At 39.7% G+C, this 71,916-nt stretch overlaps 5 protein-coding genes across 6 annotated transcripts in view; 2 read left to right on the top strand and 3 right to left on the bottom strand.

Annotated features, from left to right (window-relative positions):
• Nucleotides 1–27,970: 27,970 nt before the first annotated feature.
• LOC124998816 (gap junction alpha-1 protein) lies at nt 27,971–34,052 on the bottom strand. The gene is made up of 2 exons (XM_047573384.1): nt 33,880–34,052; nt 27,971–31,349 (listed from the first exon to the last, which is right to left on the bottom strand). Exon 2 carries the CDS (start codon nt 31,331–31,333, stop codon nt 30,167–30,169), a length of 1,167 nt encoding a protein of 388 aa, XP_047429340.1. The 5' UTR covers nt 31,334–31,349; nt 33,880–34,052; the 3' UTR covers nt 27,971–30,166.
• A 4,084-nt stretch (nt 34,053–38,136) lies between these two features.
• Nucleotides 38,137–40,083, bottom strand: LOC124998653 (gap junction Cx32.2 protein-like). Its single transcript, XM_047573095.1, has 2 exons — nt 39,947–40,083; nt 38,137–39,169 (listed from the first exon to the last, which is right to left on the bottom strand). The coding sequence occupies exon 2, from the start codon at nt 39,165–39,167 to the stop codon at nt 38,319–38,321; it is 849 nt and encodes a 282-aa protein (XP_047429051.1). The 5' UTR covers nt 39,168–39,169; nt 39,947–40,083; the 3' UTR covers nt 38,137–38,318.
• A 2,244-nt stretch (nt 40,084–42,327) lies between these two features.
• Nucleotides 42,328–44,150, top strand: LOC124998643 (gap junction Cx32.2 protein-like). The gene is made up of 3 exons (XM_047573078.1): nt 42,328–42,490; nt 42,670–42,711; nt 42,947–44,150. The coding sequence occupies exon 3, from the start codon at nt 42,958–42,960 to the stop codon at nt 43,696–43,698; it is 741 nt and encodes a 246-aa protein (XP_047429034.1). The 5' UTR covers nt 42,328–42,490; nt 42,670–42,711; nt 42,947–42,957; the 3' UTR covers nt 43,699–44,150.
• A 1,195-nt stretch (nt 44,151–45,345) lies between these two features.
• On the bottom strand, nt 45,346–59,470 carry mcm9 (minichromosome maintenance 9 homologous recombination repair factor). 2 transcript variants are annotated; one of them, XM_047573001.1, is made up of 15 exons: nt 59,328–59,470; nt 56,983–57,161; nt 56,160–56,325; nt 55,435–55,541; nt 54,127–54,333; nt 53,913–53,994; nt 53,255–53,455; nt 53,023–53,148; nt 52,397–52,516; nt 52,027–52,201; nt 50,754–50,956; nt 49,597–49,800; nt 47,617–47,699; nt 47,207–47,352; nt 45,346–47,110 (listed from the first exon to the last, which is right to left on the bottom strand). In XM_047573001.1, the coding sequence occupies exons 2-15, from the start codon at nt 57,148–57,150 to the stop codon at nt 45,448–45,450; spliced, it is 3,651 nt and encodes a 1,216-aa protein (XP_047428957.1). In that variant the 5' UTR covers nt 57,151–57,161; nt 59,328–59,470; the 3' UTR covers nt 45,346–45,447. The 2 variants fall into 2 exon arrangements, with proteins under 2 accessions (XP_047428957.1, XP_047428958.1); XM_047573002.1 differs by having other exon boundaries at nt 45,346–47,065.
• Nucleotides 59,471–66,751: 7,281 nt separating this feature from the next.
• kcnk10a (potassium channel, subfamily K, member 10a) overlaps nt 66,752–71,916 on the top strand; it is a 22,328-nt gene continuing 17,163 nt past the window's right edge. Inside the window, exons 1-2 of the mRNA XM_047573031.1 lie at nt 66,752–67,551; nt 69,835–70,220. Of these exons, the coding sequence (XP_047428987.1) occupies nt 67,497–67,551; nt 69,835–70,220 (441 nt within the window). The 5' untranslated portion in view covers nt 66,752–67,496. The remainder of the gene's footprint in view (nt 67,552–69,834; nt 70,221–71,916) is intronic.

The following is a 71,916-nucleotide window of genomic DNA, read 5'->3' as shown; positions in this document are numbered from 1 at the left end:
GCTGATTACACTGTCTCACTGCTGACTGCTGAAAATAACAGACAGAAAGATGACCGTCTAGTCTGGACACACGACAACGTAGCCAAAAAATGGATGGAAGAGTGCACGAGCAAGTAAGCATGCCTACGTGTGTGTTGACATTTTGGGTTGCCTGGTCCCATTCAGTACTTTTCTATGCCTTGCATATGAGAACAGTAAATGCCGTCACGGGTTGCTTCTTCGTGTAATTGCTTTCCCAACTCCCCTTTGCACACGCACACATGCACACACACCCCCACACACACACGTTCAGATGATCAAATCATGCCCTCCTTGCTCTGTCAGAGTACCATGGAGCCAATGAGAACAAATAACAGTGCAGACAGGCTTCACTAACAGGGAACAGAGAGGAGAGGAAACCACACTGATGGCAGATGTTTCCAGTCATTGCTGGTTGTAATTTGGTGCCTAAACTCTATTTAGCCTATTGTCCGTGAGGCCAATCTGCTCAGGAAACCCCTGCAATCCCATGACCAGCTATATCCATTTTACAATGTTTTTTTGTTTGTTTTGTTTTGTTTGTTTTTTTTCTTTTTTAGCTTATATAGACCAAACTGTGAAATATTTGTCATAGTTTCATACAGGATGCATTCATCACATTTTCTTAAATTCAAGTGAACTTGTGTTGATATTCTACCACTTGTAACATCAAACATTTTATTTTGAGCATTTTTCAAATGCTAATACTACAAAAAAAGTTAAAAAGACATTCAACTCTCAACCAAAACATATGTTATGCTTTTCTGTTGCAACCATCTTTCAATATGTGATTCAACTGAAAGCTTTCACAGGTTTTCAGTTTTGTCCCATTAGCAGCAATGAATTTTTCTGGTAAAAAGGATCCCAAAATAGAGGTCTCTAATGAGAAAGGGCCATTTTTGTAAGCAGGCCAGTACTCTCACAGTAGGACCACGTCTTACTTTTACCCTCTGCCATACTGGGATTTTTCTCACGGTACCCACACCTTTGTCTAAACTATATAATAGACAGTTTATGCTTCTGCATCAATTTGTCACTGTAGCTACAAGATCAGCTCAGACCCTGCACAGACCCTAACACCGCATTACACTAAAAATATCAGTATCTACACTACTTTCCTAAACTATAGAAATGAACTTTCCTGCATTACCCAAGCCGTGTTTGCCTGTGTGTAGAGTTCTCATCTGTTTAAGTGGTGCAGGTATGTGTGTGTGCTGCCTGTTTGAGTGCTACTTGCCTGAGCACGTTGCCACAGAAATCGATTTGAGTCAAGTGACGGAGTCAAGACGGAGACTGGGGGTTTCAGCCAGTGGTGATATTACTTTCAGTTTATAGCTCGAAAGAACAAAAATATTTGAGTGAAATGCACTCTATGCCCAGGCGACAGGTTTCTTTCAACTGCTGCGAAGTCATTGAGCAACCTGTCCAACCATTTGTCAGCCCCGCATGGCAATACAAAACTTGTGGCGAAAGATCCTGCTCGCCGGTCATCTGAAGGAGTCAATGAGCAGCCAACCCCGCCTAAACAGGCAAAGCTTTTTTCGAGTGTTGGAGCGCAGAAGCAGGTTACACAGAAAGACATTAACAGGCTATGATTTTTGTCCATGTATCTACTTGGTAAATTAAGAAATGAGAAAGTAAAGTGATAAGTAGTGAAGTTACTTTTCAAATGCAGTAACTAGTAGTCATCTATTTACAATTTACAGAGGTATCTAGTAATAAGTAAGTAAATACTTTTTTTGAGTAACTTCTCCAACACTGCTTTTGTACTAGTCATCTTCAGCGAAATTTCTGCAAAAGTTTTAGTTGAATGTTATGCAGGAAGTAGAAATAAAAAACGAACCCAACTGGAAAAAAGTGACAATGGCGACTAGCGTTTGGGTGGCGTTTTTATAGAGCAAGACAGACTGTCCAGCACATAAGCATAAATAACTAGCACCAGCATTGCACAGGTTACGTGCGAACGTTACGCTGTCTGTGAGCCTTCACCCAGGGGACACCAAATTCGGTCAGTGGTATTTACACAATGCTCACTTTTGTTCTTGGCTGTATCTCATGAACCAAAACGATTTAAATCAGAAGAATGCATGGTGTTTATTAGTCATGTACTCCTTATGTATGCAACAATATGAAGTTAGACCTTTACAGACCTTTACTTAACTTTATTTCCTGAGATTTTTCTTTAACTGCTATAAATAGCGCAACACTGACTTACCATTTGTATGGAAATGCCTAGGGTCAGTAACAATCAAACCTCTGTGCCAGTTTCTAAAATAACTATCATCAAATTGGAAATTTAAAAATAAAGAATTATTTAACAATATATTTTCTATATGCAGGAAAGTCTTCATAGCTTACACCTTTCATAGTTCTGAAACAGTGGTAAGTAGACTAGACTAATGCTAAACCTAACCTTTGGATTTCACACAAGTCAATTATGTATTGTTTTAGTTCTTACGGGAATACAGTCTCTAGCACCTCACATGTGGAGTATGCGCACAAACACATCAATGAGTACAAGTCGTACCTCTGTTGAATAAGTGAAGCTTGTTTTGATGTTAGTCTTCCAGACACAGCAGTGTTGTTGGGCCCAAATGGCTTCTTTCCAGAAAGTAGCACAGAGCTGCTCCTCTGACCTCCTGTGTAACATTCCTGAAGGACATCCTGATGATGAACAATGGCAGAGAACAAAGTTAGACACCGGTTCCCATGCTTTCCTCCATCCCCTCGCTCAACACTAGCAATAATAGAAGGATGGACATGACACTATACTAAAACTTTACTGTTTGAGCATTACACCCTCCTACAAGTACCTGTTCCTGTGAAACTAAAAGGAAATCTCAAGATGGTGTTCTGAGTCCATATTTTCTTGGATTTTTCATCTGCATATTTACCGTTAAATATTACAATTGGAAAGACATTCTATTAATGTTCTAGAAACCTCCTTGAGAATGAAATGATGTATCTCAAGAAGTTAGTCACAAAATTGGGAAGAAGAAGAAAAGAGTGACGTGAGATTGTGGAAGCGTATGTAATATGACATAATTCATTATACAGTACATCTCTTGACATTGGACATAGTGCCTTTGACTTGCTGGATATTTTCTTTAAAACAAATATGGAAATATAGAAGGTTTCTTATAATCTTAATCTTTTGTCTAAATTTCCTGCAATAATGAAAAAAGAAGTAGTTCCACTAGATGCATAACCAACTCTGTTCTGCAGTCACTGTTCTTTTTGTGCAGCCGGTCATTAAACCAGCCACACGCACCACATATCTGCATGCAAACACTTTCTGGAATCTTGTTGTGTTGTGTGATCAAGTATCACGAATGCAAACTAAAAGGAAAATATATGTGGTCTTTGTTTGCATGCAAATGCATGCAAGTGTGACCACATGGGTCCTACTGTACTATCTAGACTTGGCTAGCAGTGTTTGAAGACCGCAGTCTGCTGCAAGCTCTCAGCACAGCCATCTGCTTCCATTTGTCATACTCAACTCTGATTTTATCTCCACTTGAAACAGCCCAACTCTCAGTTTTGTCATCATGGCAAAGGAAGATTAGCCTTTGATTTATACAAATTCAGAGGTATGTAATTACACCTAAAAGGATTGTTCTTTTGGCTATGCTGTTGCCATGGCTTTATGGATGGTAATGAATTTGGTTCAGACTGACCATACATCAACAGCTGTTGGATTGATTACTTGACCTTCGCTGCTGCTAATATTTAGTTTAGGGCACTACATATATCTATGAGATAGTATAGCTTCTCCAGCATTTTGGAAACTAAAAAAAATAATTTTACATGGTTTATTTGTGTGTGTATTTTTTATTTGTTTGTTTTTTCTGATTAAAAAAAAGGAAAAAGAAACAGACAACTATTTGAAGTGGTGGGATATTTGATAGGAGCCACTGTGTGAGCTAAAGGAAAAGATTTGTTCACATAGCACCCTAGAGCAGATGGGTTCATTCATCTGCACAATATTGTAAATATTAATAGCGCTGTCTCAAAATTGTGCAGAAAAAAATAAATGAGGTCCAAAAAATCCTTTTGTTTGACAGATTCCATATATTTTTGTAGAGTGAATATTATTTCAACACAGATAGGATACACTATAGCAGTCAGGATAAGTTTTTTTAGTTGCAAGTTATACTGTATGTATAAACATAATTGTAGCACACCTTCCTGTCATAGGTGGAACCTTATCATTACTACTAGCAACCACATAAGTAAACTTTATAGTTTACATTTGAACTGCCTTTGCAGTCTACCAATCGATCTTGGTATACATATTATGAGCTCCTGCTCTTAACTGATATTCCAGTAATTAGAAACCACAGACCTATCAATAGAAACAAAGATAACATGCAAAGAATTGTCTGTAATTATTTACAGGTCAAAACGACCAGCAAAAATGGTCTTAAAATGGCACTTTTTTTAATGTCAGACATCTGTCCAGTAAGACTTTGATGTTGAATGAAACATGAAAGCTCAATCTGGCTGTCTGTTATGAACTGTACTGCCCTGTGGAAGGTTAGGCCCAGGTGGTCAATCAAAAGGAGACCTCGGATGAGCAATTAAATCATCAGTTACAAACGGGAATGCAGGGATGCAGAGCACAGATGGAAGTCTGTGCTCGGGTCTGGTTGCTCATTTTATCACAATACAACAGGGTTAAGGAAGCAAGATCCCAGGATTAATTCATTATCATCTCAGTCTAAAAGAATTCATTTTCCTAGTTCCCTTCCAAGCATTATTCAAAACTTTCACATAAGAAGACTTTAACATGGTGTCAAATGTAAATGGTCCATGTTTATTAACAACAAACAAACAAAAAACGCATTACAAAAAGAGGTGGAAGTTGACAAAAGAACTGCATTTTAGAGAGCATCAGTTCAAAGATTATTTTGGAAAATAATAAATTGAACAAGGCTCGTGGTTAGCATTGATGCCTCCCAGCTAGAAGGTCCAGGTTTGAGTTCAGCTTGGACCTTTCTGGGTAGAGTTTGTGTCTGCGTGGGTTTTCTGTGGGTACTTCAGTTTCCTCCCATCTCCAAAGACATGCCCATTAGGCTAATTGGTGACTCTAAATTGACCCTAAGTGTGAGTGTGCGTGCAAGTGGTTGTCTGTCTGCAATAGACTGGCAACCTGTCCAGGGTGTACCCTGCCTCTCGCCCGATGCCAGCTGGGATAGGCTCCAGCAACCCCCCACGATCCTAGTGAGGCTTAAGCAGTTGAAGAAGATGAGATGAGATGAACAAGTGAACCTGTGGTCAGTGTCACAACAGCAGACAACTTAAGGAATCCTGAAACAGGATTTCTCTTATTTCATCTCAGCCCATCAACAAAACTTATGCGTCCCGTTTAAAACATGGCATCGGATAAATCCTGCTCCTCCAAGCGTCCCAGCTGTAAGTAAGACAGACTGTGAAACCCCCACATGTGCCTGTGTGTACTTAGAGATCATTGGGCAGAGGTGCATTGTCTGTTTTCAAGGCCGACTGAAAACAGAAGGGGACCGACCCCCACGACTGTGAAATTAACTGCCAGAGGAAACGAGGTCAGCTGAGTCAGTGAGGTTTTCATTTGTTTTTTTGTTTGGCTTCTTTCTTCCTGAAAATGAATATTTGGAGCATTTCCTGACTTACTAAGTTTTGTGTATTGTATAGTTTTCTGAGTTTGTTTATGACTTTGTGAAGCTCTTTGTAATATTAATCTGGAAAGTGCTGTAAAAGATTAATTCAGGGTAAATGAAAAGTAAAGAGCAGTAAAATAATAATGATAATAATGATTATATTAATAAAATGAATAAAGTACTGCTTGCGAGGCAGATGGTTTCTGGTTTTCCAGTATCATATTTGCTTCAAGCAGAGGAACCCCACATGATCAATCTCCAGCTAGCCCCAGAGCTGTAATCGAAGTTCAGTTCTATTAATAATGTAATGCCTCATCAGTGTATCCTTTATTTTACAGAAAGTACAAGTTCCCGCTGATATAGTAACTCCCACCTGTGATGTTATTTTGTATTTCTGTTTGCATCACTCAAAGAGAAGATCTGGATTTGATGAACTCTCCCTTCTATTTGTTTGACCTGACACATCTGCTCAAACAACCAGCAGAAAAAGATCTGAGATTGTTTATTGACAGACTGAACCATCTGTGTTACCAGAGAGCTTTGTTATCTCCTTCTTGCCAGCTTTCAGAGGGGCCTATGACAATAATAATGGTGAAGTGAATCCCTTCACTTTGAACAAAGTTTATTCACCACTGAGCTCCATGCTCCATGCTGCTGCATCCCGCTGAACCAGCTGGTGGTCGGATGTAGAGGAAAATAACAGTGGACTGTTTCTGACTGAAAGTGAAGTAGCGTGGTGTGCTTTCTAAAAATAAATAAAACTGAAATAGCAGTCAAGAATGTTACACAGAAAGAGGGACGCACAATGTGGACAAATGACAGGAAACTTTAAGGTTTACACAAATATCAGTATTTTTCTCATCTGTCATGCGTCCAACAATATTGTAAATTAACTTGTGGCACAATTTTATCTGCACCTAAATTTGAATAGTTATTAGAGGTATGTGATGAACTGGAAATATTTGTCATGCGGATGATATTCAGTGCTGTTTCAAGGCATCATCATGAGAAATATCTCCCTTCCAAAGCCAAATACAGTATATAATTAGAGCATTCTCTCCTACGTGTTTACTGCATTTTATGTAACATATGTAACTTTATATTAAGCAGCCTGGGATGTGACATCAGAACAGTCCAGCTTGACTCACTCACATTTCCTTCCAATATCTAACCAAAACCTTCGAATTAACTACGCCCTGCAGGTCTCACAACTTGCACACGTGTCCTGTGTATGTGTGTGTGTGTGTGTGTGTGTGTGTGTGTGTGTGTGTGTGTGTGTGTGTGTTTATGCATGAGTTACTCATCTACAGTGTGGCACTAAACAATACCGGGAAGCAGAGGCAGGAAGGAAAAGAGAGTTTATGTTCTTCCTCTCTCATCTTTGGCTCACAATGTTGGGAAGACACAGAGAAAAAGAGATGGAGAGAAATAAGCACCATCACAGCTAGCTTCCCTTTAGTGTTTTCACAGTGGGCACTCCCACTTCTGTAATGATATCACACAGATACACTGAGAGGCCCTCTCAGAGTCAAACAAACCCTCTGATGAGAGATCAGTTCTCTATCCCCACTGTGTGGGCCACAGTGTCATAATTTAATATGCTGTATCCTCTGGTGTTACCAGTTTGCAGAGATCTGGTTTTAAGTGCACTGGGAAAACAATGAAAGTGGGTGGGAAAAAAAGAGTGAAAAACAACAAAAACTAACCAGATTGTTTTGTTTTTCCACAAAACCATTCTTCTTCTCTCTTTTGGTGTGTGATTTACTGGGTGCTCTGAGTATTCTTTTTTTTGTATCATTCATGACAGCATGTTCTTTTGCATTTGGGCAACAACACATGTGATTTCTGTGGAGAAAGACGGTTGTATTGTTGTACCTGAAGCTACCAACATCTTGGTTAGAGGTTTAAGACAGATAAATAAGTGCTTTGATTGCCTCTAAACAAATAGAGGGTCAGTCGCACATGTTAGTTCAATCTATTCTAAGCGCCAAGCTAGAAACTACTTGTGATATTGCAACATTTTTGTCTTCTTTCTTCCCAGAGTATGCCATCCAGCCTAAGGGCAGCCAAACTTACACTGATGCATCGCCATACATAAGCTTTGCAGGAAATCGTTCACTTCAAAGTAGCCCCCAGTGTCTGCTTCTCTAGACGCAAAAGGTTCCCCTTCGTCTGCACTCCATAAGCTGCATACCATGATTAAATCCACCATGCTCTGGGGACATGAACAGTCCAGGAACAGTAGCGGGGATCATAAACACTTTCCCTCTCATGGATTTCTTGGGGAGGGAACTGTGGGAACTTTGGGAACTCTACAACTTCATCGCCTACTTTCTTTCTAATAGTCTGTACTGTGCTACTACACTACAGATTTACTTACTGGAAATTAATATATTCTTCAAACTATCCCCTGTTTTAAATTAGTAGCCATACTTTTATGGCATTTAACAGTAATTGCCATCAAATTCTTTGCATCTCTGGCCTGCCTCTACAGCAGTGTGTTGTCTAATCTGTTTACATCCTAGCAGCTTCAGTTTAAGAGTTCGGTGACACCTATATTTCATTCCAGTTAAGGGAGGAATATAATGAGGTGTTTGGTTTATGTTTTTATGTTTTATGTCCATAGGGCAATAGAGACAAATCAATCAACACAAAGTTCTGGCAAATCCTCAGCAATATGTGCTTCTAAAGACTTGTGTGATTGTTCATAATTTAGTGGAAAATTTGGATTTCAGATTAGAAAATAAGCAAACTGAAAACACATCAGCAGCAGCAGAAAGTATGCATTTACAGTATGCTGAAAAGGCACATGGATGCTGACAGAGACTAGCTGTGGAGGCATACAACCAGTTCACCCAACAGTTTCTCTTCCGAAGATGCATCAGGGAAACTCCTTGTAAATAGTAGGTACCTCCTATATGTCATGGGTAACTTGTGTTCACACAGCGAATGAACAAACCAGTCTGACTGTTGTTACCAGCCCAAACCAACTGATTTAGACAGACTTTAATGATCCACAAGGGAAATTACTTGGTCACAGTACCTGAGTTTCACATAAGAAAACACTCTTGAAAACTATAAGTAAAAAGAAAGATGAAATAAAATAATATTAGATTAAAATAAAAAAAGTAGTAAAAAAGTATTATCCAGTAAAATTAAATAGAAAACCATGTATCAAAATATGTAGAGAATTAGCATTATGAACAAATTTACAAAAGTGGGTGTCAAAACAGTTTCCAAGGTGATCCAGTTGTTGGTCAGTTGCATAGCAACAGTGGCATGGATCGTGTCGCCTAGTGTTTCCTTGTCCGCTGAGAGAAGGCTGTAAATGTAAACTCTGTCCGCCCTCCCTTAGAGTCAGACCAGTGTGTGGTCCAAGGTGGCCTATAGGAAACTGTGACACTTCATTTGCCATGCAAGAGAAAATAAATGCATTCTAGTAAAACAGTCCTGCAGTATTGATTCAACTGCACTTTAATTTTGAAAGCTGTGGTTTGTAGTACCAACAAGAACTATTTTGGCAACTGCGCTGTAGTCAGTGGGCTAAACTAAAATAATAGAAACCTATTGCTACTATAATTATTGTAGCTGTGGCACTTTTTGTTTAAGATCTATTTGTACACCGATTAAAAATCCTTGCCCTGGGACATTTTTCTCAGCAGCTTATTTCACACCTTTGTGTTACCAGAGGTGTGTTTTGACTAAGTTCAGAAGAATGTGCTGATGGCCCATGTCTCCAAAGCGCCGCCATAATAACAGCCACATTCCTTCAGGCTACTGACCAGCAAGGATGGAATGCAATTAGCACCTATTAGAGAGAGCCTGGAGGAGGCCTGTCAGGCCCACTGACCAGCTCAGATCTGACTGGAACGCAAACACAGCCTGACAATTACAGTACTGTATAACCAAAACTGCTAATGTAGAGCACTTAAAGCGCTGTGAGCATTAAGTAGTAAAACAATGTACATATCTTCATAATGGGAACAATGTACTTTGACTGTCAGGTCACTGGTGAAACATAAATTATATTTCGATAAGAAAAAAGCAATGTGTTTTTTGTTGGATTGTGTAGTGTTTCCCACGATCCACTGCAGCAGGGAGAGTTTTTGTCACCAACGTGGAAGATGAATCTGCCAAAGATTGGATCTAGTCAATTTGGAAGCCAGGTCAACACCTTGTGCTGTTTTTCATGTTTTCCTAAAGAGTTTTTGTGTGTGTGCCTGTATCAGCCTCCATCCTGCTAGGATGGCTGCTGCCATCAAGGAGTGTCATTGCTATGGGGTGGGGGTGCTTGGTCTAGTCTAGGTGGGTGGTACACAAGTGACATCCACATGAATAGCAGTTCCAAACAGTTCCCAGCAAAACCTTGTTTTGGCAGAGGATGGTCAAGATGGTTCAACCCCTTAAATCTGAGAGGATCATTAAGCCCATGTTCATAATATATAATATGGATTATTTCCTAAACATGCTTCCCATTAAAACAGTCAGACTGGCATCAATTACACTACCCAGTTCCCTGCCACTGGTTTATAATTATGTGAACAGATTTCTAGTTTGTAATTGGTGTATGTCATTTGATGATTTAATTTGTCCCAGATTTATTTTCAAACCACATTAAGGAAGTCATTTGGGTGTAATTTGGATCATGCTGAGCCAGTCAGCAGTTTCTCCTCCTGAAAAAGAGCATATGATGCAGTAAACTGAAATTGAATGTGAATCAAAAGACTATTGCAGCCTTAGAAAATATGGATAATGTCATATGAATTCCTTTCTCATTAAATACACTTATATAGATACATCATTTCTTTCAAATCACCTAGTTTCTGAGTGCTATGCAAATATTCCATTCAGACTAAAATGCTGTCAAAATGTCTCATCTCAGACTATTTAGGGGGCCTGTGCTCATGCCTTTCCTCTGTCGAAACAATGGACATGTGAGCATCAGACTTGGACCAATTAGGCCAAGTTTAATGACTAAGGAATAAAGGACACAATAGAATATTCCGAAGTCATGGGCAGGATGTAGAACTGTTTCATTTCATGGTGTGGTGTTGGGCACCATTTTTGTCTTTTCACATGTTTCATCTGTTTGATTATTTATTTTATCTCTTCATTTTATTAATTTCGTTTTGTGTAATAGCATAACTGCCTAAGTCGTATTTGAATGTTTTCGGATAACAAGACAAAACACATTTGTAGGGGTGTATTGCTTAAGTGAATGTCTTTGGTTCCTGTATATGACCACTGTTTTTTAGACACTGTTTTTCTCAACTACATGTAATTGATCTATAAGTACCTATATTGACATTCCACTTTACCACTAACATAAGTTTTTGAAGGTATATTTGACAGTGATCTGGATAAAACCATCTATTATTATTACATTATGGCCACTGAACCAGAAGCAATTCCTGTGGCTTATTAAAGGTCAGTCTGACATTTAAAAAAAATCCATAGCTGATAGTGGCCCATCAAAGCCCCCTTCAAGTATGACAAGATAGGTTTCCATGACACACAAACTTAAATAAATCCACATAAAGAGAATATGTAAGTGTTCTACTCTTCAGAGTCATGTCTGAAGGCAGATACAATAGTTAATGTGACATGCTGCTCAGCATTGTTAAAGAAATTAGTTAATCTTGCAGCAGGGGTCACTCAGTCAGCTGTAACAAGTAGATGATGCAGAAAAAAACAACAGGGATTAGTGTGTGGGAGAGTCGGATGGTATGGAAGGCAGATGACAAATGTATGGTTGTGGACACAAAGAGGATGGTGTTTGTAGATGGTATTGCAGGGGTTGTCACACTAGTTTTTGTGCAGTGTTGTCCCCTTCCATGTTTTAGTTTTGTTTCAGGCTCAAACACCTAAATGTGATGTGTGGCTTTGTCTCAGGTGGTACAGAGGATTATATCGTGATAGTGGTGGTTAAACGGTCAATCCCTATCACTGCCAAATAAGGGGAGAAAAGCATTGTGTAAGTGTATGACATTTACCTGATGAGACATATCTTTTAAAACTTTGTTTCAGACATCGGTGGAAAATGAGAACGCAATAAAATGTAAATGATACATTGTACTATCTCGATGAGAGAAGACGTGTCAGGGAATCCTGGTTCCAATGAAAGTGTGTACAGGTCTGCAACAATGTTTATCTACATGGTACATGTCATAGTAACGCCCACATGAATAGAAGGACCAAACGTTTCCCAGAAAACAAGTTACCTTCTTCCTATAGTGCATCCTAGTACAGTGTGTTCCACAACTGAATTGTGTGTTTTAATTCAATTTTCAATTCTATTGGTGTATGATTGCAAGTGAGTGTGTATGATTGCACTCACTTGTAATCATACACCAGTGGGGTACACACTGGGAGCAAAGTGGGTTAAGTGACTTCCCCAAGGACACAACAACAGACTAGGGATAAGGCGAAATCAACCTGGCAACCTTTCGGTTATTGGACAACCGCTCTACCTTCTGAGCTATTGCCAGTGGACATGTTGAGCATGGGCACCCTGATCAGTCTGCCACTATGCAGTCTCATTTGCTCATAACAAACCGTGATACAATTTGTGTTCTGACACATTCAAAACATTTTAAGCAATTTCTGCTATAAACTATATGACTTATATGATCCTCTCGCTATTTTCTTTCTGTTGTGTTGTTGTAGGGTTGCCTGATTCTATTATTTGAATATGACCTTGCAGAATGCATGGCACATGTATATCAATTAAGAAGAAAGAGGATTGCAACAAAAGAGAAAGATACTGTATGTATAACTTAGCCTTTCACTAACCTTTTACAACTGCAGCTCAGACAAACAGTTTAGTTTGACTGAGTACAGGGTCAGAACTGTGCCTGACTCCTGATCAGCTAGTTGATCAGCACAAAGTCAGTTGCAAAAGTATTTCGTCATGCTTTCATGCATGCCTGTAATGTGCAGTTTTTGTCAAGTTGTGCCTTAAGAAATGTAGAACCCAGTTGGCATTTGCTAACTTAAAGACAGGATATCATACGTTATACCCTCAGTGGGAACATGCTCTGGAGAGCAGAGTATCTTGGCTTCTCTTCAGAGGACCAGCAACAAATAGCACAAATGGTCTATTCTGTCTTTCAAAGGCACAATATTTTGAGAGCCTGCAAAGAGAGAAAGCATCTTCGTAAAAGCCCACACTCTCTCAGAAGAGGAATCACAATGTGGGAAGACTTCAGATCTTTCATAGCACAGAATGTTTCAACTTCCTTTTGCACCAACCGAACAGAGGTCTTAGTGTTCCCTGCTAAGGACAGGAACAAGGCAAAGCAAGTGCAGGCTTTACTCTACGCATTTATCCAAACAGGCCTGTCACCAGCTTTAATGTAAGTTGCATCCGTCAGGTCCAGCCAATCAGTTCTCTATATAGCAACCTACTGACTCAGTCTTCTTGGAGAGACTTATGCCAGGCTACGAAAAGACTTGAGTTGCAAGTTTCTCATGTAAAACCACTGGATACTGTACAGCAGGATCTATGTGTGTGTGCGTGTGTGTGCATGTGTGTATGTGGGCATGTGTGGGCATGTGTGTGTGTGTGTGTGTGTGTGTGCGTGTCTGTGTGTCTCTGTGTGTGTGTGGTGTTCACATGGCATGGCGTTTTCTGCCGAGTCAGTGCTGTTCTTGAGCATGCAATTGATTGTGCTGTGGGTTTACCAGCCAAAAGCAGTTAAAAATACCCAGCCCAACCAAATGAGGTGCAATTTGTTTGTTTCTCTTCAAGCCTCTAAAGTGGAACCATGTGAAGCAAAGACTTATATCTCCTGAAGGCTTTTCTTTCTTGTCTTCTTTGAAAATAATTGGAAATCTCGATATTCCAGTTACCACATTTCAAACATAATTACAAGCTGTGGGCATTGTTTTCTTGACTGATGTGGTCCCATGTCTTTTTTTCCTCTGGTATAAAAAGACTAAAGAAGCATGAGTTTCTTTTTTTCTTTCTTTGTCCTAATTAGCTTCAAATCTGCCCTTTTATTAAAGTACTGTTGGCCAGGAAATGTTGAAGCAAGTTCCAAATTGAACCGAGTTTTAGAAATAGGGGTAAAATGACTAATACCAAAAGACACAACAAATTTTCCATCTTCCTTAAGTGTTTAGCCTTGAGTCTGCTGGAAGGTATATTAAATGCAGTCTCAACAAAAAGTCAGTATAGCCTTTTATTGCATGTTTTTTTCCTGAGGAGCCAAAGGTGATGAAAAATAATCTGAAGATGTCCTACTTGATTTTTAGACAAATACCCCTATAGTCATAGTGTGGTAGAGTGGTTGGGATGAAGCCTGGCAGTAGCCCAGGCAGAAAACTATAATCATCAAAAACTGTAATCACAGGCTGAGGTTTGGAGTGAGGTGTTTTCTCTGCTCCTCTGTTGCCTTGGAACAATTCACAGTGAAGAGAAACAGGAAAGAGAGAACACGGTTGCCACACAAAACTTGGGTTATGGTATTTGATAAAGTTCAAGTGAGGTCTTTGAAATTTTGTGATGTCAGATGTTCTCAAAACATTATAGTAGATCCAATCCAAATCCAAATTCAATCACAAGATGAAACCATTGATAGTAGTTGATTTATTGAGGTAAATGTTTAATTGCTACATATGTGTGAGTGGTCGATAAAGGAACCTGTGTTATCAGTGTCTCATATGACCATCTTGTGCAACAATAACTGAAGCTTAACATAAGTATCGGTGTGAAGGAATATCAAAACATTCACAACCCTTGGAAGTTTGTATGTTTCCATATATTACAAGAGACTTTTTTAATCCCTCCACAACATTTCTATTGTATTGGATTGTCCATTACAATACATTAATTTCATTATTTTATCATGTTTTGGTAGAACAACCTGTGTGCTTAAGGTCTTTTTCTTAAGATTCAGTTCTCTGATAGAGTTCGTTGTTCCGATATTGGTGCCAATATGCACGAATCGGACTGGTACCTCCAAAAGGTTGGGACTGCAGTGGACACAGCAACAGTGCCCTCCATGGCAAGATTGAGGAGTGAGGGAATAAGAAGAAACTAAGTAATACTCAAAGATAAAAACTATACAAGTGGTACACTTATATGCTGTTATCGTAGAAAGGCACAAAGAGTGAAGTGATGGAATATCTAGCTCTAGATTCTTGAATTCACCCATGTGCATAGTATTGGAACGATTATCTGGAATTTATGGTACCAAAGATGGGTCATTCTGTTGAAAAGAAATGGAACAGAACACAGTGTTTCATTCACCCCAAACACTTGAAGGACAATATTCCAGTTTGATTTCAGATATTGTTGGCTTTCAGTCCAAGAAAAATAATTTACTGCTGTGTCCATGTGGTCTTGCTTGTGTGGGACAAGTCCTAAAACAATGGATAACAGAGCATAAACATGCCCTCCATGCAGGTAACATGGATTAGGCAGCAGAATATTATGCTGAATCAAACCAGTGTATACCTCCTTCACTAAAATTCTGTGGAATAGATGTGGAGATCATATCAAGATACAGTCACATGGTCAAGTGGTGTGGTGGTTTGCACTGATTGTCATGGTTCTGTGTCTGTCTTTTATTTTGTGATCATGTTTTGGGTTTCCTGTTTTATTTTGTCAAATTTCTTAGTTTCCTGCCTGTCGTGCCTGCTTGTGTTTCTGTCATGATGTCTGTCTGCGTCATGTGTTGTGTCGCCTTCCTGTGTTTTCCATTCCTCCATGTTCCTGAGATTTTTTGTTTTTTGTTCTTGATTTTGTTTTTGATTCTTTTGTTTTCTGGATTTACCTGCCCCCTGCAGTGCCTTGTGTTTCCCATTTGTTTTCTATTAAATACCCTTTTATCCAGATTCCCTGTCCCTTCATCTTTTGTCCTGTATTTCGGTCCTCTCTACAAATGGGTTTTTGCCAGGTACTCTGGCAGCCCTGCCATGGACTGGCGACATGTCCAGGGTGTACCCCGCCTCTCACCCGATGACAGCTGGGATAGACTCCAATAGTGTGGATAAGCAGTAGCAGAAGATGAGATGAATGAATGAATGAATGGATGAATGTACTTTATTTTGGTCAGCATCAAAAATCTTCACACTATAGCAAATATATACAAAAAAGAAAGAATAGCTGACTGACTAATTGAACTTTATACCTCTACTTCTCTGAAGAAGAGCAAACATCTGTTTTAATGAGTGAGTCAGTCAAATAAACAAGGGAAATATTTTGTTCTCCATTCAGAAAGTTGAAGATGTGCAACCACTTAATTTTGTCTAATTTTCTTATTTTTGGTTTAGCACGTCATAGAATTTTTTGTTATTGAATCACAAGCTCTTTCCAAACATAATGCTTCTCACTTAAATCCAAAAGTTTAATTTTGCTCCCATCCATTCATATATGAATTTCAAATGGATTACAGTAATTTTCCCAATATGCTTCTGGATGGTTTAGATGGTCTTGGTCATTACTGAAGCCCAACAGTAATGTTCTTTTTGGAAGGCAGAGCCTTTCTGCTGGTGACCCTGATATGATGTTTGCCATTCTCCTGATGGTGGACTCACAAACATTGGCTAATACGAGAGAAATCTTCCTCTTCTTTTGTGACCTTACAGAGTGTTATACACCTTGCCTTTGGACAGATTTTTGTTGGTCGACCGTTCTTGGGTTGGGTAACAGTAGTCTTTATTGAATGTCTTAAAAATGGGTTTGATTCCTTTTTTAAAATACATTATAAAACCTTGTGTCCACTCACATTTAATATTTACTAATTATAGGTGCTGTCTCCATCTTTCAGAGAAAATCTGCAGAAATATCTTTCTAACTTTGCTGTATGTGAATAAATAAATGTGAATGTCCCCTAATTTGCCCCAGACAGACTGTCTGAAATTGTTCAATGTTTACACAATTTCACATAGCAGAATTTTCACATTGTCGTTTGGGTCTACACAGTCATTGACATATTTGATTTTTATAGGATGTCTGATGTGGTCAGACAGCACAAACTAGAGAGACCATAACTCAACCCTTAATATGTAATGGCACACAACTCTGTGTGTGTGTGTGCATGCATGTGTGTGTGTGTGTGTTGTGGCGAAAGACACAGTCAACAGCCAAAAACACTTAGCTATAAAAGGGATAATTTCTTTGTTTCTGCTTCATGCTGACTGCACTGCCTGGAAACCCCAATGAATTTCACAAGGCATTTAAGACCCAGGAACATGATAACTACAAAACCAAATAAATACCCACAGCTCCAAGCAAAGACTCTCAGACACTTTCTTATGACTTCACTTCTCAAACGTTTCAAAGAACCCATATTCTCTTCAGCCCCTGCTCCATGCTTTAGTTTTCAGTGCATGTATTTGCCTATCACTGCTCCTGGTGATACCACTACTACTATTTAGGGAGAATTTTTTCCTTTCTAACTTCAACCACCATGGAAACAACAACAGAGCTATTTAATCTTTCTGACTTCAAATTAAGAACGAAGAATTTACAAGTGGAAACCTCACAACAGACAACTCAATGGAGATTTGTAGCGGGGTGGAGCACTGCATGAAAAACCTCATCCTCAGTTATATCAATGAGCTCTACAAAAAAGTTCAACATGGTTCAATTTGCCACACAATGCAATGCATTTCCTCAAAGTATTGTGGAAGCCAAACAAATATGACTAAGCACCCAAATTGCACCAAATAAAATCTTGTGGAGTTGTATGGGGGAGTTTCAGTTATATGTTTTTATGGCAGGACCACCACCCAGTTGCCACACAGTAGCCAAGACTGCACTTATTTGCAGTCAGGGATCCGGGAAAGGACCACTCAGCCACACAAACTGGGCCAGATAAAGACAACATCAAGGCTTAACTGCTGATACTGAATAGTTGGGGGGATGGTAACTAAGACGAAAGTATGTAGGAGGTTTTCAGGCCATCTATTGTCCACCATTCTGTGTGTGATAAATGTTTCAGCCTCTCGCTGAGCACACAACGAATAAAGCAATATAAATATTTCACCTGAGAGGTCTCCGTGACATTTACATCTCTCTCCCTCTCTCTCTGTAACAGTAATTTCATTATCACTATCACTGTGTGTGTAACTTTTCAAGGAATGGTATATATTAGAATGTATAGAAGGCAAACAAAGGAGTCACTTCACTCTGTACTTTCTAATGAGTAGAGCGCTGCCCTCTCACCTCAAGATTTTAGAAAGAACAACTTGAATTCTATTAAAAGTAAGAAAGTGAAACAATATACTATATTGGCCTGTGTACAAAGTAAGATACCATTTATGTATGTTTAACAATGAAACTGTTTTTATTTCAGACGTTTATCAAATCACATTTAAGTAACAGGTATATATTTAATATGGATTTAAATCAGACTCTCTGCTTTAGTTTGACAATGTTCACATCCAAACTGATAGTAATGTATATAAGTCATTCTTCTATGCAGTCTCTTATTTTCAGTGATCCATAAATTATTGAATGCTTGATTCAAAAGCCGTTTTACGGACAGAAATAGGATATTACTACATTGTTGCTTTGTCATTTAAGCACATACAACATGTGAAGTTGTTTCTAAGTGTGGGATTTACATTTGGAAACTGTTGCTGTGAACCCACAAGCATTCAGCAGAGTTCAAAATACAGAAACAAAAGCAAGAAAGCAGTAATTTTAGGAGTGACCAAATGGTTCAAAACATTTTGAGAGAGAAAAAAAGAAGGCACTAGCAAACATAAGACCTGGCTGGTCACAGACGACAACAAGAGTGGATGATCACATGATCCTTTCCATGTTTTTATTGTTTATTTTTAATAGACTGACGATCTTAAGATTACCATTTGATAAATTGGTAGAAAGAGGGGCAGGGGTCTCCATAAGACCCCCACTTGATACAACTGTGCATACTTAGTTGTTTGCATGGCTCTTTAAAGTAGTTACAAGTTACAATACCCAATTAAAAATGAAAAGAACTGACTGGGATTGAAAAACAGACACAAAAATAAAGACAAGATGAAGAAGATAATGACGACTAATGTGAAGTTTAATAGTTTACAGGATGCAGCTAGTCTAGCCTTAACTATGGGACAGAGATATTTGAATAAATTGACTTCCACTAGCATCGCATTATATCATTTGCTCTTTCTTTGATGGTTAAATTAGCTATCTGAGCAGTGTGTCCAACTCTGCTGTGACCAAGTCTAGTGTGTGTGCTGCCAGCAGGAGCTGTATTGTTCCATCCCATCACCACAGAGTAAGCTGCAGCACAAATTTAATTCTGGAACTATGTTCAGTTTTCCTGTCGCTAGCAAATGAAACGTAAAAAAGGTGAAGTTTATGATTAAAAGAGAACATTAATTATTTCTATTTTTTAGAATTTGTGGGTGAGCAGCAGAATTTTGTAATTGATCCAGAATGGAACAGTGAGCCAGTACTAGGAATCCCATCGGAGTCCATTGCAATAGTCCAGTCTCGAGGAGATAAAGCCATCAACAAGCTTCTCAGCATCTGGTAGGGTTAAAGTGGAAATGTTACAAAGATGGTGGAATGAGCCGAACTCCCAGGTTTGTGACTGAGTAGGAGAAAAGGATGATCTGGCCATCAAAGATAAAGTGGGGATATGGGTGAAGACTGAACCAGGTGTGGGGTGCCAATGAGAAGAGCCTCTGTTTCATTGCTGTTGAGCTGGACGAAGTTGTTGTTTATCCAAGTCTTTGTCTCAACACAGGGCAGTAGAGGGATATGGGTCAGTCTCGAAGTAGAGTTGTGTGTCATCAGTATAACAATGAAAAGAGATCCCATGTCTGCTGAGGACCAAAACACATGACCATGATTTATCCACGGTTGGCTTACCTGGGGTCGAAAAGTTCAATAAATAGCGGGCACAACGGCAGTTGTGACGTATATTTTGAGCGACAAAAAATTAAATACATTTTATTTTAATGTTACAAGATCATCATTAATTCAAATTTAGAATTATAATAAAAAAAAAAACACACACACTAAATTAGCAACTAGTAAATGTGCTGCAATGCATTGTGGGAGTTCAGTGTTTTTTGGTTGATGTTACAACCATGAGTATGGTGTGGCATTCTGTGGCATTCAGTTGTTGTGTAACTCTCGCTCGTTCACTTATGAGTGACTAGTTGCCGCTATTCTGAGGCAGTTAGTTAACGCGAAAAAGTGAACGGCTTTGATCAGCGTCCTTGCTCCGCACTGCTTGCCACAGAAAAATCTAAATCGTTTCGCTCCGTTCCTCTTCTTCTTCTGAGATCGGCTTTCTTGGACATTTTTGTTCCGGGGTCACACGCCAGCGCAGCGATGGTGGAGCATGTGCACACGCATTTCAATCGGAGTAACATGTTTACATGCACTTAAGTTCTCCTATTATAGTCCGATTAACGAGGATGCATGCTGTGCAGTTTTTAAAAGCATATGTCACAGTGCCCCTTCAAAACTGTCTAAACTAACAGTTAGTAGGAAACAAGTAATGGTCCACCTTGTCAGAGTCGTGACTTTGTTGACCTTTTGTTTCACATTCGTGTGTTGTTGAGCCCGCACACTTCTTCACCATGCTGTAAGAAGTCACATAGCCACGTGGGGCAGTTGCTCTGAATGTGTATGAGCTGGTTTAGTGACCCTGAAGCTTGAGGCTGAGCCTCCTCTAAACAAAACTTGTGCCTGCTTTCATTTGCCCATTTCCGTTTTCTCCTCCTTTACAAATGGTCTTGTGTTTGGACTTAAATGCTATAATCGTTTGGTTTAGCCTCTTAAGCCTTTTTCCAACACAGTCCACTAAAGCACCTATGTGCACAAACTCCGACTTTGTAGATGTTTTACTGTATGCTAACAAATAACATTTGTTTCATTGAACTGTATGGCCAGCCCTTAAAATGCAGGTGATGAGGATTGATTCAGTGGATGACAGATGGTAAACACAAGGAAAATATCTATAAATCAACCCAGTTCGTCAATAAATGACATTCAATTTTTATTTTACATTGAAAATCTGATATATATGCCATGTCCAATGCTAATTTTTAATAATGAAGACAATAAGGTGATAGAAGTAGAGCAACATGCTGTGTATAGCTGTGATTTTGTTTTGTTCCATCATAAATGTCTAACGTGTATGTTGTAATGATCATAGTCTACAACTAGAGAGATACTGAAAAATCATTTACTCTTTATTTGAATGTTTTAAAATGAATACCAAATGCCCTTATATAACACTGTAGCAAGCATGGAAACATCTTGATTAATATCAGTTACTTCATACTCCCACTCACAAAATTACACTTTGTTGAGTTTAAGCCATAAAGTTTTAATTCAGTTTTATCCATATTTGATATATTTAAACAGGAATACACATCCAACAGAACCAAAGAGAAGACAGTGGTAAAAAAAAATGTAGCCAGGATGAGGATGAGAGAGGCATTAGTATTTGGAAAGTGTTGCAGTGAGCCTGAAGTAGGCTCTCATGCAAGTGAAACAGGCCATCATTAGGCTGGAAAAACAAAACAAGAAACAGTAAGGGTGGCCAAATCAAATGTTTCTTTCAGAGAGAGAAAGAATACAGTTTCTGCTAAACAACATAAAAAAGGCCTAGATGTTGAAATACACCAATAGCTCACCTGGTTGAGCGGGCACCTTACGAGCACAGGCTACAATCCTGTTTCCGTGGGGAAGAAAAACCCCTTAAAGACATTAAGACAAGTGAAGAAGACTCTCCAGGAAGAAAACCTTGGCATTTTCCGAGTCTGCTAAGAGGAAATTTAACTAGAGCAAATGCAGAGAAATCAGCGGTTTTCTTCATGTTAACCATTCATAATCCTTGGGAATAGAGAGTTCATATTAAAAAAACATCCCTCTAAAAAATCAACTGTAATAGAATGTAATGGCACACTACTCGAGCCTGGAGAAAAAAGAAGGGGAGCATGCAAGTCATCCAGTGGTGCAGGGTCATGAGTGGTTATTGATGACGTGAGAGAAGACAGAAAGAGCCTGATGAATTCTCAAGTGTATAATGATATACTGCTTAGACTTACAGCACAGAGGGACAATAACCCGAAACATGATGTGAAAGAAATTTTTGAAGTTAAAGAATAGGACACACATCCAATATGGCGGCACAAATCTAATCAGAATTTCTTTCAGGTTCTAGAGTTCATCAGAGTACATAAACAACTCTGGTTAAAGTTACCAACGATCTCCTCATGACTTCAGAAAATGGACTTGTCTCTATACTTGTCCTGCTAGATCTCAGTGCTGCATTTCACACTATTAGTCACAGTATTCTACTACAGAGACTTGAAAGTGTGATCGAGATATCGAGATAAGCTACGGAGTTCCTCAGGGTTCTGTGCTAGGACCAATATTATTCACATTATATATGCTTCCCTTAGGCAATATGATTAGAACAACTACCGACCAGTGGCTCTAACAGCCCACCCGGCAAAGACCCTGGAGAGGTTGGTCCTTCAACAACTGCGCCCCCTGGTGAGGTCATCAAATGACCCACTGTAGTTCGCCTACCAGCCTGGCATCAGGGTTGAGGATGATGTCTTCCTCATCCACAGATCCCTTTCTCACCTGGAGAAGTCCGGAAGCACTGTGAGAATCGTGTTCTATGATTTCTCCAGTGCCTTCAGGACCATTCATCCAGAACTCCTGAGGGACAAGCTGGATCACGCCGGGGCGCACCAACAGATATCAGTCTGGCTTCTGGACTTCCTGTCCAACAGACCAGAGTTCATGAGAGCAAAGGACTGTGTGTCAGACAGTTCCTGTTCCCTCTCCTCTTCACCATCTGCACTGCCGACTTCACCCACCACACAACCGTCACCTACAGAAGTTCTTGGATGACTCAGCCGTTGTCAGTCTCATTAACAACGGAGGAGAAAGGGAGTACTGAACCAAAGTGCGAGAACTGAACCAGAACTTTGTGGCTTGGTGCCAGCGGAACCACCTCCGGATTAATGTGGGAAAAATCACAGAGCTGGTTGTGGACGCCCACCGGCGCAAAGCCACTCCCTTGTCACCAGTGAACATCCAGGGAACAGACAATGGGAAAGTGGTTCACCTAAAAAAGAACATGGACTGGACTGACAACACTCACGCATTATACAGGAAGGGCGAAAAAGCAGACTCCACCTGCTGCGGAGACTGAGGTCCTTCGGAGTGCAGGGCACCCTCGTAAGGACATTCTATGACTCTGTGGTTGAGTCGGCTATCTTTTATGGTGTGGTCTGCTGGAGCAGCAGCATCATGGCAGCAGAAGGAAAAGGACTGAACAAGCTAGTAAAGAAAGCCGGCTTGGCCCTGGGCTGCAGTCTTGAGCCTGTGGAGGTGGTGGGGGACAGGAGGATATTGGCGAAGCTGTCATCAATCATGGACAAAGCCTCCCACCCCCTGCATGAGACTGTCAGAGCCCTTGAAAGCTCCATCAGTGCCAGGCTTCTTCACCCACGCTGTGCAAAGGAGCGGTACCGCAGGTCCTTCCTCTTCTCTGCTCTCAGACTCTACAACCAGGTCTGCTCCCAGTAGACCCACAACAACTTATGTGCAATATCCTGCTTAATGTGCAATATCTCTTACACATACTTTCTTTAGACCTGCTGTTTTGCACTGTCTGCATCCCTCCTGAAGGGTAGATGTGTGCATACAATATATACATATTTATCTACAGATATATATATATATATAGATGCATACTCAGTTTTAATTTTTTTATACCCTGTCAATGTGCCTGCCAATGTGCAATTCTCCTTTCAATCCTAACTACATGCAAATATACCTATATTTGTCCTTTATATTTAAGCATGCCTTAAAGACATAAAGGCTATAATTTTCTATTCTTAAACTCAGACAAAACGGAAGTCACTGTATTTGGCCCTAAACATCACAGAGATTCATTATCTATTCACCTGATTTCTTTGGATGTCATTACTTTGGCCTCCAGGATTACTGTGAAAAGGGAGACCTATTGGTCTAATTGGTCCTAAGGCTCAGTAAACCTTCTGCTGAGCACTACATTGGATGACATGGCATTTGGACTAATATCAAGAAAAAAGGGTCACGGGATGAATTCTAAACATATTTTGGAATGTGTCCCACACACGGAACGTGACTGTATTTTACTATTTAGTTTTAACAGTAGATCAAGTGAGTGTAACAAGATTAAACAGGTGTAAACAGGTGACCCCCCAAAAAAAGATAATAAATAAGTGCAGAAAATTTCCCCTAACCCTATAACTAACACTAATCATTGAAAAATGTTTGGACACTCCTGGTTAAGAACCTTTTCCTAAACTACTATGGAAACCTCAGTCTCAATGAATGATAACTTCTGGGAATAGAAATTCAGACTGCCAGTGGATCAAATAGAGCTTCTGATGTCAAGGCAGAACTTTGGGACAGGGAGTTTGTTATCACCTTTTTTATTAAAAGCCTACCTTTTGTTCACCCGTTTCCTGCATTTGAGCTTGATCAGCTCTCGGTACAGATTGGGTGAGTTCATATACACACAGCTGTCCACTTGTGATCAGGTCAGCCAAGATGCATGTTGAACAGGCATGGGTAGATTTGGTCCCTTCTCAAGACTTACAGTCCATGGAAACACTGAGTAAGCAGAACCACCATTTTCCTTCCTTGATATTCAAAGAAATGTGACACCGGATCTGCTGTTTTACAAATGTCTCAATAACAACAAACTTATTCCACAAATTCTCTTTAAGACATGTTCGTAGACCGGATTATAATTGGAATTAAAATTAAGAGCCACCTACTGATGGCCACATATGAGCAATGCTAATATACATTCTTTAACATACTTCAACTGTTAAATGAACTTTGCATGGTTATTGTGTGCTAAAATGGTGTTTGCAGTGACTATTGTGGTTGTGTGTTTGCCAGACATGCAGAAATGCAACCTTTCAGCTGGTGCACGTAATAAGGAGCTTAGGCTGACAGCCAGGTAAACAGAGGCCATTTCTAAATCTGTGTTATCGCTGGTAAGCAAGAGCTTGCAGGTCTGACAGTTAAACTGAAAGTGATAACAAAAGATTCCTAGAATGAACAAAAACGCAATGAAGAAAATCTGAACTGTTGCTATCAACCTGCCAGTTCCAGTCAGGAACAAGGTGTCAGTGCTTATAGAGAAGTTTTATTGAAAGGTCAAGTTGTACTGAGTGTATGTGAATAGTTTCCACTGCTTTAATTTCATGGTGGAGTGGTATTACTCTTTTGTGTTTTTTTTCAAGGTTTCATTAGTTTGTCTGTCATGCATCTGCTTCAACGGTTGGTCATTTGTGTCTTTACTCCCGAGGTTATGTAGAGGCTCAGTAGTCCACAAACGAGTTAGTAGTTTGATCCCCAGTACATGGAGCGCATTGCTACCTGTACGTGGCACCAGAGTGCAAATGTGAGTGTGCTTGTGTGAACAAATAGCTAGATGTGTCAGTGTAATATCGATATGTAGAAAAAAGATATATAAATACAAGATAATTTACAATTTAATGACTTGTTTTGTTTCTTGTCTTCACTCCTGGTTTGAAATTTTGTATTTAGCTTTGTGTGTTTTTTAAATTTTTTTTACCATCCTGGAAAAATTTTTTTTGTTTGTTTTACAGTGCACGTTCATTTATGGTAACCACAGTAAATCTGGTGTGGGGTTTACTTAGCTGGGGTGGAGAGTTTAAGCTTATCTCACATCCATTGCACGATTGCACAGTTGTCATGGAGAAGGATCTGTTGACATTCAGCCTCATTGTGGGGAGCATAGTGAAGTGGAAAGTAACCAAACAGTTAGCAGGAATGTTGCTGCTTCATAAAACTAAAAATAGTAAAAAAAAAGAAAAAAAAAACAAGCAAACAAACAAAAAAACACCTTACCTGAAATGGCGTGACAAAATGCTCTCTGTCAGTGTTCCTATACATTTATTACAATTGTTTAAATTTGTAAAATACTACTCATGCATTGACATGAAAGCAACATTTAAATATTGTTGACAACTGAGGAAGAGTATTTTACTAATATCATCTAATTTATTTTTAGGATAGGAAATTAAAATCTGCTTCAAAATCTGCTGCAAGATAACTAATAAGCATAGCTATCAGGTAAAGTTAGTGGAAAATATATTAGAGTCAAAGCTAAAATGGGCATTATAAACAAACAGTACAAGTTCCTTACAAGTATGGTAACTATTTACTTAGTTACTTTAAAAACTTTCATTTCAGTCGAGTAAGCCACCCTTCCCACCAAGCTGTGACATGAAGGGAGAAAGATTAGCCAAAGACGAGTAAGAACCCCAGATTAGAGACTAAAGGAAAACCACTAATTTGTAGCGAAACATGCTGCTCAGATTAACATTAATATACCAGCCATCCCAAACTCTACAACCTCATGCAGTGTAAAAATAAAGAACCACCAGTGTACCATAACTACTTATGTAGTTTGCATGTTGATGGTCTTTCCAGAAGACTTAGGTAAAAAAAAATCCCATTGTCATTTTTAAATGAACAATTTGTTCTTGTTGTTGTCACGACAGACTTCTTCACATCTAAAACCAGTGTATAAAGATGGGTGAACCTTCCATGGGGTCACTCATGTCTCCAGATTAAGAACAGTTTTGGAGGTCATGGTGATGGTTCTGGCCAAGGTTATCCTGACAGTAACTAACTTCAGTTAATCCAGTAATGGGCGCAATCACTGACTGTACAGTTGTCACTCAACAGTGTAAACAAACTAGCTATAGATCCCCTGGGATTCGGAGTATAACGGCCAAATATGTAACAAACAATAAATCTAGTTCCTCTGGTGGCTCATTGTGTACATATGTTCACCATGTACTGTCATTTTATTGGGTGAGTAAACAATGTGTGTAGGATTTGAAGGTATTTCTTATATAAAACCTACAGAATTAATGCGTTTTGCAATGAGGTGTGTGAATGATTTTTACCACTTACATGTGAATGTGCTTGTCCTGATAATGAACGTGTGTCTTCATTGTAGTGGACTGTAAAACCACTCGGGAAAAGAATGAAATAAGTTAGCCTGACAGCTCTAGTGCTGTAATGAAAAACTTATTAATGAAATTTCAACATCCCCCACACTCCCTGTTCTCTCTAACTCTGAGACACATGTGGTCTTAACTCTCTGCACACATGTGGTTTGATTTAGTGCTGTGGAAAGATTAAATAGGAAACTTGGAGAAGCAAAAAAGAACTGTGTCCCCTCATATTTAACAGAGTCTCTCGGAAGCCTTAATCAAACATACAGCACAATTTGGGATAGAATAGCTCTGAAGCATGATCATGCTCATGTATCTGGATCATGAGTTGATTTGTGTGGTGTGTTCAGGTATCCTTGGCAGCACTAGCTGGACATGATGCAATCCTCCACAAATGTTACAATGGTTAAGTCAGACAAATTCTCCAAAAATGAGAATATGTTTGCATATGTTTGTATGCAGTAGTTAACTGCAGGTAGCTCTGCAATCTTTCAATGCAAATGAATAAATAAATAAGTGTGAATATTTTTGCATGTTTTTATGGAATCCATATTGTGTGTAATTTGGGAGTTTAATATTATTTTAAAAATGGAGGACAGAAAGGCTAGCAGACACAACCTAACACAGTAAGATAAAATTAAAGAATGGAAATAAATGTCAAACTTGTGGTAGTGAAAATCTATCCAGCTTCAGCTTTAGTTTTAAGTGTGAAGATTTATGACTGAAAACAGACTTATTGTCTTATCGTGGGTTAAAAGTCCTCTCCAGCACAGCAGTCATAATAGCATGTGGCAGCTGGCATGACAAGAATGTGGTGTTTGCCACCTAAAAACACTGGCAATGGAGAAGTTAAACATGTATGTAGAATGCTTAGCTTATCGGGCAGTCAGTTCAGTCCAAATGCTCTCTTAGGTCTAAAGCTAAAGCATTTCACTCAGATGATGTAAAATATACAGTATTAAGACCCTACTAAACTGAACATGTGAACAGAAGTATTTTTATGAACATTCTCTTAACTGAGTCTGTCAGATAGTGCCTTTTGATGAAGTTTTTGGCCAACAATGTATTAGAGACTGGAATGTAATACAAGATAAAAGAGAAGCTAAAATTTTTGGTTACCGTCAATATATATAAATCATATTTATAGTAGTAGTTTTAGTATTCAGTAATTCAGTTATGGGGCAATAATATGGCGAAGACTAGGACACGTTAACTGATTTTTTGCTTTTGTGTCAAAAGACTAAACCAAAGGGATAATGAAATAACATCTTCATTACTTGTTGCTCATCAAACCAAAAGTGAATGAAATCAGTCAGTCAGGATTAAGAAAGAACAATATTTATTGGTTAAAATAGCTTTCACAGATACACTTGATGATACTTTCGTGCACTTACACTGTACAACAGTGTATCCCCATGGATGAGATTTGTCTGAATAATTCCAGCAATTGCTCCTTTCCTGTCAGTGGAAGACATATCTCACAGAACCATTCGATGAAACCAGCACTAAGATGTCTAAGATGCTTCGCACGGCAGTGATTTCTGTGTTATAAAATAAATTAGTAACATGTCTATCAGAAAACTCTTACCACTCACTGTGTGCATCACATTACATCTCTTTGACCACGATCTCAGTGCAAATGCCACTGAAGCTGAAAGATCCATGACATATGTAAGTACCAACAAAATGATGCACAATTGACATAAAAAAAAAAATACTATAAAAAGAAAAGGAGTTCAAAGATTCATCCTAGTGTTTGGTAGTTGTGAAGATACACTGGCAAACATTTAACATATGACTAAATATTAGTCCAGATCTATAAGCTGTCTTCTAAAAACTCACATTTTTATTGTGACACAGTTAGCTTGATTTACAGTACTAAATATCTAATTCTCAAGCAGCAATGGTTACACTGAGTCTGAAGAACAAAACAATACCGATGGAATGAAAGGAACATTCACTCAAATATGTAAGACACAGATAATCATTGTACTATCTTTCTCTACTGCTCACTGAAATGGAAAAAGAGAACACGCATCATGGAATGAATGACAGTAATAAAGCCTTCCTATATGAAGCCCACAACCACGGCGATCAAGGTTTGCTGTGTCACAGCAGCTTGAACTGTCACTTGCACACATACCCCAAAAAAGACAAAAAAAAAAGAAAACCGCACCACACAGATTCAAAGTTTATCAGGAAATAACAGTCCGTGCTGACTGATAAAGTTACAAGAGGAAAAAAAAGGGTTTACTATCAATAAATATAAGGTTTGTGGGGAGTAGACGTAGGATGCCTTTTTTGAGTGAGATACTGGATAGTAGTCAATTTTCTTCTTAGTGGTAGGTGTCCTACAGATGCCAGGTAATAAATATTAACTTACAACTGTTATATAAACCCTTACAGTATGTCACATGGATAGAATGAGCCGAGTGATTTTCAATTTACATCATGGAACTGCTCGTTCTCAATGCAACAGCATAGAACACTAGCTGCTGTCTTGGTGGCAGAGGGGTTAAATTGAAAAAATGTTGTTTCAGTTGAACACTGGGAAGGGATAATGGTAAGCGAAAATCGGAAAAGAAAGCGTATTAACAATGTTTGTTGACGTGCAGTCCATCTAGCTGAAAACAATTTTATTTCATTGCTTCTTAGTTTTGGCCTGCTATTATCCAAAGGCTATGTAACAGAGTTCACCAAGTCACTTAAACACAAGAGAGTTCACAATCTCATGCTGAAACTCAGCATTAGCATCTTTATCTACCATTAAACTAATAGTTGTAGTTAAATAACTAGAACTACTGGACTAGTGTCAGAACCAAAAACATTTCATGTAATTCACTGAGCTGTCTAATGGATTACTCAAGAAAGAATCCACACTGACATACTGGCATGCCTAATTCTCAGTTGCTCTCCTAAAAATTATTGCCCGACATCTGGATGAATGTTCCTCAACTCACTCTTTTCCAATTTCATTTCAGGTTTATGTTTGGCTGAACTAGGGACTCTGTTTCTGGTACAGGTGCACACACTGGTAACATTTACTGATCACATTTGTGTCTGGTGGCCAAATGTTAAAGAGACACAGAAAAGAAAGCACTCTGTTGTAAAAAATCTGTCACCACATCTTCGGGAACTTGTCAAATGCTGTCATTGATCATAAGAACAACAATCTGAAACCCAATCAGTAAATATGACCAGTGTAGTCCTCTGTGCTTGAACAGCGAATGCTTCTAATGAGCGTCTCCTGTACACTAGTGCACCATTACGGTGGCTGTTCTATTCTCTTAAATCTGGGTAAACACCACTAAAATGTTACGGTAGAAGTCAGTGAAAAAGTATTTGCAACTTGTACCTTCGACAGTGTTACATAATAATTTGAACGTCTCTTTAACTGACAATGAAAACAGTGATTGAGGTTAGTCCCACATCTTAAATGAACCTATGTGATCAAGTGTTTCCTGATTTCTCTGGCAGCCTCACTTCCCATCAGCCAGGCAGAGGTGGTAAACCATCATTTACACGTCCAGGTCGTCCGGCCTGGCTCGGCTGCTCATTCGGCTGCTGGCCCGGCTGCATGGCCTGGCATCCATCAGTGCCAGAGGCTGCAGCTCATGTCCTGCTGATGAGGACAGTTTCTTGTGCTCGTGGGTATCATCTGGGAAGTCAAAGGCTTGCGCATGGGAGTTTGAAATGGTGCTTCCGCCACCATTCTGGCCGAGTCGGTTCTGCTCCGTGGAGTAGTTTGCCCAGTTCTGTTCATTGGCCTGCTTATTATAATTGCGACACGAGCCAGTTCCCCGCTCCCCCGTGGCGAGCTTGTAGCCTGGAGGTGACATAGGTGAGAGAGGAGCAGTCGGGGAGGAGCAGCCGTTGTAGTAGGCATACTTTGTAGTGGACATGTCCTTAGGCGTAGGGCTCAAGGTGCCTGCACTGGGGTAGAGGGTGGGCTGCTGTTTGCCCTTCACACGATCTTTGATCCTCTTAAAGAACACATAGAAAAGCTCGATGACATTGAGCAGCAGGGACACAAGTGAGACCACCAACATGAATATGATGAACACGGTCTTCTCTGTGGGACGGGACAGAAAACAGTCCACCCTGTGTGGGCACGGGGACCTCTCGCAGGTGTAGACAGCAGCCAAGCTGAAGCCATACATGTACCACTGGATTACCAGGAATCCCACCTCAAACATTGACTTGAAGAAAATGCTGACTACATAGGTTCTTAACAAGGCCCCCTTCATCTTCACTTTGCCATGCTCCTCAATGCCATACTTGAGCTTTTTCATCTCAATTTTTTTCAGTGGGATGTCAACATCCCCTCCATCATTTTGCACTGCTTTGAGCTCCTCCTCCTTTCTGTTGAATTTCTGCTCTTTCCTATGCAGGTAGAAAACATGGGCAAGGTAGAGAAGCGTGGGCGTTGACACGAAGATGATTTGGAGTACCCAGAAACGAACGTGGGATATGGGGAACGATTTGTCGTAGCAGACGTTCTCACAACCAGGCTGCTGGGTGTTACATTTGAAGGCAGACTGCTCATCTCCCCAAGCTGATTCCACGGCTGTACCCAGCACCAGTATCCTGAAGATGAAGAGGACCGACAGCCAGACCTTCCCGCCAGCAGTAGAGTAGGCCTGGACCTTGTCCAGCAGACGACCCAGAGCACTCCAGTCACCCATTGTCAGGGACTGTTAGCTAGTGAAGAAAAAGGGCAACGTTGAATAAAAGTTGTAGGCAGTACTATACAGGCAGCAACAACAGTCCTCAGAAATATAAAAAAGGTCAGGCTTACTCAGATCTAAACAGTAGGTGTGGATTTTTTGGATTTTTTTTTTTTTTAATGAAATTCAATTATTTTAACCAACCATACGTACCTACAGTAGTGAGCATGCTCACTGAGAAGGCGGTAGCCACGTATGCGCTGCATTTTTTTTGGTGCTTGCTAAAGGCACCTCTGTTGCCGCCGCAGAGACAGCTTCTCTAACCCCTGGTCCACAGCGCCCCACTTTTTGCAACCCATTGTTACCTCGATAGCGTTATTTCCTAAGTCATTTTTTGACTGACTGTAACAATAGCAATAAAAATACCAATGTGCTTGCTAAAAATTGTGTTTCTTTTTCTTTTTTTTCTTTAAATATGACTTTGGCAATTATGCTCTTAGGCTAATAATATGTGTGATTAAATTGGCTCACTGTTTCATGACGTAAATCCTAGATAATCCAACGGATTGGAGACAGAAAACCTTTTGTTCCCTTTAGACACAGCGTTCTTTCAGACTAAGAAGAATCAAAATATTGACTCAAACTTCCGGTGATAAGCAAAGACAACCTTTCAAAAGACAACAACATTTACTATACCTACTGAATAATGTTCAAGGAACCCTCACTCTCACTTCTCATTGGAAAAATGATAAAATTATGAACCCATTCAAAAAATATGACTTGGAAAATTTATATGTGGAGGAAAAATTCTGTTAAAATTCTGTTACTGAAAATATTACTGTTTAAACTTAAATCCCTTGTGCAACACTAAACATTTTCCTCTGAAAAAACAAACAAAACATATCCTCAAACTACATCAACAACCTGGTCGTTAGGGTGCATCATATCAGCCATTATTTTGTAATGTACCTTCATGTCGCTTTTTTAGAACTTTAAAACAGATAATTTTATTGTCAAAAAAAACAAAACGTCATTCTACTTCCATCGTGTTTTAAACTTGGCAATTGAATTCAACACCACGTTTTAAACTCAGCAGTTGGAGTCCGTGATTCTTCAACAGGTTTGTGTGTGGTTCCGTGTGTGTGTGCATGCAAGGCACATGGCAGGGAGGAGAGAATTAAATCAAGATAGAAGAATTAAAGCTGTTGGGCAGAAATGCAAAAAAGCCAAAAAAAAAAGGCTCAAGATTTAATGTGCTGGGGAAAAACAATTGTGTAACCAAACTTACAAGTAGGGGATGCAAAAGATAGCCATTAATGTCACTCAACACTGTGCAACTCGATTGAAATTATTTCACACATCAAGGAGCCCTTTCAGTCTTTTGCCTGGGTCCTCAGAAAAAATTAGCAGAGCACTGTGTGATTCTTTTAATAAAATTCAGCGACGAACCACAGACTGTTACATGGTATTTGGGTTTCACTCTGAGCTTCACTCAACCATCCCATTAGAAATCTTAAGAGAAATCTGATGGAGGTTAGTAAACACCATCCTATTGTTAGTAAAGAATTACACTGAGAGTTTTACCGTGGTTAGAGCAGATCTTCTGTGTTACTTCAGGGGGCTAGGGCACTGTTTGCCGTGCTTTCACGAGGAAATTAATGTGGCTAAGTAGAAACCTCCAGTCTAGTCCTCATGGTGCCTAACTAACTGCATGTGCCCTCACTTATCTGACATTACACCACATCAAACCTGAGTGATGTAGTCTATAGACTATATACAGGCTGCCCAATCTCAGAAATCATCTTGAGTTTGTCTTCAGAACAAGTGAAAAATGGATGGTGAAAGGGAATTTACGAAGTTCTTTTCCTCGTTATGCCGAGGACATCCCGCCACTTTCTACATGACCGAGTTTGTCCGGTGGAATTGACCAAGACAAAGCAGAACAATAGCCTCCAAGACAATGACCACTGGAAAACGTACTGGAATTCTACAACGTGGTTTTCAATGAGAAGTCACCAGGACGTAAATGGAAAGCAGTGTCAATGATAGAGTATTTAAGTGTTTCCTGGAGTCACGAACAGGACATTTAAGGGATGCACTCGGTGGCTTTCGTGGAGGGTCTTTAAATATAAATCAGAGAAGTTTTCTGTGCAGAGGTGGTCAGTAGCTCAAAGTGTAGCATAAGTACAAAAAACAGAAATGACTCACTAACCAATGACTTATTGGATCTAAACTAGCATCCCTCTGTAAATAATTCAACTTAAAAAAGGGACAAAACCTTTGTCTATCCATTGTTCATCATGTATTGGTCCATGTAGACGTGAGCCAGATTATCTCTATGCACATCGAAGAACATTTAACTTTAATGAACACCACTCGAAAAGACAAACAGAGCGGTGCTTCCACAAAGGGGAAACTCTCTAAGTGAAGTGTCTTAAGTTTTCAAGTGGAGACGCATGTAGCTTGGAGACTTTTTTCCCCCAACTATTTTCCCCGGGAGGAAGAATCTTTCCTTTCTTTCTTTTTCTTAAATTCGTTTAAAAATCCAAGGTTCTTTAACTTACCTGGAAAGCAACAGAGACGACGGGCCAGGCAGAAGTTGTTGAAGTTAGTGTCGGGATGAAGCTGAAATCCAACAGTGGGACCGGGAGGAAAACTGAGTAGAAGTTGTCAAACTCCCTTTATAACGGTCCCGTCAGAGAAGTTACAGTCACCTGATCTCTACGTCAAGACCGAAGCTCCTGTTTGCTCTCTGAAAAAAAAAAAAAAAAAAAAATCTTCGGAAACAGCCGCCAAGGTGTGGTTATTGGGTTTTATTGCCCATACTCGGAAAACATCCTCAGATAACTGACCTAACAGCGAAGACAGGCTCTTTAAAAGTAGTAGAAAAGCACAAAGCAGCCAGATGTACGGGCGCATATCAGTCCAGGAATGTAACTGTGAAGTGCTGCAGTTAAACTTGACCTGAGAATTACTATTATTTTCTATTTCTTCTACTCCTCAGCTGGAGATACTATGGTTCCTGTACAGCCTAGACTCATGGTGAATGTACCAGACCAGGGCATTGTGGTTAAAACTCCATCAGCTCAATCTTAAAATTAAATGTTCACATAAAAACATATCTTTCGTATCTACACCCTTGCTTAGTAACATATATTTTAGTAGAAGGTACTATTCACTGCTTTCTATTTAATCAATAAAATAACTCACTGAGGAGGAGGATATTACTTAAGTCTAAAGATCTTGAAATAACATGAAACAGCCGAGATTTTAACTTCACTTTAAATGTTTCTCTATAATACTTTTACAGTTTACAAGGAAAAGTCTCATGAGCGGAAAGAAAATGATTTGGTAAGGGGGATGATTCTTGCTGCGTTGAAACAAACGCAAATGTGAATGAATGGGCTGCTGTACGGAAGGCTTTTGAATATGCGTATTATGATTCACACCCGTGAATGTTCCATAGGTCTTACGTAATTTTTAGTCATCCCTTTAGAACTATTATTTTTGAGTTACAGTAATATCATAACCTATGGTACCATTCCAGTCCTTTACTTTTGCTTAAAGACTTTAATGTCAGAATAATCTTGCTAAATCGGTTAAAGGGTATTATTAGTATTTAGATGTTTAATATGCTTACCAAGAACCGCTCCTAAAGTCAATCGAAAGCGTGCTGGTACAACTTGTTTGTAACTTTCCATTAAACTACACTACGATTTTCCGGCGAACAGTGTCACCTAGTGATCTAAATTGTGCAATGCACCTGTATCTATATTAGAACTTGCTGTTCTGTGCAAGTTGTGTTACTGTGCAATGCGTATGTCATATTAAACAACCGTTCATGTTTTTGTCTACAGTAATAAATTTCACAATAAATCCGCCATTAACTGCCTTATAAGCAAGTTTGTATAACATGCAACAATAAACTTACCCTCTGGACCTGTTCATATTGGTCACTGCCAGAAAAGCATGCTTAACTTAAGTGATGGGCTGCAGTGTTGCAACTGTCAGGTCAGTGCAAAGTTGTTTTATAAAATTCAAATGCAAAAGAAATGCAGAATGAAAACGCTATAATGAGTTTCAATGCAGAGTCACAGCAAATCTACTAATACATTGTGACGGGCTGATATAATGATGAAACAAAAGCAAAACAAAACTGTTTCAGGCACATGAGTTCAGTTAAGTCAAGCTTGAATGTTTTATAAACCCAAAACATTAAATGTGTACCAATCGGGCATAACATTATGCCTTATATTGTGTAGGTCTCCCTTGTGCCCCCAAAACAGTTGTGACTCATCAGAATGGACATGGGCATTCTTGGGCTGTTGTGTGGTGTCTGGCCTCTGTGGATCATAGATTATGATCTGGTGAATTTGGACAACATCAGAGGGTTCACTGATCTCTGACTTTGTGGAGTGGTCCCAGGCAAGCCACCTACTCCTGAAAGTGGACAAGACCAAGGAACTGGTCATTGATTGACTTCAGGAGAAAGAGGACATCAGTGAAACTCATCACCATCCAGGGCCTGTAGGTGGAAGTAGTGGACCGTTACCAGTACCTGGGAGTCTACATTAACAACAGACTGGACTGGAGGGACAACAGTGATGCTGTGTACAAGAAGGGCCTGAGGAGACTCTACTTTCTCAAGAAGCTCAGGTCTTTCAATGTGTGTATTGAGTTACTAGAGTCTTTCTACCTCTCTCTTATTGGGAGTGCCCTGTACTTTGCTGTATTTGTTGGGGGAGTAGTACCAGCAAAAAAAGATTCTTTATATTTAATTGCTTAAAATCAAATTGCTCTTACTTTATATATGTGTATATACACTACACTACAGGTCAAAAGTTTTAGAACACCACACTTTTTCCATTATTTTTTTTTACTGAAGATTATTCAGTTTGTTTCATTGCAAATTGCATTGAACTGAACAAATAAGCAATTTGAGTTGAAGAAACCATGGAATCAATTTGTAGACCAAAATGTCTTCTAAACTTTCTACAACAGAAATCAAATATTCTTCAGAAAATTCTTCCCAAGTCTGTTGCAGAAGTTCCCATAAGGTTGCTTGGCTTTTACTCTTCTTTCCAGTTCATCCCAAACCAGCTCGATGGGGTTTAAGTCTGGAGACTGTGCTGGCCACGCCATGTTTTCAAGTTTACCATCTAGTTTTTTTTTTTCCTGTGGTAGTTTTGGCATAGCTTGGACTCCTGTTTTGGGTCATTATCTTGCTGTAGGATGAACCTCTGACCAACTAGGCACATAACAGAGGGTATTGCATGGTGCTGCTGAATGCTGCAGTAGCCGTTTTGGTTCGGGGTGCCGCTCACTCTGTACAAGTCACTGACCCTGGATCCAGCAGAACAGCCCCAGACCATCACACTTCCTCCTCCATGTTTGACAGTTGATGTCACACACTGTGGAACCATCCTCTCGCCTACTCGGCGGCGTATAAAGATCCTGCGTTATGAACCGAAGATTTGAAATTTTGATTCATCAGTCCATCATACCTTCTTCCAGTCTTCAGTAGTCCAAATGTGGTGTTTCGTGGCCCAGGAGAGCCTCTTTGTCTTATTGTTAGCAATGGCTTTCTTGCTGCAACTCGTCCTGTCAAACCTGCAGCTCGAAGTCTTTTCTTCACAGTTGAAACTGAGACTTGTTTACTACGACTACTATTAAACTGTGCTTGAAGCTGTTGTCCTGTTGTCCTCTGCCAGATCACTTCCTGTCTGAGTTTCCCCGTTTCTGAGCCTTTTGACAGTGAAGAAAACTGTACTCACTGACACCTTGACTTTTTTTGCAATGTCCCTGTAGGAAAGACCTACATTTTTAAGTCTTATGATGGTCTGTCTCTCTTCCATTGTTAATTGCCGTTTTCTCTCCATTTTTGTAGCAACACACTACTTTATGCAGTACAATACTGTTCACCTGACGCTCACGAGTGTCTGGTACCACAGTGTGTTCCAACACTGCTTTTATGCACACAGAGGAGGTTGTAAGTAAGCAAGAAAAGTTAGAACACCTGTAGGAATTAGTAGCACAAGCTTTCAAGGCTGATTCAACCTTCATTGCTGCAGAACAGCTTTAAGCTTTAAATTGTTAACCCACTTCATGATCCCTGAAAAAGGCCTTTTTGTATAATTCTGAAATTTACATTATTTTTCAGTTTTGGGTAACCAAACCTTTTTTTTTAACCTCTGGCTGTTCAGAACATACCTTTGTACCATTTCAAGCTATTCTTTGGGCTTGCATGACTTCAATTGCAATAAATAACTGGAAAAATTAGGGTGTTCTAAAACTTTTGACCGGTAGTTTGTATATATATATATATATATAATTTTTATTTTATTTTTAAAAATCTCTTGTATCCCTCTTTTGGAGTATGTATTTATTTATTTATAATCTTAGATTCGATTGAATACCAGGTCCAAAGTTTCCCAGTAAAACACTGAATTGTCACAAGATGGTCAATGTTATTTACTTTACTTGACCCTGGTCATAATGATGTGCGTGATCTGTGTAAATATAAATATTAGTTGAGGAATCTGTTTGAGAAATGTTTTATTACCATTTACAATTACTGACTGCTAGTTTCTGCTCAGCAGTGTTTACTATACCCACATTCAAAAAATCTGCTTATGACCACCCCTTCTAATTTGTCTACCTGTTGGACCTGCTCTTCATCCTCATATTGTCCTCTACTGAAATTACAAACCTAGCCACCTATTAAACTACTGTATGTTGAGGATTTACCACACTGTTTTACTGAATGGCTTTCGCTGTTTATTCACAGCAGCTGTGTTCACATGAGAGAAAGTGTACGTGAAAACCTTTAAAATGTTTATTGCATTGCCAAACAATATATACGACATATTACAAACACTCAGGTTAATAAGAGATTGACTATCTTTCAGGAATAATAACAAAACTTATGTCTGACATGGTGTGTCTGGTGTACAAGATATGTGGAAACTATTAACATTATTTTCCCAAACTGACTCTTCATGTCTCAGGTGTACTTCTCTTTACTGATGGAATCACTCTGGATATCATCAGTGCAATGGCCTGTCAGACTTTGAGCTGATGGAGGAGACTGTGCGAAGCTTCTACTGTTCACGGCCCCCCAAGCAGTGCTGGATGGGTACTGCTGTAGACTCATCACACTCTGTTGATGCCGTTTCTTGCTCCTGTCTCTCCTCTTGTTATGGAGCAGGTATATTATCTCAACTATGTTAAGAAGCACTGAAATGCCTGACACTGCAAACATGAAAATGATGAAGATTGCCTTCTCTGTGGGACGTGAGACGTAACATTGTGCCCCACTGAAATCTGCACAAGGCGACACCTTACAGTGAAAGAAGTGAACATAGAAATCGAAACCAAAGATGTACAACTGGCCCACAGTGAACCCCACCTCCAGGAAGATCTTAAACACCAGCTGGGTCATATAAGTGCAAAACAGAATTCCTTTTATCTTCACCTTCCCTCTTTCATCAGTGTACTGTTTCTTCGGCACAGTTCCATCTGGCAGCATTGCCTTCATTCTTTTCTCTTTGTGAATGATGTGCACAGCATGGCCCAGGTAAACCAGGGTGGGTGTCGACACGAAGGTGATTTGCAAAACCCAGTAATGAATGTAGGATATCGGGAACCTCCAGTTGTAGCAGGCATGTTCACACCCCGGCTCCCTGCTGTCGCAGCTGAACTCTGACACTTCATCCCCCCAGACTTTGTCCGCGGCAGATCCCAGGACAAAGATCCTGAACAGGAAGAGGACGCTCATCCAGATCTTCCCCACAATGGTGGAGTGAGACTGGACCTTGTCGAGCAGGGTGGACAGATAAGACCAGTCACCCATGTCTAAACAGCAAAACGTCAAACATATTATGTGAGATTAACATTAAATACAGAGATTTTATTGTATTGCACATTTTATTTATCATTAATGTAGGAGCCAGTACTTTGTAAATCACTTTACAAAGTAGTGGCTTATTAGCCCTTAATGCCCTGATCTCTCTATATGCCACAGTTACTGTCTGTTTTCTAAAGTTAATAGCAGAAGTTTAAGGCATTTTTTTCACGTTGTTTCTTTGCAGATTATTCCTAGCAGTGCCCACAAGTAAAAAGAAAAAAACAGAAAGGCTTCATTGGCTGATAATGCTACCGTAGAAATGGCTTCCCTAACCCTAACCCTAACCCTAACCACAAATTATAACATAGAGCAGATTTGAATTCAGCACAAATGTTTTTATATGAAATTTTAAAAAGGATCTAATTGTAACATGTCTTTTCAATTCAATTTACATAGCAGGGTCAAGCCTTAGATAAAGAAATTAAAGAATTCACCCATGAGCAAGTGAGTGGCAACAGTAGAGGAAATAAAATACTTTTAACAGGAAGAAAAAATTTGAGGGTTGAGTAATCAGAGTTTAAAAGTGAAAAATGTACATGCCCAAGGACCACAATGACTTTAGACATATTGTATAATTAACAAGTATAACCACAATGGAGATTTGAAATAAGCTGAGGTGGCAACTGATCGTCTTAAAGAAACACACAAATACTTCGTTTAGCATAGCAACATGTCAATGAACAAATATTTTAATTTAAGGTAACAGAAGCATAAATAGTACTCGCCTGTCAGGCTTCAGATATTATTGCCATAAGCCCAATCACAGAGGAACTGGAGTACAAAGCAAGGAAAGACGTAAAACACGGATCAGACTGAGACTTAAATATTAGTGAGGCCCATGGGCTTGGTCTAACTGACTCAGTCCGCCCGTCACATTTTTTTGCTTCTTAGCCAAACTCGTGATATTTGTGATGAGTCTGCAGTTTCTTCACCATCAGTTTCTGTAAAGGGAGACGTGGCGCCACGTTGTTCCTGTATCACCACACCTTAGAGGCTGTATGTGTGTATTTGTCTTAGAGAAACTCCCAGTGTGTGATGAATGTTATTTTGTGGAAAAACAAATCAGTCTGATAAAGGATATAGAATTTCAACATAATTCCCTATGAATGCACAAACATTCTGCAGCTATAAGCATGTACCATTCTGTGAGTAATACCACACTGATGTTAGTGCTGGTAAATTTTGGTAAGTGAAAGGCTTTGACACTCCAGGCTGATGGAAAGAAGTTGACCTCTCATTTGTTCTTCCTCTCATTTTTCATTTACAACTCATTTGAACATTCAAATGCAGAATTATTATTTAAAATTTTTATGATAAGACCACCTAGAAAGAAAAAAGCAAGACTAATTCAATGGCACCATTCAAGAGAGTGTAGAACTTTTCCATGGGATCTATAGTCTTTGCTATGTGTTCAACTGCAACATTTTTTGGTTCAGACCACAGTTGAGCTTTGTTGCTGGCATTTATTTCATTTGGATTTGGTGTGTCCAGACCTTGACGTCAAAGAATATACTTTCTAAGTAAGAGAAAGTCTTGCTCAGTGTGTTTATGTGAAAGGTTCACAGTAAAGCTGGCATGCTTCAAAGGTTGTGCATGCGTGTATAATGACTACAAATCAATGATATATGAAAAATGATCCAATACCACATTGAGTAGAGAGTAAAGTTTCGTGATTTCAGCAAAACCTTGTGTACCATGGACAACCTGGTATGTGTGATTTGTATCGTACCCTAGCCAGAAAATTCACACTGCTAGGTTTTAGACTTAGACAGACTTTAATGATCCACAAGAGAAATTAAGTGATCATAGTAGCTTAACTGACACAAAAAGATGGGCTGTTATACAGCTTGATAGAATAAGGAATAAATGAAGTTCTGTAGCATTCACTATGGCAGCAGAGCTGAATCAGTCTGCTGGAGAATGCGCTCCTCTGACCCTTTATGTTTGGTGTAGTGGATGGGATGGATAGTCCATAATGGAGAGCAGTTTATCCAGTGTCCTCTCGTCCCTCACTGAGACAAATGACTCCAACTCCCTACCGATCACATGTCCAGCCTTTCGGATCAATTTGTTGGTTCTACTGATGATGATCTTTTTTGCTGGTATTACTTCCCCAACAAACCACAGCAAAGAACAGGGCACTCGCACCAACAGACTGTTAGAACAACTCTAGTAACTCACTGCACACATTTAAAGACCTGAGCTTCCTGAGAAAGTAGAGTCTACTCAGGTCCTTCTTGTACACAGCATCACTGTTGTCCCCCTAGTCCAGTCTGTTGTTCATGTGGACTCCCAGGTACTTGTAGCGGTCCACTACTTCCACCCCAGGCCCTGGAATGATGATGGGCTCCATTGAAGTCCTCTTCCTCCTGAAGTCAATGACCAGTACCTTGGTCTTGTCCATGTTCAGGAGTAGGTGATTTGCCCGGGGCCACTCTACAAAATCTAGGATCAGTGTCCTATACTCCACCTCCTGTCCATCTCTGAAACACCGTACCACTGCAGAGTCATCAGAGAACTTATGCAGGTAGCAGGACCCAGAGCTGTTTCAGAAATCAGAGGTGCAAGGAGTTAACAGGAAAGGGGACAGAACAGTTCCCTGTGGGAAAAGAGACTGGAATGATACCATACTTAGTGAAGACCTCCATAAGACTTCTAAAGTCTCAAGAGAGGAAATCTGGACCAAATAAAAGAAGTTCCCTCCAACAAGTCAGACAATTTTTCTTTTGCTACTCTGTGTAGACTATGAGCTTACCATGGTCAGAACATAAGCTGACAGGAGAGTCAATATATACCAATCAGACATTATATTATGACTTAATATTGTGTAGGTCTGGCAACAGAATGTTGTTAGCCACAACATTAAAACCAGTGACAGGAGAGGTAAATAACACAAATGACAAATTATTGTTCTGCTGGGAAACTGTTGGACCTAGTATTCATGTGGATGTTACTTAGACATCCCACAACAAGGAGTGTCATTGCTATGGGGTGGGGCTGCCTGGCTGTATGTTCTGGTTTGGTCTGGTCTGGTCTGGTCTACGTGGGTAGTACGTGTCTTTGTAACATCACTCATAAAAAGTGTCACAACAGTGTCTCTGTCAATCACACTGAGTAACAGCCATCACAAGTGTGTGGGTGGGTCATACAAAGGAGGAATAGGGAGGAATGTGATGATTCTGCAATATGTGCTTGGTTATAAGAAGGAAGTGAGAGAATCTCATTCGACTTACAGGGCTCACTTGAACAAGGAATTTGTCACTACTGAGGTAGGAACAATAATTACCACGAGAAAAGTAAATATCATCTGAAATATAGATTTGTTAATATATACATACAATATAATTATTTGACCATTTCTTGCATGATTGGAAGTGGAATTAATTAGAGTTAGAAAGTTGTGCCTTATTATTATGTAACAGTAAGTTTTCTCTTGCTGACTTGACAGATGTGAAATTTGCCTGGAACATCTGTACACTTACATGAAAAAGTAAGTACATTATTATTTTTGGTGATATATTTGCACCAGCAAATATTTGATCCTCTTATTATTATTATATATTGTTCCCACAGGTAAATGTAATATACTTGAATAGCATAAGCATCAATGAGATTGTCACCTTAATAAAAATCAAATATTTAGTGATAATGTCAAAATGCCAACTGTTCCCATGGAACAACTTGGCTGTGTGTCCATCATTCATTTTTGTTGTCTTCTCTCTTAGAGGCTGTCATTATGGGGGAGTGGTCATTCTTGTCTAGTCTGTTGGACAAAGTGCAATCGCACTCAACTGTGGTGGGCAAGGTCTGGCTGACCGTTCTCTTTCTCTTCCGGGTCTTCATTCTGGCTGCCGGAATAGATAAAATATGGGGAGATGAACAATCGAACATGTACTGTAACACCCACTCCCCTGGATGCAAAACCACTTGCTACGACAAATCCTTCCCTTTGTCCCACACACGCTTCTGGGTCCTCCAGATACTCATTGTCTCCACACCAACCCTCATCTATCTGGGCCACGTCTTGCTGGTGATCCGCAAAGAAAACAAACGGAGAAGACGCTTGGAGCAGAAGCCTGGTAAAAGTCTATGGTATTCAGACGAGCGTGGCAAAGTGGAGCTTAAGGGTCCCTTGCTTGCCAGCTACATTATTCAGTTGGCGGTCAAGGTTATGCTTGAGGTGGCATTTATTGTAGGACAGTACTACATCTATGGCTACATAATTATGCCTTCAAAAATTGTATGTTCCGAATATCCCTGTACGCCAGCAGTTCACTGCTTCATTAGTCGTCCCAAAGAGAAAAGCATCTTTATTGTCTTTATGTTGGCTATGTCGGTCCTATCTGTGCTCCTCAACATTGTAGAGTTCTTCCACCTAATGGTCTCAAAGATCAAGGAAAGCAAAAGAAAGAGAAGCACCTCAAACCCCCCAGAGGTCTATCAAATGAAACCATGTGAGAGGGCTACATTTTGTTGAAGAACTGTAAACTGCTTAAGATTGCTGATTGTGAGAGTTCTGCATTTCGTTACCCACTCTATTTACACAACTTACTGTATTTCACTTATCTGTTAGCACTGTCTGTCAAATTGTGTACAAGTGGTTAACTTGAAAATGGGACACTTTAAGAAAAAGTTTATAGTTAAGTAGTCTACCTCTTTAAGCCTGTGTATTGTTAACAATGAAATCAGTTATATCACTAAAGCTGTGTAAAATGTACTGTTGTTTGTTTATGTATAGCTTTATACCATGAGCTTTGAAATAACAATGGGTTACTCCAGGTGCTGATCATTCAAATTAAAAATTCTGGGTAAACTAAAATTAGAATAAACTGTCCCACTCTTCACAGTCACCAGATGAATATCACTGCCATTGGCATTAAATACTAATTGTAAATCATTTAAATAAATCATCAGCCTAAAATACTCTCAGAATCTTTGTATGTATGTTGTATGTAGTGTGTGTGCTGTAGATTTCTTTTTCAGCTGCCTCATTTTTCAGCTTTTTTTTTTTTAATTATGCTTTGCACTGATCTGTCATAACATTATAACCTTCCTTATATTGTGCAGGTCTCTCTTGTGCCTACAAAACAGTAATGACTCATCAGAGAATGGACATGGACCTTCTGAGGGTGTCCTGTGGTGTCTGGTAACACAGTGTTGTTAGTGGGGGTCTTTGGGTTGTAGGGGTTGAGGCGAGGGGCCTCTGTGGATCATCTCACAGATACTTGATCAGTTTAGGTTCTAGTGAATTTGGAGGCCAGGTCAACACCTTGTGCTGTTTTTTAAGTTGCTTTCCTAAAACGTTTTTGTGTGCACGCTTGGGTCAGACTGCATCCTGCTGGGGATGGCTGCTGCCTTCAAGATGTGTCATTGCTATGGGGTGGGAGTACCTGGTACTGAGGTAGAAGCTGTCATAGTATGACCCTGTACAAAGTAGGTCAGACTGCCCGGCTCATCTGTTTATTCTATTTAAAATCAGCTGTATTTATCAGGGTGAGTTGACAATGTGCTCTCAACACGTTACCATGAGCGGCCTTCAGTGTGGCTGTTAAAAAATGAGAGTAATCCCCTGCAGATTTTCACTTTATATATGAATTCAAATTGTGAATAACTGGCTCCATGACACATCAACCCAGCAAGCAGAACTCATGTCTTTCAAAGTGAAGTTTTCTGTGAACTTCTAAAAAACAAGGAAGTTTCAGTCTCAGGCTCAAAAAGCCTGCCTTTCAATACATCCTCATGATTCAGGCAAAGTTGCTTAAACTTTACCCTTAGAACAGCTTAACGGCAACACAAATGTCAAGCACAGCAGACACAACGTCTGTGAAAGAGAAAAAGTAATGGCCGTGGACAGACTGCAAAACTTTACAATGTGTCTGAGAGCAGTTTAATGTCTAATGGTAGTGGTAGTGGCTTTAATCTTACAGTCAGCAGACCCATGTACTTAATCAGTGATGATCAAGTTCCCAACACTGAATAGTGCATAATGTGCATACTACATAGAGCAGCAACTTAAACTTGGACAGACTTTAATGATTCAATTAAGTGTCAATCACACTTGGCAAAACTCAGTAATGGAAAATATCATTTGAAGTGAGAAGGTTAAAGAAAGTACATGAAGGGATTTTGGCCACTGTGTTTTATTTTTTTATTTTTATTTTCATGCTGCCAACAGTATGGATCCACAGTCTTTTCAGGCATAGAATTCTTTATCCAGCTCATAATGTCAGATTTTGGCTTTTTTTGAAACCTCTTTGTCCCAGTCAGTGTCAAGTAGATCATTAGTAACCTCGGTAGAGCCAAACAGAGACCGTCCAGAGAACAAACCCTCAGAGCCACCACCAGCAGTAGACGGTAGAGGGCCCAGTTCAAAACACTTTCTCTTCTTCACGCTGACAGTACTTTGACAGTTAACTGGGCCATCATTCAATATTCTTACACTATTACTGTGGTTTGCAGCATGAGTACGATCTGTTGTTTTGCAGTGTGGCATAGATGACGAGTCTGTCCCATGTTCATGTTCCTCTCCCAATGTGTCTAGCACATCCCTTACTTTGTCCATGGGAACAGTTGCATTTCTCTTCTTTTCAAAGGAACTGGGGTTGCGTAAACAAAACGTTTCCTCTTTTGAATTAGCTCTCAAACATTCAAAATGGTTGCGCTCAAGAAGACTTTTTTCCCCTCTAGTTTCGACTGTTGAACTTGTAGATTTGATTGTGGAAGTGAATGAGAACCTTGAGAGTTTAGCAATAGTTGATGAAGATACAGTGCATTTGATTGGGTCTGATTTGGAAAAGGAATCCACTTGGGCGCCATCACCCATGTTGATTTTGTGTTGATGGGGATTATCTGTACCATTACACTTTTTTCTACCAACAGTGCTACCTTTCTCCACTTGGTCTCTGTTAGTTGAAAAAATATTATCAGTGTCTACTGATGTCAAACAAGTCATGACTACAGATCCCCTCTCTCCCTTGCATCCACCTTCTGGATTATGGAAATTCTTTTCTGAGTCACCAATAGTGTCACTTAAAGTTGTCATTTTCCTCGGTTTGAACATAAAACCTGACAGCTTTGCATGCGGGTCCGTTTGTGTTTCAGCTTCGGCTGCCTTTTTTTCCTGCAGTGTAGCACTAATTGTTTTAGTCCCACACAGGCCTCCCCTGTGCTTCTTATCAAATGTCCTATCAGTGACCGTGGACAGGCCATGCTGATCCAAGACATGTGATTGGCTGTTTGCAACTGATGACGGTGCACTAGTGTGGCAATCTGATAATGTATCTAAATCATCTGCCACATTTTCATCTCCATACACCACTCGCTTCCCGTGTCTTTGTCCTCCCTCTTCATCACACTGCCGGTGATTCAGCTTTCTCAGACTCTTTGAAACCTTCTGAAACACATACCCCGTTGACTCTGGCTGCACTTCACCCTTCTGTCTTTTAGACTGGATGACTTCCTCTTGTGTCCTCTGTTCTGTAATGTTTTTATTTGTCACTCTGTTTGTGTTTCTTTCTTTTGGAAAAGAGGTAATAGTTTCCAAAGGATGTGAAAGAACTCTACCAGTGTTAGTCAGATCCTCTTCCTCAGTTTCATAGTTCAGATGTTTGGTTATTACAGATGTATCCAAGCAAATGGGGTTTGGTTTCCTGCGAAGGTTTGCTTGAGTTGATGTAACAATGGGCACGGTCATATCATCTGGTGACTGTGATGGAGTGGAGGAGTGAAAGAAGTTCAAGCCACTCTCTACTGTGACAGAGCTGTTCAAGTTACTGGTGTCATAGTTGATGGAGTCTGTGCCTCTGATTTGATGCTGGGAAGCCGCTGATGTGTTCCTTTTTAGTCTAGTGAACAAAGAAAATCCAGATGTGTGTGATGTTAGTCCGGATCTGTGCTCAAAAAACAAACGTCATTACACAATATCACCTCAAAAAGAAACATGCGTAGCCCCGAGGCACTATTGTTATACTGCGTATATAGCTCACCTGGCCAGTCTGTTCATCTCAGTCTGAAGGAGCAAAGGTAGGTTCAGTCCTTCCAGCAGTATCTGACACTGAGTTTGATACTGCTGATCAGGGTCAGTGGGGAATGAGGTAAGTAATGTATTTACATTTCCCAGCAGAGCGCCACCCTAAAAGAACAATGCACCTTGAAGTTACAAACTGCCACAAAAGCTCAGACTGCAAAAATTATTTTGTTTATTAATTGGTGATTTAACCATTTTAACGCAACCAAAGGTTTTCTGTCAACATCCCCAAGCTAGTCTTTATCAAATTAACACTGCTTCTGTCATTGACAAGACACTTCACCGACAGCAATGGTGGTCAAAAAACAGATCTAAAATGACAACAACAACATTTTATTTGGATAATTATTGATTATTGTAGCCTCTTACCTGCATGGAGCATTCCATAACAGAGACAGCAATGATGGCATCCTCTATAGTCACTGTCTCTCTATACATGAGCTTGGCATGGGCTGTAACATTGACAAATAGTTATTAGTCACTGGTACAGTCTTACTTGTTTTATGTAGCTATAATTCAGTTTATTTGTATTTCATTTCCCCAAGACGTCTTTGTATTACATTTAAAGAAATAATCTTACATCACAAAACTGCAATTAATGGGTGGGGTGAAGCCGACAAGTAAGTTAAACACTAAATTTTGGCCACAGCCACAGCCTGACATTCTGTGTAACTTCACATTAGCGGGAAGAAGATAAAGCTGCAAACTGGACTCATCTGACCACAGAATCTACTTCCAGTCCCTGACTGTCCAGTTCTTGTGTGCTTGGATGCCGCCGTAACCTCAGTCTCTCAGTGATCAGGGGCTTCTTGACAGTCTTGTAGGACTTTAAGCCGTGATCTACAAGTCTACCATGTACAGTGCAGGTGGAACACTGGACACCAGTTTGGTTTGATCACCGCTGTTGGAGCTTCTGTGATGTCATTTGGCGGTTTTCCCTGCATGTGTGGATCACGATGTGATTATTTCTTGCTGAAGAAACCCTTGGATGCTCAGATCCTGGTTTGTCTGTTTGTGCAGAGTGGATCCAACTGCTGAAGGACTGCATCTGACTTTCGTGTTTCCTGCGTTAGTTTCCTTGTTTTAGCCATTTTTGTCTCTGAAGAACTTTCAAACATACTGGCTTTATATAGACACGAAGCACAGCAACAGAAAAATGTGTCTTTTAATAAAAAGCACACCCTTCATTATTGGATCACTGGTACCAAAATTATCCAATATTCAAAAATTCTTATGTATTTTTATGGAACCAATCAAATTTAAGTTTTTAATGGTTATTTTGGAATTTGTTTAGTATTTCACTTGAAGATCTAAAAAATTATTCTTAATGCAACATTTCACAAATACATGGGGTGTCCGAAAACTTTTTTCCACCACTGTACTAAACTGGAGCATCTTGAAGAGTTCATGCAATTGTCCTGAAGGGGTCAGACTTTACCAGTGAACTCGAGAGCAACGGGAAGCAGTCAAGCTGAAAAAGACTTTCAGACTTACTTGCATCTATCTATTTCTGTCTTGGGTGGTTAGCACTTACAGACACAGAATAGAAAAGATAAAAGCGATGAAATCACGTGTTTTGTAATGGAGACTGCCCACTGAGTTTAGGATACCGCTTGTAGACAACCAGACAGCACAGAACCACTGACAGAGCATCAATCCTCACTTTGGAATGTATGTGTATATGAACATGGAGAAGTTGCATTTGCTCTGTATCTGTATCTAACCTGGCACCAAGCAAAGGTGAAGTTTTTGGGTACATTGTTTTATCTCAAATATCAAACTCTGTAAAATTGAAACCACAATACAATGCAGTGGATAAATACTGAACATGGTTTTCTTCTCAATTACACAATTGTCACGAGGCATCATACATGCTTGTCTTGCAATATACAGCAGGACTGTTTTTATGGGCAACTTATTATTTTAGAATAGTCACTGTCAAACATTACATTCAGCAGAATGGATAGTAAGATCATTTTGATATTAATCCTTTGTAATCTGGAACCAGATAAGTATTTTCAGAAATGTCTGAATTTACTGATACTACCGTACTTGAGGATACACAATACCCTTGAGTATGCCGTGTGAAAGGCTTGAGATCTAGTAATTACCAACGTTACAAAAGTCAGTATTTTGAAAGCGGGTTTCCTTGATTTGAAACAGAACTTTTTTTTTATTGGAAATATCTCTTCAAGTATTGTCTTTTTTAAACAATCTTTAATTCTTCATGAATTGTGTTTGCATGATAAACAACCACAACCCATTAATTAGAGTCAAAGGCTCAGGTCACCTTGAAGTAAACAAACTCAGAAACGACTGAGCCACCGTGAAGTAAACCATCTCTCTCACCTTCAGCCAGTCTGCTCAGACTCTCCAACATACGGATGGTGGTGCGCGCAGCGTTGCGGCCATCACTCTGTCTTTGTAGCTGGTAATAACGCGTCAAGATGCAATTTGCCTCCTCAGACACCTGAGGCTGCAGTCGTTTGATCAGACTGAAATAGGCTTTCATTTTCTCCAAGGACCACAGACCAGAAGACTCAGCGGGTAGTCCTTAGAGCAAGATAAGAGGAAACACATTTCAGCACTTTAATATTCAATGATGATCTTAATAAATGGGTATGAAAACAATATGAAAACTACATTATTCAATACTTTGTTTGGAGGGTTTTGCTCTCAAAAGAAATAAGCAGCTCAACTGGCTAAAAATAAAGTGATATATAAGTAATCCAAAGAACCAAATAAATAAATGTAACAGTATAGACCTGTATCAGTTTTATTGTCTTCAGCGGACAAGCCAAGTCACACAGTCTCACTTTCAGTTTACATTCAAGAAGTTGTTTAACACCAAAATAAATATTTTATCATTTTTTAAATTCTTCTTCTGTGTTTTGCTCCTTTTTTTCACTGGTTGGTTAACCTGAATCTGAGGGTGGGTTATAAGAGTCCTCGCTTGAGTTCAGCTTCTTAACTACAAGTCGAGTAATGTAATCCAACATGCAATAGGTCATACACACACTGTAACTGTATACCCTCTTTTATTGGGTAGTAAAGAGATGTACAGGAGATGGCGCAGGATGTCTGAGCAGAGTTTATCAGAACTAGTCTAAGACAGTTTGACGTATAGGTAAGGTATATGTATATTGTTTTTTTGTGTCCAATATTTTTTTGTTGTTATGAAGTCAACAGGACTCCTGGAGCATGGTGATGCAGCCTTTCAAAATCTTGACAGTTCTGAGAGATTAGAGTGCCATTGTATTCTTTTGTGGAACATATGCATCATTCCTGGTTATAGCTTATGCTAAGTTTCATGTCTCTAGGTAGTTACAGCTCAAGCCAAATTGAGCAGAGGGATATTGTACAATAAAGTGTAATATGAAATGTACAATAAAATTATAATATCACACCTACACATAACATTTAACATGATTCAGTAGATTTTGTCTCCTTTATCTTGCCCTTTCTTTCGCTGATGTTTGAACTTTTTCAAAAGCAAATCCTCTAACCTCTGTCTTCCAGTATGAAAGAGGAGATGATGCGGTCCCACTCTGCATTTTTGGTGTCCAGTAGAACTAGGACCAGGTCAAAACGACTCAGCAAAGGGCTGGCCAGGGCTACGTTCACAGACAGTGGCTCGTTGGGATTGTACTGGCCTTTGGGGTTCGTAGCAGCGAGGATGGTAGTTCGAGTGTTCAGCTTACACACAATACTGTAGAGGAGAGTAAGAACAGAAGAGCTTTGGAATTAAACAGAAAAGTGAATAAAGCGCCAACTTAACAGTTAGCATCTACTAAATCGAATGGCTTAAAATTTATGTGAGCATTTGCTACCATAATTCAGCTTTTTAGAGCAGTCGGACAGAAAACTACAAGCATCCACTGTGTTCTCACCATCAACAACATGGACTACTGAGGCTACCTGTCATTCATCTGCACCTGGGTAATGTTGTATAATTTATAATTTGGAAATCGATACCCTTGTTATTCACCATCTGAAACAGTGAGCTTTTGTGCAAGGGAAGAAAACGGAAGCCTCATTTTTCACATATTATGCCAATTTGATAGGTGATCAACACAGATCTATTGCAGCCAGTGGTGCAACAAATTCAACCCCTTGACCTCACTAAAAGAAAAAAAAAACAAAAGTCCAGAGCATTACTTGGAAGAAACATCTAAGTGGAAACTTCAGATGTCTACAACGGTAAATAAATTTCAGATTCTGGGTTTGGCTGGCATCACGGACTGTATATACTATGGACATTGTGACGTCACCCACTGGATTCTCGATACGGTGACCAACAGAAGGTGGATAGGTGGTGTCTACCTTAGCCTGGCTTTTAAAATGGCAGACAAGATGCCAAAACAAAAGCTCCCTGCTCACTTACCAAGTAATGTCTGCAAGACATCAATATACACTGTTGCGTATCCTGTCATAACATTTCTCCCCTTCACTCACAGGCTCATTTGGCTTTGTGATTACACTGACATACATGCCCTCCCATTTTCCATACTTTCTCACATAGAACTTCGAGGCACAATAGTATCTTGCCGTGAAAATATAGCTCACTATTGCTGTCAAAGCACCAGTAAGAAACTACTACAGAATTCATCCCTATGCAATAATAGGACACAAGAGATAAATGTGCCACATTGTTAAACTGTAACCGACAAAATAAGGTGTTTCTGGTGTTTTAATATTCTTTCCTTAATTTTGAAAGTTGTATTAAATTTCTGATTTTGTGAAATCCCCAGTATGAAAGTGTATGCATGGTGGGCATACCCAGCTTTGGCCACACTAATAGACTGTTGCTCCATAGCTTCATGGATGCTGATGCGATCGTGTTCCTTGATGCTGTTGAATTCGTCAATACAGCACAGACCACCATCCGAGAGGACCAGAGCCCCTGCCTCCAGATGCCAGTCACCTCCATCCTTCACTGCTGCTACTGTCAATCCTTCCACAAGTAACATATTCAGTTACTATAGTAAAAAATGAACCAGTTCTGTTTGTTTTTTTAAGAATATATAACTCATTATCTGAGAAAATCGGGCCCTTAATGGCAAATTCTTTGTAGTGGATAAATACACCCAGAAGGATTCTGGTCAAAGGATTCTTTTAAGCCAAGATGATGACAGTGAAAAGGGCCTACCTGCACTTGTTGATCCAATTCCAGCTGTAAGCACAGAGCGTGATGTGATTTTAGCTGCATACTTCAGGAACTGAGACTTCCCTGTGCCAGGATCACCCACCAGCAGCATGTGGCACTCACCTACAGAGGACAATAATCTAATAAGATGCAATCTACAGCTTTTCCAAACACAAAAACTAGCATAAAGCAAACATTTGTTATTTTCCATACTGAGATCACAGGTCATTACTTAGACATAAACAGACTTTAATGAACCACAAGGGAAATTACTTGGTCACAGTAGCTTAGTTTCACTTAAAAGAAATGTTCTTAAAAGCACAAGTGGAAATAAAATGAAATAAGATCAGAATAAAATAAAATAAGCCATCTGACATGAACTGTCATGCCTCTCACTCATCTGTCTGAACATATAAACCTGCATACCAAGTGGAGAGAAGTGTTTGCCTGTCAGTTTGTTGTTGTCTTGCCCAAGAACACTCGAGGAGGTGCAGGGCTCGACTGTCAGTGTGTCATTTGTATTTGAGGTGGAAAAATAGATGAATGCAACACAAGGATAACAACTTATTCTGTCGTATAGCGTATTAGTTCCTGTGTCTCAGGTGTCACTTCAGAAACAAAACAGATACCTCTGATCTTGGTCCCAGAAGAGTCTATTCTCTGCACTCCTCCAGCCAACACCATGGCCACAGCCAATTTAATCACGTACATGCCAAAAACCTGTGGGCAAAGGCTCAACAAGATCTGGTTTCTACCTGTAGGAAATCCAAAAGAATAACAAAGAATAGCATCTCTCAGTGACATGAAAATAAAACAAGAAATACAACAATGCAGTAGGATCATGTGGACACCTGTACATACCCGCCAGGGGATTGTGTCTGTTGCTGTTCCAGAAGTCTTCAAATTCTTTCTCTACATCCTTCATGAGAAGAGCAGTGGCGGCCTGCTGGTTGTTTACCTCTACATTGTTAGCTTTGAGGACCAGCTCTACTTCGCAGCGAGTGCCATCATAAAAAGACTTCCAGCGCAGACACACCACTCCATAAACAGTCACATCATCTCCTGAAAGTATCCCATACAGCACACAATTATTGAAAACTACAGTAGGAGCAGGACACTATACACGTATACAGACAGGGGGAAATGAGTAATGTGGTTTCATGCTATATCTATATTTCAATTGGGCCTTGCATTGATTTTCAGTCACACAAGCAATTTGGAGGAAACGCCAGCATCTTGTCATGTGTCTCCTGTCACATTTATTTACAGTATTTTAACTTACATGACACAGACAAAAGAGCTGGGATATGTACTCGGTGTGTGTGTTGTTTGGTGTGCGGTCTTGTGAGTGTGCTTAGTAAATCAGATGAATCTGGAAGGTATATGTATGGGGGGGACTCAGTGTTTGTTTAGTTTGCCTTTGTGCACAGATCACACATTTAATTCATGATAATATCATCAGAATTTAGATTCATTTTTACTATAAAAATGGATGACATGATTATGGTACAGTTCTTACCAGATTTACAGCAGTCAACCAGATCATCCTCCAGAACTACCACTAAAGAACGGGGAATGCTGCCCACTGACAGCCTCTGCACCTGTGGTAACATGGACACCAATGTATAATCCACACATCAAACACTCTAATAAATAAATCCCCCCACCCCCCCTGACTTCTGTTTGATAAATAATTAGATAAATAATGAAGATCATATGCATAGCTGCTTTACTTGCTCCTGGATCTTGATCTCCTGGTAGTCCCTGCAAACTGCAGGCTCAGATCCTCCTGAGAGACAGCTGAATTTGTACGAGTTACAGCCATCAGGGTTAGGACAGCTCACCGGCGGGACAAAGGTATAAAACTGGTCAAAATCAGCCTGTACGGTGAAAACATGACGACACCTGGCACACATATAATCACGCTCATATTCCAGAACCTGTGAAAACATGGGGAAAAAACTTGTTCAGTAAAATTTTAAGTAACAGAAAATAAAGATGTGACAACACTTATGTGTAACTTACTCACATCTAAGACATTTTAAATAAAATGTCACAAAATTAAAACCAAGATTAAGATTTATATATTCGTTATCTCCATGCATTTACCAAAAATGCTGTGTCTCCCTGTAAATGCTATATAAATCAACCTTCTTCATTAAAAAGGAAAGAAAGAAAAAAACACTACCGTAAGTATGACAAATTACTAGGAATTGTTGTTCAGGATCATGCTCAGATCAAAAAAAGGACATTTAGTAACCAGAGCATAATTTGTTTTTCACATGTATGAACAATTTGGTGAAACAACTGGAATTTTGTTTCCACAAAATGGAATATAACAACTGACTGAATGACAGACAGATAGATAGACAGGTCTTATTTGTAGTTTCATTTTACTTTACATTTGTAGATACTTAGATACATTTACATAGGAGGTATTTCATAAGCCTTTCTTGGCTTCCATCCCTCCTGAACAACAGCTAACCGTTTTTATACCATTTTAATGTTTCATTCTTCAATTCTTCTTCATTGTGCAAATAAACAAATTACCATATTTTCCGGACTATAAGCCGCTACTTTTTCCCCACGCTTTGAACCATGCGGCTTATGCAAAGATGCTGCTTTTCTGTGGATTTTTTTTTTTTTTTTTTTTTTTTGCGATAAATCACAAAAACTGGCCGCATGTGAAAAGCATCATTTTCAGCCAGCTTTACCCCGGGATGAAGAAGATGACTTCAGTGGTTTCAGTGCGCAGGAGGAGGATGAATAAACCAATAACTTTTCTGTTTTGTTTGATCAGTACTTTTACTTTTATGTTACAGGCACCGTTCGGAAACTGATGAGTTCAGTTATGTTCAATTAAACTTATCAGTTCATTAGATATCAGCGGCTTATATATTTATATTTCCTTTTTTTTTTTTTAAACTTTGTGGGTGTGGCTTATATTGAGGTGCGCTCTATAGTCACATGAGAGATGAGAGGGGGAAATGGTCAAATTCTGTTCAGTTTCAGCTAATTGTTGAAAACACATGAAATGTTACCTTGGCAACACTGGTGCGTATAACAGTACCAGTCACAGACAAAAAGTGTCCTACATCTCTGGATCTTGGAATAGTTTCTCTGGTCAGCTCTGGACACACTGGCAAACCTGGACACATGAGACGTGCTATTAATACTAGTCTTAAAGACATGATTGTCTATTATGATCATTTGATTCCAGAAATTCAAAGCTACATTATCCCCCTGACTATGTGACATCTACATCACATCCAGTTCATTTGTGAAATCACGCTGTACTAACTGTGGACATCTACATTACCAAGGAGCTAAAGAAGCAAGGTGGCTGGTTTCAAACAGGCTCAGAAAATTTGTTGCGTCATACTCTCCAACCTGGTTTCCAGATCCATGTTTACTTTCTATTTTGTTAGTAGACAGTAGGTAGATGCTAAATGCATAAGGTATCCAGAGAAAAAAAATTCAAACACTGTTTGATAACTATTCCAAGGAGCTTATACCATGAACATGATATTACTGTATCTTGAAATATATTCTGGTGATCCAGCTAACTGACTACCTTTAAAGCTTGTGTTTAAGGGGCACTTTTATAATTATTAGCATATTAGTCATTGTCATATATAATGCTTTTACAACATGCCTTAAATAACCATCAGGTTTGAATGTAAATAAATAGAAAGCAATTGTTTAGTTGGCCCCAGAGCACAGTACAGTAAAACACATTAAATCTAAAACGCAACTGAAGTCTAACCTGTAATGCGGGCATGAAGAATGTGTCTCATCCTCTGCCCTTTTGTCCTTTGCCTTTCAACATACTGGGAAGAGGTGTCATCCGATAACTCTGTGGCTTTTCTCTGTAATACTTTATCAAATATAGCCAGAACATCAAAGGGATATGCGTTGAAATAGTCCCCCACCTGTGATCAGACAGTACAGTCAGCATGATATTCGTGCAAAGACAGACAGTAAAAATGATAAACAGGGGCGATTCAAAAAGCTTAAAATAGAAAAAAAGAGAGACACCCAAGTTTAAAAATAATTAAAATACAGAAGCAAAAAGTTATTCTCAGTGGACTGTTAGAAAGCACAGACAGAGTCTTTATGAATTTACTCCTCAATTCTATTCCATAAGGCTGAGCGAAGAAATGAAAAACAATTCTTGTCTAATATATGACCTGCAGTGCTGAAAAATTTCTCGCTGTCTACACTCGTGCACGGTGCACAGTGACAGAGACTCTGTCTGCTTTGAGGGATGGCAGACTGTATTGAATTACAGTGGTGGAAAAAAAGTTTTCGGACACCCCATGCATTTGTGAAATATTGCATTAAGGATCACTCTCAGGTCTTCAAGTGCAATTTCTTTTAATACAGTCACGGACAAAATACTAAAGGGGTGTCAGAAAACTTTTATCCACCACTGTATGTTCATCTGTTTTGACTCCTTTTTGAAGCTTTTATAGCTATAACTTTATAGCATTCCCAACATCAGAATGAGCGTTCCCCATTAATGTCACACTGATTGTATCCACAAGACAAATTGCGAATAGCAAATGCAAGTATTGTCTCAACATTACCTCCATATTGGCTTCAAACAGTGTCATGGCATTAACAATAATAGGGCAATGAGTCTCTTCATTAGCATCTGCGATGTGCTGCAGCAAGTCACCATGATGATGCTCTGTCAGGTAGGTTTCAAAAACCCGGCCAATCAGGGCCTCCTGCTCTGGGCTTATCAACATCATGATGTGAACATCTGGAATAATAAAAAAAGAATGCAGTTCTTAAGGCAACTTCATATTTGTTTGTGTATAACACTATCAATGTTATTTAAAGTATTTATATTACTTTTGTGTCCTACGTTCACAGTTCATGGTTGGTACGGGTACTGTTAACTATCATGATGTCACACTCTGTTTCTATAGCGTCAAATAAGTCACGTAAAACTAAAATTTTCTGAAAAACAGACACTTGAACATACATCAGCATAGAGCTTCATACTGAATACTGGTATTTTTACCCCGAGGCACTGGCCAGTGGCACTTTTGTTATACAGCGTGTTTCTTATTATTATTAGTGTCAAATACAAAAATAATACAAAATAGAAACTTTTCGCGATGTAAGTTGCAAAAAATGCGAAAAATTTTGCATTGAAATTAATAGGATGGGCGAAACAATAAAAAGAAAAATCAAGGGAGTTTTTCTAACATTCACGTTTCACCTAGAAACTTTATTTGAACTTTAAACTGAAGACACAAGTCTTGTGTATTGGAAAACGTTTTGATAGGTTTTATAGTTTTTGATCAATCATTGTTCAATGACCATGATGTCTTGGAACAATGTACACATAACGTTCGTGTCAGAGTGGGTGACATCAGTTGGAGTGGGAGAAGTTGTCTGAAAATTTTCTCTTTCCATGCTCCTCCTGGCCACAATTTACACTCTTCACACATTTTGTACAGTTGTAGACAAACTTGTTCTGTCTCTCACAATGTGCTCGTCAAAGCAGTGAAACTTACAGAATTTAAACTGTGAGCCTCTGAGTGCGGTCATGTCTCTCTCTGCTCTCCACTGACTGCAATGCAAAGATTTTCTGAGAGAAGCAGAAGGGGCGCCTGTTTAAAACTTAGCTTGCACGTGCCTCCAAAATATTTACTACAGAAAGACATATAAGTTATCAAAGTCTTCAGGAAATCCATACGACACCCACGTATTTTTTCTGATAGGAGCTACTGTTTTGTCACAATAAGCCCAGATGCGAGTCCAGCGCAGAGGGAGAATTGCCCATTTCTGTCTGTCTCTGTCATCACTGGTAACCACCTCAAGTTGCCATGGAAACCTCTGATCCTCAGGCCAGAGCCACAGCTGAGACTAATTCCTTAATCAGGGACTCCTCTGATATCTCTGCTATTAATACGGCTGATCCCTGTCTCCCATACATTTATGTTACAACAACACACACTCCTCTACCACATATACACACACACAGGCGACCTGTGTGATTCCAGCTCCTCAATATCAGTGCTCAGTGAAAGATGATCATATGTCTGTTTAATTAGCTCTGGTCATGGGTTTGATTCCCCTGTTGACAGAGATGATATTTTCTAGTTTTTTGTCCTAGTTTTTCATTACGATATGAATTTTTAATGGTGACCCGACAACCCGATTTCTGGGAAAAAAATAAAAATAAATTAATTAACAAGCACTTTACTTTTAATTTGGCCTACCCACTAACAGAGGAGGTGGAGCAAATGATCTTTACTTCATCCAGCCACCAGGAAGAGCTCAACATGGCTTTATTTTTAATGGGCTGTTGTGACATTCATTTTTTTCTGTTCTGTTCTGACCGCCACTGTGTATGTACCCTTTAACTCCTCCAGTTTGTAACTTAAATGTAACTTGCTTGCTTAATAACATTAACAATAAAGACATAGCCTAATAACATTTGTTCACGCATGAACCGTCCGACGCGACGTCGTCCATTCATTTCTGATAATGGACACCTCGTCGGGCATTATCCCTTACGTAATCCACTGTTAGGTGAGCTCACTATTGGCCAGAAGTCCGCTTTCTGGGGACAGTCTCCGTTTTGGATGACCTGTCCCCCGGCTAAAGCTGTCCCCGTATTTATCGTTGTATGGAGCGTTTGCGCGCTTGTTACAGTAGCCGGTCGCGCTGCTATTGACATGACAGATATAGCAGTTCAAATGTGTTTAAATATGAATAAATACATCAAAATAAGTCAAACCGTAACTGTCCCTGTTACTGCATTTCATCGTTTTTTTTCTTTATCTTCGATCTGTAAATGTCCACGGATTTCATTTCAGAAATCTGCTCATTGCAATTGGAAATTTTCTAGACCAAAAATAACACGTCGATAATGGGAACTGCACATGGTGAGCATGCATAAATGTAAACGTACCGGATCTTCACAATGAAACATGTCTCTATAACACCTCCTTCCCCGTTGTAAACACATTACTTAAGTCGCGCGGGCTAACTCTTCTTCTTCTGGGACTTTTGGCAGTTTCTTCTTCTTGCTGCTGTTATGCTTTGGGGGCAGTTTTGGCGCTGCTGTGCGTATTACTGCCCCCAGCAGGTTCTTATTATTTACAACGACGATGTATCAATAAGTTCTGGCTCATCCGGTCAAATGTCTCATCATGCAGAAACTGGGAAACTGTTTCCACAGTCAGACAGCAGTTCTCATTATGGACAAAAAACATTTAATGGAAAATGACACAACATCTAGACCCGATATTCACTCATGCAAGACTTCTCTTTTTTTCTTTATACTTGGTACATTCCAGGAAAACATGCCACACAGCTCACAGTCTCTGATCGTCCACCCTCGCGCAACGTCATAGCATGTTTCCCCACAATAATCCTCAGTTTGCTGCAGTTATCCTGCAGTTTTGCCCTTCTATTTCCAAAATTGTGAGTGGTCGTCATCGGCATCACCTGGAAATGTACAGAAAAACAATATATTCCTCTGTTCTCTTTTTTACACTGTGCCTGCCAATCCCTTTCAACGGCTTCCTTTCCCTCTTATTTCTATTCTGCCAGGGCATGTACTGTCAGTGTTTCCTCTCTTTAATAGTTGACTTTACAATTAAATCTGCTGTTTTATTCACCCCAATGCTAGTATGTCGAGAAACCAAGTAAATCTTAACATCCACATTGAACGTCCCTAATATAAATAGAACAAAGAAATTCTCTTTAATTGCAGGCCGTGATTTTGAATGACCACCTTTCGAATGTGTTGGAGCAACTGCAGTCAGAGCAAATGAGGTACAGTTTTTTTTTTAGTGACATGGACGGACTAAGTACATTTCTCATCAAACCGGATTCTCATGAATTTTAATTGTTTAGTCTTACTAGAGGAGATTTGTATATGTTCAAGTAATACTAGAAAACATTTTTCTTAACCATAAAAGTCATAAAAGTGGACTTGGAGGCAGACATTTTAAACTTAATTCCCACCCATTCCTCTGCAGTATTTAATACTTATGAACTTGTTAAGTGAATCCAATTTATTTCCATGTTCAACGTTTTTCTATTATGATTGTCGTTATTATTGAGGGATTGGTTTAATATAGACCGACACATCTTTCGACAAAACAGTGCGTTCTTGACACTCAGACCCCCCTCTCGTCGAGAAGCTTGTCCGTTGGTATGGTCCGCTGGTAACGTCGCTAGTGGCATCCGGGCCCTGTGCCTCTCTCTAGTGGTGTGGAGTTTTCCTGACGGTATTATGGTTATAGTGGTTCTTACTGAGTACGTGTAATTGAACATTGTGGTTTTATAGATTTGTGGTGTGGGTTTGTGTGCGTTTTTAAAACCATGCGGTGAGTTTCTTAACAGCGTTTTCACCCAGCATGTGGCTCTTAGCAATTAGTGTCAGGGTTGTTTGTTGTCCTTTGGGGTCCCTAGTGAATCATCCCTACAGTGAGCCTTCTTTTTATCAGGGTCATTTGTCATTTTAAAGTTGGTGCATTCCTAATAAAGCCTATCCTTTTTTTTTCTTTTCTTTTTTTTTTCCTTCTCGGACTTTTGACCCCAGACCAAACCAGTTTAACAAACATGGTGCAGCTTTTTAATTAATTAGCCTACCCAAATAACATTGGGGAAAACAAATTATTACAGTTCTTTCAGTTCAGTAACCTGCAACTTTCAGGTTACCAGCAGTATATGGAGGACTAGTTCTGACACAATAATAAATAAATACCTACAGATATATACCAGAAATAAATAAATACCTAAATGTATGACATAAATTCTATTTATTTATTTATTTATGTTTTTATTTATTTATTGATGCATGCACTTCACATGCACAACAAAATTTTATTCAGATGAGGGGGCTGTCCACACTGGCTGAACTATCTCCTGTTGGTTGATCGGAAAATGCACAGACTGCACATGCCTTGCTCTTCACAGTCAGCGAGGTAGTTTGATTTGAAATGACGCAGCAATGGCAGGCAGGAGCCTGTCATTTTAACACATTCAAAAAGTGATTCAAAAAGTGTTCAGTGTTGGAGTTATTTAACAGTCTGCTTACTGCACCATTCTTCCATGTGCTTCTGCTGGTTTCACCGCTGATTGATGCTGTATTATATGGAGAGTTTTACACGGACGGTAAGTGCAAAATCTTATGGGAAGAATAATATTAATTTTTTTTTTTTAATTAAATGAAACGCATAGTATAAAATGAGAATATATAGGCTACTTCTATATACATACAAATATATATCCCTCTCTCAGTCGATAAGGAAACACCATTGACAAGAAACACCATGACGTCACGATCCACACCACTGTTGCTATGCAGCTGGCCAAACATCCACCTCACCTTGGAAACTGTTTTGCCAACCACTTTTGTATATTTTCATGATGCTAATTCTGTAAATATTTGGTATTACACTGCTTATTTTCATGTTACTTTAATCTCATTTTATTGATCTTTCTTATGGTTTTTATGAGTGTTTACTTTTATGTGCAACAAATTTATGGTGACAAAGTAATTTCCCTCGTGGACCATTAAAGTCTGTCTAAGTTTATGCTTTGTTGTCACTGGTACTGAACAGTTAATGTGTGGGATTGTAAGGCTAGCTAACAATTAAACATTAAAAAGCTGAAAAACGGTTTCCTACATTGTCCATTGCAATTTACCAAGTCTCATGCATGCTTCAAGTGGTGTAAAACAGAGCTTCATGTTTGTAACTCTGTCAAAACTAGTTTTGGCTGTAGCTAACATTAACAAGCTAATATGAAGTTTACCATCTTACACCGGTGCAGTGTAGTGTTTCATTGACAAACCAATGGCATGTTTGGTCGCTGAAAATCAGGGTTTTCTTTCTAGTTTTCAATCAAACGTGTTTTGCTTTGGCAAAAGAATACATTTTTAAGTATTAGCAATTAATTTCATTCTTGTGACTCTTTGTCCATAGCCTTGGACCAAGAGATGGCCTCCCTGTTGCTACTGTTCTATCTCCTTCCGCCACCACCAGGAGGACCGAAGCATTCAAAAATTTGCGCCTCTGATGCAGTTGAGAGACCTGTACTCTTTCATAAGGTAATTTAATGTTTAGAATTTTTATGATAAGTTGTCATGTCAACGGTGCAGTTTGGAATAGCATCTTCAGAATCAGCAGAGAGCCAGCAACTGTACCTCCTAGCTGTTGGGCGCCAGAACAGGAAGATCGACAGTTTCTATATCGCCTTGGACAAGCGTCCGATCCCCTGCCAGGCCAACCACTCCCTTAGGGCATTTGATGAGCTTTTTAAAGCTCATTTTGTGTTAGATAAATATGCCTTTATTGTCCCATAAGGGAAATTCATTTCCAGTGTTCAATGTGTCTTATGATGGTGTGCTTGTGAATTTATTTTATTATATCTTCATTTATTATGTTCTAAATGTTTTAGAAATGTTTTTGAATTTTTTCTTGGAATTAATTCTCTTCATTTTCATTGTTATTGTATTATAAAGTTGTATTAAATTATTACACATAAGATTTAGGGATTAAAACTACCTAAATAAGTAATAAATAGTGTTATTTTTAATACTGTGTAGAGTTAATTTAACCCAGTTTGGTGAGCTAAAGAAAGAACACTGACATAGTGTTAAATAATTAACTCGTTTGAAAATGTTAATTTAACTATGTAGTGAGGAGCTATATAAACCCTGAAAAAGTGTTAAAGTCAACTCTGTGGGAGTCGATTTTATTTTTTGCTGTGTACTTTATTACTATGAGAGGATATATTCTCAATAGTGCAAACTTTATTTTTTACAGTTTTTCATAATTTCGTAACTGCAGACCATTCATGTAGAGTGCAGGAGGCCTAAGGCCTTGGCACAATGTCAAAAGATACTCCCTTCTTCCAGAAAATACATAACATGCTTGCTGCTAGGTAGCAAGACATGTACTGAAGATAACCCACCATTGTGTAAGAATGGTGTTTCATGTTTCTGTTCGGGGAGCTCCTGTCCCATAACACTAGTGGAGTTCACAAGGGTTGCAAATAATGAAATATACAAAGAAATAAAATAGCAGTTTGTGTCCATCTCTACAGTGCTGGTGGGTTGTGATGTGTCTAGATGGTTGAAAAATTAAACAAAAAACAAATATCAAAAATGATAAATTGGTTAAAATGATAAAAGAAATGAGTCAGGAAAGTGGAGAGTGGCGTTAGATTCTGAATCACATTATAGTGGTCGAGGTGTGGTCTCATCTCATCTTCTACCGCTTATCCTCACTAGGGTCGCAGGCGTTGCTGGAGCCTATCCCAGCTGTCGTCGGGCGAGATTATCGTTATAGATGAGATTCTTTCAAAGTTAAAGATGTGTCAGTGAGACATAGACTACTAATAATAAAGACTAAGTCCTTCACTTCAATAGAAATACAACAGCACAGAAAACATATTTATCTGAAACGATATTTTCCTCTGCTGCACTCAAGATCATCTGCAGCTGCTTTTTTTGAAAAATAGAGTGTGTGCATGTCGCCCGTAGCTCCGTTAAGAATAACCTTTTAAGGTTATTCTGTGTGTTAATGGTTGTTTGCTGTTTGTTTGTTTGACTTTTTTCTGTGTCTTGAACCAGTTTTTGGTGCTGTTTTTATTTTGTTTTTTTCTGGACTTTTTGTTTTTGGCTTTGTCATTGGTTGTGGAGTTAAGCGGAGAGGTCGTTGTGTCCGTTGGTGTGTTCCTGCTATCAGCTGCTAGCGCTATCCATGTCCCCTGAGCTGCCCGGGGTGAGGCCTCAGAGTCCTGCTGAACTTCAGGACAGGTGCTGGGGATGCCGGACTGGAGTTGGAGGTGCAGGAGCGGAGAAGGAGGTTCAGGTCGGTGCTGCCGTCTGTATTCACAGGGAAAATGGGGTCTTTGGCGTTGGAATGGATGGACTGTGTGCGCTTGATGGGACCTGTATGGAGAGTGTCTTGAGAAGAGCTTTGGAGACCTGTTTCATAGGACCACAGTACGTCTGTGCCCGGCTTCCGACTCTGCTGGCAGACACACTCCATTTGCGTTTTCATCCTTTCCTCAGCGTACAACGACAAGGTGACACCATACCATAGCCATGACACAATCCATGCCGCTGTTGCTATCCAACTGACCAAACAACCTCGGACACTGTTTTGCCAACTATTTTTTTGTATATTTTTTCATAATTCTAATTCTGTAATTCTTTTGATTTCACTTTTTATTTTACTTTAATCTAATTTTTCTCATGTTCACTTTTATGTGCAATTTCCCTTGTGGATCATTAAAGTCTGTCTAAGTCCATAAAAGGAAGGCCTCTTCTGTTACATTCTGACTTTGCCACTGGACGCCTGTGAGACTGTATCATTGTAGAAGCTCAAGAAGCAGGTCAGAAATAAGTGTTGCACCCAGGTAAGGATAGCAGAAAGAATGACAAACAAGAAAATACAATTTTTGTATTTATTTTTAAATACAATTAATTAAATCATAATCTATCAGGTTCAGTACACAAACAGTAGACCTACTAGTACACACTGCATTCACTAAGGAGTCTTACACACTCAGTGAATTAACACTCAATTTGCACACATGAACACAGCAATCACCGCAAACAACGAAACCAAGTCACCCCTTAAGCCTGCCCTGAAAGACTGGTTGGGATCTGACCTAAGGAAAACTACAAAGTGGGGGATGTGAGCAAATTAAAACAAAACAAAAAAGAAGTTAGGGATTAGCCTTGGAGGGTTAGGGGGTTAGGGGGTTAGGGGTTAGGGAAAGAAAACTAGTCCACCCCAAAGGGCAATACCCTGTATATTTTTTTCCCCACTATTGGCTCACGTGCCAGCGCAGACTAGACAAAGGAAAAACCTGAAATAAAGAAAATTAAACCTCTATGGCAAGAGGAGCCAGTGGCCTAGATGCTCTAAATGGAAACAAATATAAATATTAAAATACTTAATTATGACAGTTAAAATACACACTGATCAACATTTCAAACTAGAAAATTCCCTCTGGGAAATTTTGAAAGGGCTTCGGAGGACTGCTGCCGGGTGTGCAGTCTATGTCAACATGAGAGTTAGCACACTTAACCCACAGTTAGCATACTTAATTCACATTTAGCACAGTTAGCTTACGGTTAGCATAGTTAGCCTACATTTAGCACAGTTAGCCTACATTTAGTACAGTTAACCCACATGTCGCACACTTAACCCACATTTATCACAGTGAGCATACGGGTTAGCACAGTGTCTAGGCCCAGTGTGTTTCATATATTGAGCACAGCTGTGGCCCTGTGTAGGGTGAATGGTTGCCTGTAATTTAGTTGACCGATTGTTTTGAAAATGAAATGCTATTTTGAAAATGAAATGATGTTTGGCTTTCACTCTCAAGGTAGATTGAAAATGACTAAACGGATCCCCTAAGCAGTTGTTTAGTTTGCTTGTGCCTTGGGCCGGCTCCAGTCAGTATATATGGTGTTGTGATGTACACATTAAGTGTTTTAGCAGATTGTGTTTTATTAGTGTCCACTGTAAATAGACCAGGCCCAATAAACCCCATTGGTTGCTCGTTGAATTTTGTGGTGTCTCACTGGGAGTTAATAAATAGCGAAACTTTCCATGGACTTAACCTCCACTTCGTCTCAAGCCTCTTTTTAGGCAGCCTTTCTTGTTGAATACTGAACCATTATGGGAATACTGCATAGCCAAATCTATCAACACAGGCAATATATTGATTGGTTATATTCAAATTCTAGACTACATTCAAACCCACTCTCAAAAGTGAAATGGTTTTGTACTGAGCAATGTTAGATGCTGTCCAGAAGTTACCTGAACTTCTGAGCGGTTATTGCTGCACAATGTGGTTACACGAGACACTGAAAACAAGGCCTCACTTACTTTTGCACTCAAATGTTTAGTATAAATGATTAATTTCCTTAAGTATATGCTCTCTCTGGAGCAGCTAAAATTTAGATATACACCAGGCATGACAATATGACCACCTTCCTAACATTGTGTATGTCTCCCTTGTGCCTCCAAAAAAATCTGACTCATCAGAGAATGGACATGGGTCTTCTGAGGGTGTCCTGTGGTGACACAGTGTTGTCATTGGGGGGGCTTTGGGTCCTATGGGTTGAGGGGAGGGGCCTCTGTGGATCATCTCACAGATACCTGATCAGTTTGGGGTCTAGTGAATTTGGAGGCCAGGTTACCACCTTTAAAAAGAAACATTCTCCATCTTCTTTAATTTACGGAAATTCCATTTCCTCCACAGTTAACCTGAAGGATTCCCCAGAAGAAAGCCAGGATGCAGCATAGACTGTGACATCTGGACCAGCATGATGAAACTGTTCCTGGAAATTCTAGACTGCTTATTATCTGATGTAAATTGTAGATGTTTACCTGAATACAATGCTCACCAACATCTGAACTGTTTGATACACAGAGCTTACTCAACCATTTCCTTGCAAATTTCACATCTAATAGTACGTTCACACCAGCAGTGGGAGAGTTCAAATACATTTTAAATGGAAGGATGGATTGGGATATTTGTTTGACATATTTCAGCCTGTTGGTCTCGGTGATCGTCTTCTAGTCGAGTTTCTGAAGATCCTTTCCCCGTTTTCACAACTGTTAAGCCTGGTGCGTTAGTGCGCCCCGGCGTGGAGCCCGGGTAAAGCGCAACTGTAGTGCGGGGAGTGGTGGATTTTGACAACTCGCAGTGCAGGGTTGCTGCTGTTCAGCTGCATCGTGACGTAAATACATCTCTTGAAAATCCATCAGAATGCACACGTTGGATTTTTCAACAGAGCACCGTCTCCCGCTGCTGTCGCCCACGCTGTTTACTACAGGGCTACACATTGCAGACGGTGATGCGGCGTGCGGAGGGTGTTGCTACTGAGCACCGGCGATAGTGAGAAGAGAGAGAAGGGGCGCTTCACCTGACCAGTCTTTGAGACAGTACAACAGAGCTACACACGGGGGATGATGTATTTCTACTCACTGCTATCACACTTCTCCATCCTCTCACGGTTAAAGTCCACAGAATCGACTGGGAGAAATTAAAGACATTTATTCCCCCGGCAGCAGTACCAAGAGCCAGAAGAATCAAGATGAAATTCCCAACAGAGAATCCACGAAAACCAGGGAACATGAACCCTCCACCAGGTTAGACGGTCAAAATCTCTAATCCTATTTTCATAAAGGCTGCGATGTGTCTTAAAACGAGATTGCCAATATTGCTGCATTTTCATAATCGTTTTTGTCAGAATTAATTTCTGATCATTGCTGTATGTTTTGAAATGAAATAGTGCAAACACTTGAACTATTTCTGGGTTGTAGCCACACCTGATTTGCCAATGTTTATTTCAACCAGGCTGCTCCTGTAGGCTTGCCATGAAAGATTAATGCTGACCAGAAATTGACTTTCCAGTGAAACTGCATACAGCAGAGGCTGAAACTGAAGTTTGCTACGGGGGCATATGCTACTGCAGTGCTTCAGACAGTAGGGGGTCTTGTTGACACCAGAAAAATGATTCAAAAGGCTAATCCTGCCCAGGAAGAGGCTTTGCAGAAAAATCCAACCAGACATTGCCACTCAACACAAGCTTCAGTGTGATGCAGTGGAAAGGTCTTGCTGAAACATTACCTCATCCACCAGTGGATGGATGCCCCCAAATCTTGCATGAGTGTCACGTCCTTAGCGTCAGCGTTGGAACATGTTTACCCAGCCATTATAGCCGCAGTTCAAATAATAAATGTTCAGCTCCTGGCCTGTCTGGAGACATGACAGCCCTCTTCATTTTCAAGTGTTGCGCCTTTCTTTGCAGCAGTGCAAAGAAAGCTTCACGTATCTTTGTATAGATTGGAACTGATTGGTCAGATATATCAAATAAGTGTGTGGTTACAGTGACACATACAGTGATCCACTCACCATAATTCCCCAACCCTCTGTTGAACAATAGGGTTTAGTGACTAGATGAAGAGATATAAAAATTCACCTCCTTTGTTGTGCTGGGCTCAGTCATACTAGGAGCTAATCATCACTCACAACGAACAGTCTGTGTTGTTGACACTAAAACATCTATTAAACCACATTTATGTTGTCCCAGCATAATCACCCATATAGATATTTTTTACAGTTTGGATACATGTCATGTGAGTCTGATGATATAATGCACTTAATATTGCCAGGAAAAGTGAGTAGTTAATATAAAAGGCTTCATTACAACTCAAAGTAATTTTCAGCTTTTTTCATTTCTACCTCCATACCCTGAATTAAGAGTTCCTGTCTGCTAGAGAACATTGCGTCTCTGCAGCCCTGACTATTTTTTTTTGTTGTTGTTGTGGATTCTAATAGGTATCTTGTCAGTCATTTGACAACTGTCACCTCGTCTTTCGAATTTCAGAAAATTTATTTTGTTTTTTACAAAATCAACGTTTGATCCACAGCCTAAAGATGTTTCAGTGTAGACGATTCTGTGTGTTAAATGGTTGATCCACATTACATGTAGTGTAGCATTTCCATCAATGTGAGGGCTTGCAAGAGGACATGCATCACATGTATCGTCATACGGCATTTGAAACTTCTAGCATGCTGAATGAATTGATTGTCAGGGCACAGTACCTATGCTGATCAGTGAAGGGGAAGTTAGAAATGTTATTGTTAATGTTAATGGAATATATAAAAAAAAACAACGGGCACATGTATTTTGATGTGTTTCATTCACTGCCTCCCTGCCAGGTAAATGGCCATAACCTTTAGATCCTATTCCTTTAGCTTTAGTTCTGTGATCAGAGTCTTATCAATATGGTACTATTTCTCTGACTTGACAGTGATCCACTGGTGGATCATTAAAGTCAATCTATGTCACATACTCAACAGGAAACTTGGTGAGACAAACAGTGAGACTTTTACCTCGTAGCAGGATTTATTTTTTTTAGTTGGGATGTCATGTATTTGTTTGTGATTTTTTTCCTGTTCCTTCTGTCTAGAAGTGCATTTATCAACAGAGGTGGAGTTACCAGGGGAAATACTCTGTTGTCATATTTTATAGCTGAACATCATTTCCCCAATAAATTGGAATGGCTCTTATTGTCTTTTTTTTGGTTTGTCTTTTCTTTTCTTTACTGCCAAGCGGGGGAGAAAGTATCCAGATGAATAATAATACTACTACAACATTTAAAAAAAAAAATGATTTCAAAAGAAAGGCCCCAAGTACAATGAAGCGAATACTGTGAATATCCCTGAAGTACAAGTAAAAAAAGTAAAAGTATGGCCTCTGTGACTCATATATTACTGTAGAGGTATTGCTGATACATATACTACCACATTATATAAAAATTAATTTGACATTTCCATCTGTTACTTTTTAGAGAACTCGTCAGTGTGGTTAATCACTATATCATGCATATTTTGCAGCACACAGTTCTTCTTCTTGTTTGTTTCAGTGGCAGTCCAGACCAACCTGGTTCCTCCAAAGAAAGTGCAGCCGGGCATGCTTCAGTCAAGCCTGGTGCACGCCAGTGTGGCCACCATGCAGAACCCAATGGGCTGTGTTCTGCCACGGGTCTCCATCTCCTCTCGCCCTGCCAGCATGGTGGCCAACATTGAGGCAGTGGCTGATGGCTCAGCCCCCTTCACCATGATGAAACTGAAAACAGTGCTAGCAGTCTTTGTAGTGGTGGTGACCTACCTGGTGGCAGGTGGCTTGGTGTTTCGGGCTCTGGAGCAGCCTTTTGAAAATAACCAGAAAATCACCATCACAGCAGAGAAGGCAGCCTTCCTGCAGAAACACCCGTGTGTGTCCCAGGACGAGCTGGAGGATATCATCAAGGTTAGAACAGCTGATGGTCTCTTTGGGGGATTCGGGTCTACTGAAACCTAAGCTTAAAATCAATTTGATGCCATTTAAGCTTCACACACACTTCACACTCTGCCAGTAAGCCTGGAACTCAATACAAACCGCACTGAATAGTTTATACAAACATGGCTCCCATTCATCCTTGAAAAACATTGAAGTTGGGTTGAGCTGAAAATAATTTTCAGAGAAATGTTTTTTTTTTTTCCTTTATGGATAAAAGGCATGAACAAAGCAGAATCTAAGGTGATATGTGCTTGTGTTATCTATGTTGAGTAGAAGCAGGCCATGCATTTTCCCCCTAGGCCTTCAATTACCTCCACCCTTATTCAAAACAACTCGTCGTACAATTGCTGTGACTGCACTGCTATAGAAAAAATCAACATCATACCGACACTCAATAAAACAGGACATTGTATCTCATATAGTAAGATGAATGCCATTTCTAACAAAAGAAACTCACTTAGGACAATTCAAAAAAATCTCTTCTCACTCCCTGCAGCAAAAGCTACCGCTACACCCCAGCAACTCATGCAGAAGAAGCAGAAGCATCAATGTCAACCTAATAAAATGGCAAAAATATACACAAAAGATGTAAATATAATAATTTCGCCAAAAGTGTGCACAGTAGGTCATTATTTATGTTTTTGATATGATGTTTTTTTTTAGAAATCTACACAATGCTCAAACATGTGCTATGGTCTCTCTCACTCACCTGAAGTAATCCAGACCAGAAACCCTGGATGACCAGCCAGGTGAACTCACTCCTCGAGGCCCACGACACTGCCTTCAGGTCGGGCAGAAGAGCTCTTTACAGCATTGCTCGAGCTGACCTGAAAGAATGAAATAAAAAAGCGGACCATAAGAACATGGTAGCGTCCCACCTCACCGATAACAGGCCCCGGGGGGTGTAGCAGGTTCTACAGTGCCTCACCAACTTCTCTGAGGCAGTGATGCGACACCAGGAGACCTGAGCAAGACGCTAGCAGAGATGCTTAACTGCTTCTTTGCTCAATCTGAATCACCGCAGCGTCACTCCACCGCCCCCACCCCCACCAGGTTCCAGCACCTCCCCCACTTACCGTAGAAGGGCAGAATGGCGTGTGCTCTTGGCAGGAAGCCCAACCCCAGGAAGGCTGCTGGCCCAAACGGAGCACCTGGCAAGTTGCTCAGAGCACCAGCTGTTTGACATCTTCTACAGGATTTTCAATCTTTCCCTTGCTCAAGCAGTCATCCCCACCTGCCTGAAATCCACCACCATCATCCCCATACTAAAAAAATCACCCACAAATCAGCCTCAACGACTTCTGACCTGTGCCCCTCACACATATTATTGTGAAGAGCTTAGAGAGACTGGTTCTAAAGCACATCAAGGTCTTCCCCCCAAACTCAATTCAACAGCAGAGCTATGTCAGGATGCTTTGTGGATTACAGCATTCAACACAACTATTTTGATCACCAAACTGGACACCCTGGGCCTCCCCCTCTCACATGTTCTTGGATCAAAGACTTTCTATCTCGTAGACCCCAGACTGTGAGACTTGGCCCCTACCTTTCCTCCGCACGGACACAGGTTCACCACTGGACTGTGTGCTGAGCCCCCTACTGTACAGCCTCTACTACACCTATGACTACAGTTCGTCAAATTTGCTGACAACACCACTGTAGTCGG

Source organism: Mugil cephalus, chromosome 21, assembly GCF_022458985.1.
Source record: "Mugil cephalus isolate CIBA_MC_2020 chromosome 21, CIBA_Mcephalus_1.1, whole genome shotgun sequence".
In the NCBI taxonomy this organism is placed as follows: Eukaryota; Metazoa; Chordata; class Actinopteri; order Mugiliformes; family Mugilidae; genus Mugil; species Mugil cephalus.
Note: the sequence above shows the minus strand (reverse complement) of the source record. Positions and strands in the feature narration are given on the sequence as shown.

Coding starts and splice junctions, on each gene's coding strand:
- LOC124998816 (XM_047573384.1), bottom strand. CDS start 31,333: ATGGGTGACTGGAGTGCTCTGGGTCGTCTGCTGGACAAGGTCCAGGCC.
- LOC124998653 (XM_047573095.1), bottom strand. CDS start 39,167: ATGGGTGACTGGTCTTATCTGTCCACCCTGCTCGACAAGGTCCAGTCT.
- mcm9 (XM_047573001.1), bottom strand. CDS start 57,150: ATGATGTTGATAAGCCCAGAGCAGGAGGCCCTGATTGGCCGGGTTTTT. Junction 53,456..53,912: donor GGTTGACTGCTGTAAATCTG/GTAAGAACTGTA, acceptor GGATACTTTCAG/GAGATGATGTGACTGTTTAT. Junction 47,111..47,206: donor GAGATGAACAGACTGGCCAG/GTGAGCTATATA, acceptor TTTTGAGCACAG/ATCCGGACTAACATCACACA.
- LOC124998643 (XM_047573078.1), top strand. CDS start 42,958: ATGGGGGAGTGGTCATTCTTGTCTAGTCTGTTGGACAAAGTGCAATCG.